Below are 70,687 nucleotides of genomic sequence, written 5' to 3'. Positions count from 1 at the left end.
CAGGGAAAATGGAAAAAGGATGTGCCCGGGGTCCCCTGGCCCTGGGTTGGGGCCTCACTGCAAAGAATCCTTATATCGAAGGATGGAGCCCACACCGAAGTAGTCCCCACCTCAAACTTGTGCTGCCCTGATAGACCCAAGGGAGCCCTACAAACTGACATCAGGAACCTGGACTGCTGAGTTTTCTTTCCCAGGGAAAATGGAAAAAGGATGTGCCCAGGGGCCTCTGGCCCTGACTGCAAAAAATCTTTATATCGAAGGATGGAGCGTTCACTGAAGTTGTCCGCACATCAAACTTCTGCTACCCTGATAGACCCAAGGGAGCCCTACAAACTGACATCAGGAACCTGGACTGCTGAGTTTTCTTTCCCAGGGAAAATGGCCAAAGGATGTGCCCAGGGGACCCTTGCCCTGACTGCAAAAAATCCTTATATCGAAGGATGGACCCCACACCGAAGTTGTCCCCACCTCAAACTTGCGCTGCCCTGATAGACCCAAGGGAGCCCTACAAACAGACATCAGGAACCTGGACTGCTGAGTTTTCTTTCCCAGGGGAAATGGAAAAAGGAGGTGCCCAGGGGCCCCTGGCCCTGACTGCAAAAAATCCTTATATCGAAGGATGGACCCCACACCGAAGTTGTCCCCACCTCAAACTTGTGCTGCCCTGATACACCCAAGGGAGCCCTACAAACTGACATCAGGAACCTGGACTGCTGAGTTTTCTTTCCCAGGGAAAATGGAAAAAGGTTGTGCCCGGGGAACCCTGGCCCTGACTGCAAAAACTCCTAATATCGAAGGATGGAGCCCACACCGAATTTGTCCCCACCTCAAACTTGTGCTGCCCTGATAGACCCAAGGGAGCCCTACAAACTGACATCAGGAACCTGGACTGCTGAGTTTTCTTTCCCAGGGAAAATGGAAAAAGGATGTGCCCTGGGGCCCCTGGCCCTGGACAGGGCCCTCACTGCAAAAAATCCTTATATCGAAGGATGGACCCCACACCGAACTTGTCCCCACCTCAAACTTGTGCTGCCCTGATAGACCCAAGGAAGCTCTACAAACTGACATCAGGAACCTGGACTGCTGAGTTTTCTTTCCCAGGGAAAATGGAAAAAGGATGTGCCCAGGGGCCCCTGGCCCTGACTGCAAAGAATCCATATATCGAAGGATGGACCCCACACCGAAGTTGTCCCCACCTCAAACTTGTGCTGCCCTGATACACCCAAGGGAGCCCTACAAACTGACATCAGGAACCTGGACTGCTGAGTTTTCTTTCCCAGGGAAAATGGAAAAAGGATGTGCCCAGGGGCCCCTGGCGCTGGACCGGGACCTCAGTACAAGAAATCCTTATATCGAAGGATGGAGCCCACACCGAAGTAGTCCCCACCTCAAACTTGTGCTGCCCTGATAGACCCAAGGGAGCCCTACAAACTGACATCAGGAACCTGGACTGCTGAGTTTTCTTTCCCAGGGAAAATGGAAAAAGGATGTGCCCAGGGGGCCCTGGCCCTGACTGCAAAGAATCCTTATATCGAAGGATGGACCCCACACCGAAGTTGTCCCCACCTCAAACTTGTGCTGCCCTGATACACCCAAGGGAGCCCTACAAACTGACATCAGGAACCTGGACTGCTGAGTTTTCTTTCCCAGGGAAAATGGAAAAAGGATGTGCCTGGGGGCCCCTGGCCCTGACTGCAAAAAATCCTTATATCGAAGGATGGACCCCACACCGAAGTTGTCCCCACCTCAAACTTGTGCTGCCCTGATAGACCCAAGGGAGCCCTACAAACTGACATCAGGAACCTGGACTGCTGAGTTTTCTTTCCCAGGGAAAATGGAAAAAGGAGGTGCCCAGGGGCCCCTGGCCCTGACTGCAAAAAATCCTTATATCGAAGGATGGACCCCACACCAAAGTTACCCCCACCTCAAACTTGTGCTGCCTTGATAGACCCAAGGGAGCCCTACAAATTGACATCAGGGACCTGGACTGCTGAGTTTTCTTTCCCAGGGAAAATGGAAAAAGGATGTGCACAGGGGCCCCTGGCCCTGGGTTGGGGCCTCACTGCAAAAAATCCTTATATTGAAGGATGGACCCCACACCGAAGTTGTCCCCACCTCAAACTTGTGCTGCCCTGATAGACCCAAGGGAGCCCTACAAACTGACATCAGGAACCTGGACTGCTGAGTTTTCTTTCCCAGGGAAAATGGAAAAAGGATGTGTCCAGGGGCCTCTGGCCCTGACTGCAAAACATCCTTATATCGAAGGATGGAGCGTACACTGAAGTTGTCCGCACATCAAACTTCTGCTACCCTGATAGACCCAAGGGAGCCCTACAAACTGACATCAGGAACCTGGACTGCTGAGTTTTCTTTCCCAGGGAAAATGGCCAAAGGATGTGCCCAGGGGCCCCTGGCCCTGACTGCAAAAAATCCTTATATCGAAGGATGGACCCCACACCGAAGTTGTCCCCACCTCAAACTTGTGCTGCCCTGATACACCCAAGGGAGCCCTACAAACTGACATCAGGAACTTGGACTGCTGAGTTTTCTTTCCCAGGGAAAATGGAAAAAGGATGTGCCCAGGGGCCCCTGGCCCTGGGCTGGGGCCTCACTGCAAAAAATCCTTATATCGAAGGGTGGACCCCACACCAAAGTTGTCCCCACCTCAAACTTGTGCTGCCCTGATACACCCAAGGGAGCCCTACAAACTGACATCAGGAACCTGGACTGCTGAGTTTTCTATCCCAGGGAAAATGGAAAAAGGATGTGCCCGGGGAACCCTGGCCCTGACTGCAAAAACTCCTAATATCGAAGGATGGAGCCCACACCGAATTTGTCCCCACCTCAAACTTGTGCTGCCCTGATAGACCCAAGGGAGCCCTACAAACTGACATCAGGAACCTGGACTGCTGAGTTTTCTTTCCCAGGGAAAATGGAAAAAGGATGTGCCCAGGGGCCCCTGGCCCTGACTGCAAAGAATCCTTATATCGAAGGATGGACCCCACACCGAAGTTGTCCCCACCTCAAACTTGTGCTGCCCTGATAGACCCAAGGGAGCCCTACAAACTGACATCAGGAACCTGGACTGCTGAGTTTTCTTTCCCAGGGAAAATGGATAAAGGATGTGCCCAGGGGCCCCTGGCGCTGGACCGGGACCTCAGTACAAGAAATCCTTATATCGAAGGATGGAGCCCACACCGAAGTAGTCCCCACCTCAAACTTGTGCTGCCCTGATAGACCCAAGGGAGCCCTACAAACTGACATCAGGAACCTGGACTGCTGAGTTTTCTTTCCCAGGGAAAATGGAAAAAGGATGTGCCCAGGGGCCTCTGGCCCTGACTGCAAAACATCCTTATATCGAAGGATGGAGCGTTCACTGAAGTTGTCCGCACATCAAACTTCTGCTACCCTGATAGACCCAAGGGAGCCCTACAAACTGACATCAGGAACCTGGACTGCTGAGTTTTCTTTCCCAGGGAAAATGGCCAAAGGATGTGCCCAGGGGACCCTTGCCCTGACTGCAAAAAATCCTTATATCGAAGGATGGAGCCCACACCGAAGTTGTCCCCACCTCAAACTTGTGCTGCCCTGATACACCCAAGGGAGCCCTACAAACTGACATCAGGAACCTGGACTGCTGAGTTTTCTTTCCCAGGGAAAATGGAAAAAGGATGTGCCCGGGGGCCCCTGGCCCTGACTGCAAAAAATCCTTATATCGAAGGATGGACCCCACACCGAAGTTGTCCCCACCTCAAACTTGTGCTGCCCTGATAGACCCAAGGGAGCCCTACAAACTGACATCAGGAACCTGGACTGCTGAGTTTTCTTTCCCAGGGAAAATGGAAAAAGGAGGTGCCCAGGGGCCCCTGGCCCTGACTGCAAAAAATCCTTATATCGAAGGATGGACCCCACACCAAAGTTACCCCCACCTCAAACTTGTGCTGCCTTGATAGACCCAAGGGAGCCCTACAAATTGACATCAGGGACCTGGACTGCTGAGTTTTCTTTCCCAGGGAAAATGGAAAAAGGATGTGCACAGGGGCCCCTGGCCCTGGGTTGGGGCCTCACTGCAAAAAATCCTTATATTGAAGGATGGACCCCACACCGAAGTTGTCCCCACCTCAAACTTGTGCTGCCCTGATAGACCCAAGGGAGCCCTACAAACTGACATCAGGAACCTGGACTGCTGAGTTTTCTTTCCCAGGGAAAATGGAAAAAGGATGTGTCCAGGGGCCTCTGGCCCTGACTGCAAAACATCCTTATATCGAAGGATGGAGCGTACACTGAAGTTGTCCGCACATCAAACTTCTGCTACCCTGATAGACCCAAGGGAGCCCTACAAACTGACATCAGGAACCTGGACTGCTGAGTTTTCTTTCCCAGGGAAAATGGCCAAAGGATGTGCCCAGGGGCCCCTGGCCCTGACTGCAAAAAATCCTTATATCGAAGGATGGACCCCACACCGAAGTTGTCCCCACCTCAAACTTGTGCTGCCCTGATACACCCAAGGGAGCCCTACAAACTGACATCAGGAACTTGGACTGCTGAGTTTTCTTTCCCAGGGAAAATGGAAAAAGGATGTGCCCAGGGGCCCCTGGCCCTGGGCTGGGGCCTCACTGCAAAAAATCCTTACATCGAAGGATGGACCCCACACCGAAGTTGTCCCCACCTCAAACTTGTGCTGCCCTGATACACCCAAGGGAGCCCTACAAACTGACATCAGGAACCTGGACTGCTGAGTTTTCTTTCCCAGGGAAAATGGAAAAAGGATGTGCCCGGGGAACCCTGGCCCTGACTGCAAAAACTCCTAATATCGAAGGATGGAGCCCACACCGAATTTGTCCCCACCTCAAACTTGTGCTGCCCTGATAGACCCAAGGGAGCCCTACAAACTGACATCAGGAACCTGGACTGCTGAGTTTTCTTTCCCAGGGAAAATGGAAAAAGGATGTGCCCAGGGGCCCCTGGCCCTGACTGCAAAGAATCCTTATATCGAAGGATGGACCCCACACCGAAGTTGTCCCCACCTCAAACTTGTGCTGCCCTGATAGACCCAAGGGAGCCCTACAAACTGACATCAGGAACCTGGACTGCTGAGTTTTCTTTCCCAGGGAAAATGGATAAAGGATGTGCCCAGGGGCCCCTGGCGCTGGACCGGGACCTCAGTACAAGAAATCCTTATATCGAAGGATGGAGCCCACACCGAAGTAGTCCCCACCTCAAACTTCTGCTGCCCTGATAGACCCAAGGGAGCCCTACAAACTGACATCAGGAACCTGGACTGCTGAGTTTTCTTTCCCAGGGAAAATGGAAAAAGGATGTGCCCAGGGGCCCCTGGCCCTGGGCTGGGGCCTCACTGCAAAGAATCCTTATATCGAAGGATGGACCTCACACCGAAGTTGTCCCAACCTCAAACTTGTGCTGCCCTGATAGACACAAGAGAGCTCTACAAACTGACATCAGGAACCTGGACTGCTGAGTTTTCTTTCCCAGGGAAAATGGAAAAAGGATGTGCCCGGGGTCCCCTGGCCCTGACTGCAAAAATTCCTTATATCGAAGGATGGACCCCACACCGAAGTTGTCCCCACATCAAACTTCTGCTACCCTGATAGACCCAAGGGAGCCCTAAGAAATGACATCAGGAACCTGGACTGCTGAGTTTTCTTTCCCAGGGAAAATGGCCAAAGGATGTGCCCGGGGACCCCTGGCCCTGACTGCAAAGAATCCTTATATCGAAGGATGGACCCCACACCGAAGTTGTCCCCACCTCAAACTTGTGCTGCCCTAATAGACCCAAGGGAGCCCTACAAACTGACATCAGGAACCTGGACTGCTGAGTTTTCTTTCCCAGGGAAAATGGAAAAAGGATGTGCCCAGGGGCCCCTGGCCCTGGGTTGGGGCCTCACTGCAAAAAATCCTTATATCGAAGGATGGACCCCACACCAAAGTTGTCCCCACCTCAAACTTGTGCTGCCCTGATAGACCCAAGGGAGCCCTACAAACTGACATCAGGAACCTGGACTGCTGAGTTTTCTTTCCCAGGGAAAATGGAAAAAGGATGTGCCCAGGGGACCCTTGCCCTGACTGCAAAAAATCCTTATATCGAAGGATGGACCCCACACCGAAGTTGTCCCCACCTCAAACTTGTGCTGCCCTGATACACCCAAGGGAGCCCTACAAACTGACATCAGGAACCTGGACTGCTGAGTTTTCTTTCCCAGGGAAAATGGCCAAAGGATGTGCCCAGGGGACCCTTGCCCTGACTGCAAAAAATCCTTATATCGAAGGATGGACCCCACACCGAAGTTGTCCCCACCTCAAACTTGTGCTGCCCTGATACACCCAAGGGAGCCCTACAAACTGACATCAGGAACCTGGACTGCTGAGTTTTCTTTCCCAGGGAAAATGGAAAAAGGATGTGCCCGGGGGCCCCTGGCCCTGACTGCAAAAAATCCTTATATCGAAGGATGGACCCCACACCGAAGTTGTCCCCACCTCAAACTTGTGCTGCCCTGATAGACCCAAGGGAGCCCTACAAACTGACATCAGGAACCTGGACTGCTGAGTTTTCTTTCCCAGGGGAAATGGAAAAAGGAGGTGCCCAGGGGCCCCTGGCCCTGACTGCAAAAAATCCTTATATCGAAGGATGGACCCCACACCAAAGTTACCCCCACCTCAAACTTGTGCTGCCTTGATAGACCCAAGGGAGCCCTACAAATTGACATCAGGGACCTGGACTGCTGAGTTTTCTTTCCCAGGGAAAATGGAAAAAGGATGTGCACAGGGGCCCCTGGCCCTGGGTTGGGGCCTCACTGCAAAAAATCCTTATATTGAAGGATGGACCCCACACCGAAGTTGTCCCCACCTCAAACTTGTGCTGCCCTGATAGACCCAAGGGAGCCCTACAAACTGACATCAGGAACCTGGACTGCTGAGTTTTCTTTCCCAGGGAAAATGGAAAAAGGATGTGTCCAGGGGCCTCTGGCCCTGACTGCAAAACATCCTTATATCGAAGGATGGAGCGTACACTGAAGTTGTCCGCACATCAAACTTCTGCTACCCTGATAGACCCAAGGGAGCCCTACAAACTGACATCAGGAACCTGGACTGCTGAGTTTTCTTTCCCAGGGAAAATGGCCAAAGGATGTGCCCAGGGGCCCCTGGCCCTGACTGCAAAAAATCCTTATATCGAAGGATGGACCCCACACCGAAGTTGTCCCCACCTCAAACTTGTGCTGCCCTGATACACCCAAGGGAGCCCTACAAACTGACATCAGGAACTTGGACTGCTGAGTTTTCTTTCCCAGGGAAAATGGAAAAAGGATGTGCCCAGGGGCCCCTGGCCCTGGGCTGGGACCTCACTGCAAAAAATCCTTACATCGAAGGATGGACCCCACACCGAAGTTGTCCCCACCTCAAACTTGTGCTGCCCTGATACACCCAAGGGAGCCCTACAAACTGACATCAGGAACCTGGACTGCTGAGTTTTCTTTCCCAGGGAAAATGGAAAAAGGATGTGCCCGGGGAACCCTGGCCCTGACTGCAAAAACTCCTAATATCGAAGGATGGAGCCCACACCGAATTTGTCCCCACCTCAAACTTGTGCTGCCCTGATAGACCCAAGGGAGCCCTACAAACTGACATCAGGAACCTGGACTGCTGAGTTTTCTTTCCCAGGGAAAATGGAAAAAGGATGTGCCCAGGGGCCCCTGGCCCTGACTGCAAAGAATCCTTATATCGAAGGATGGACCCCACACCGAAGTTGTCCCCACCTCAAACTTGTGCTGCCCTGATAGACCCAAGGGAGCCCTACAAACTGACATCAGGAACCTGGACTGCTGAGTTTTCTTTCCCAGGGAAAATGGATAAAGGATGTGCCCAGGGGCCCCTGGCGCTGGACCGGGACCTCAGTACAAGAAATCCTTATATCGAAGGATGGAGCCCACACCGAAGTAGTCCCCACCTCAAACTTCTGCTGCCCTGATAGACCCAAGGGAGCCCTACAAACTGACATCAGGAACCTGGACTGCTGAGTTTTCTTTCCCAGGGAAAATGGAAAAAGGATGTGCCCAGGGGCCCCTGGCCCTGGGCTGGGGCCTCACTGCAAAGAATCCTTATATCGAAGGATGGACCTCACACCGAAGTTGTCCCAACCTCAAACTTGTGCTGCCCTGATAGACACAAGAGAGCTCTACAAACTGACATCAGGAACCTGGACTGCTGAGTTTTCTTTCCCAGGGAAAATGGAAAAAGGATGTGCCCGGGGTCCCCTGGCCCTGACTGCAAAAATTCCTTATATCGAAGGATGGACCCCACACCGAAGTTGTCCCCACATCAAACTTCTGCTACCCTGATAGACCCAAGGGAGCCCTAAGAAATGACATCAGGAACCTGGACTGCTGAGTTTTCTTTCCCAGGGAAAATGGCCAAAGGATGTGCCCGGGGACCCCTGGCCCTGACTGCAAAGAATCCTTATATCGAAGGATGGACCCCACACCGAAGTTGTCCCCACCTCAAACTTGTGCTGCCCTAATAGACCCAAGGGAGCCCTACAAACTGACATCAGGAACCTGGACTGCTGAGTTTTCTTTCCCAGGGAAAATGGAAAAAGGATGTGCCCAGGGGCCCCTGGCCCTGGGTTGGGGCCTCACTGCAAAAAATCCTTATATCGAAGGATGGACCCCACACCGAAGTTGTCCCCACCTCAAACTTGTGCTGCCCTGATAGACCCAAGGGAGCCCTACAAACTGACATCAGGAACCTGGACTGCTGAGTTTTCTTTCCCAGGGAAAATGGAAAAAGGATGTGCCCAGGGGACCCTTGCCCTGACTGCAAAAAATCCTTATATCGAAGGATGGACCCCACACCGAAGTTGTCCCCACCTCAAACTTGTGCTGCCCTGATACACCCAAGGGAGCCCTACAAACTGACATCAGGAACCTGGACTGCTGAGTTTTCTTTCCCAGGGAAAATGGCCAAAGGATGTGCCCAGGGGACCCTTGCCCTGACTGCAAAAAATCCTTATATCGAAGGATGGACCCCACACCGAAGTTGTCCCCACCTCAAACTTGTGCTGCCCTGATACACCCAAGGGAGCCCTACAAACTGACATCAGGAACCTGGACTGCTGAGTTTTCTTTCCCAGGGAAAATGGAAAAAGGATGTGCCCGGGGAACCCTGGCCCTGACTGCAAAAACTCCTAATATCGAAGGATGGAGCCCACACCGAATTTGTCCCCACCTCAAACTTGTGCTGCCCTGATAGACCCAAGGGAGCCCTACAAACTGACATCAGGAACCTGGACTGCTGAGTTTTCTTTCCCAGGGAAAATGGAAAAAGGATGTGCCCTGGGGCCCCTGGCCCTGGACAGGGACCTCACTGCAAAAAATCCTTATATCGAAGGATGGACCCCACACCGAACTTGTCCCCACCTCAAACTTGTGCTGCCCTGATAGACCCAAGGAAGCTCTACAAACTGACATCAGGAACCTGGACTGCTGAGTTTTCTTTCCCAGGGAAAATGGAAAAAGGATGTGCCCAGGGGCCCCTGGCCCTGACTGCAAAGAATCCTTATATCGAAGGATGGACCCCACACCGAAGTTGTCCCCACCTCAAACTTGTGCTGCCCTGATACACCCAAGGGAGCCCTACAAACTGACATCAGGAACCTGGACTGCTGAGTTTTCTTTCCCAGGGAAAATGGAAAAAGGATGTGCCCAGGGGCCCCTGGCGCTGGACCGGGACCTCAGTACAAGAAATCCTTATATCGAAGGATGGAGCCCACACCGAAGTAGTCCCCACCTCAAACTTGTGCTGCCCTGATAGACCCAAGGGAGCCCTACAAACTGACATCAGGAACCTGGACTGCTGAGTTTTCTTTCCCAGGGAAAATGGAAAAAGGATGTGCCCAGGGGCCCCTGGCCCTGACTGCAAAGAATCCTTATATCGAAGGATGGACCCCACACCGAAGTTGTCCCCACCTCAAACTTGTGCTGCCCTGATACACCCAAGGGAGCCCTACAAACTGACATCAGGAACCTGGACTGCTGAGTTTTCTTTCCCAGGGAAAATGGAAAAAGGATGTGCCCGGGGGCCCCTGGCCCTGACTGCAAAAAATCCTTATATCGAAGGATGGACCCCACACCGAAGTTGTCCCCACCTCAAACTTGTGCTGCCCTGATAGACCCAAGGGAGCCCTACAAACTGACATCAGGAACCTGGACTGCTGAGTTTTCTTTCCCAGGGAAAATGGAAAAAGGAGGTGCCCAGGGGCCCCTGGCCCTGACTGCAAAAAATCCTTATATCGAAGGATGGACCCCACACCAAAGTTACCCCCACCTCAAACTTGTGCTGCCTTGATAGACCCAAGGGAGCCCTACAAATTGACATCAGGGACCTGGACTGCTGATTTTTCTTTCCCAGGGAAAATGGAAAAAGGATGTGCACAGGGGCCCCTGGCCCTGGGTTGGTGCCTCACTGCAAAAAATCCTTATATTGAAGGATGGACCCCACACCGAAGTTGTCCCCACCTCAAACTTGTGCTGCCCTGATAGACCCAAGGGAGCCCTACAAACTGACATCAGGAACCTGGACTGCTGAGTTTTCTTTCCCAGGGAAAATGGAAAAAGGATGTGTCCAGGGGCCTCTGGCCCTGACTGCAAAAAATCCTTATATCGAAGGATGGACCCCACACCGAAGTTGTCCCCACCTCAAACTTGTGCTGCCCTGATACACCCAAGGGAGCCCTACAAACTGACATCAGGAACTTGGACTGCTGAGTTTTCTTTCCCAGGGAAAATGGAAAAAGGATGTGCACAGGGGCCCCTGGCCCTGGGCTGGGGCCTCACTGCAAAAAATCCTTATATCGAAGGATGGACCCCACACCAAAGTTGTCCCCACCTCAAACTTGTGCTGCCCTGATACACCCAAGGGAGCCCTACAAACTGACATCAGGAACCTGGACTGCTGAGTTTTCTATCCCAGGGAAAATGGAAAAAGGATGTGCCCGGGGAACCCTGGCCCTGACTGCAAAAACTCCTAATATCGAAGGATGGAGCCCACACCGAATTTGTCCCCACCTCAAACTTGTGCTGCCCTGATAGACCCAAGGGAGCCCTACAAACTGACATCAGGAACCTGGACTGCTGAGTTTTCTTTCCCAGGGAAAATGGAAAAAGGATGTGCCCAGGGGCCCCTGGCCCTGACTGCAAAAAATCCTTATATCGAAGGATGGACCCCACACCGAAGTTGTCCCCACCTCAAACTTGTGCTGCCCTGATAGACCCAAGGGAGCCCTACAAACTGACATCAGGAACCTGGACTTCTGAGTTTTCTTTCCCAGGGAAAATGGATAAAGGATGTGCCCAGGGGCCCCTGGCGCTGGACCGGGACCTCAGTACAAGAAATCCTTATATCGAAGGATGGAGCCCACACCGAAGTAGTCCCCACCTCAAACTTGTGCTGCCCTGATAGACCCAAGGGAGCCCTACAAACTGACATCAGGAACCTGGACTGCTGAGTTTTCTTTCCCAGGGAAAATGGAAAAAGGATGTGCCCAGGGGCCTCTGGCCCTGACTGCAAAACATCCTTATATCGAAGGATGGAGCGTTCACTGAAGTTGTCCGCACATCAAACTTCTGCTACCCTGATAGACCCAAGGGAGCCCTACAAACTGACATCAGGAACCTGGACTGCTGAGTTTTCTTTCCCAGGGAAAATGGCCAAAGGATGTGCCCAGGGGACCCTTGCCCTGACTGCAAAAAATCCTTATATCGAAGGATGGACCCCACACCGAAGTTGTCCCCACCTCAAACTTGTGCTGCCCTGATACACCCAAGGGAGCCCTACAAACTGACATCAGGAACCTGGACTGCTGAGTTTTCTTTCCCAGGGAAAATGGAAAAAGGATGTGCCCGGGGGCCCCTGGCCCTGACTGCAAAAAATCCTTATATCGAAGGATGGACCCCACACCGAAGTTGTCCCCACCTCAAACTTGTGCTGCCCTGATAGACCCAAGGGAGCCCTACAAACTGACATCAGGAACCTGGACTGCTGAGTTTTCTTTCCCAGGGAAAATGGAAAAAGGAGGTGCCCAGGGGCCCCTGGCCCTGACTGCAAAAAATCCTTATATCGAAGGATGGACCCCACACCAAAGTTACCCCCACCTCAAACTTGTGCTGCCTTGATAGACCCAAGGGAGCCCTACAAATTGACATCAGGGACCTGGACTGCTGATTTTTCTTTCCCAGGGAAAATGGAAAAAGGATGTGCACAGGGGCCCCTGGCCCTGGGTTGGTGCCTCACTGCAAAAAATCCTTATATTGAAGGATGGACCCCACACCGAAGTTGTCCCCACCTCAAACTTGTGCTGCCCTGATAGACCCAAGGGAGCCCTACAAACTGACATCAGGAACCTGGACTGCTGAGTTTTCTTTCCCAGGGAAAATGGAAAAAGGGTGTGTCCAGGGGCCTCTGGCCCTGACTGCAAAACATCCTTATATCGAAGGATGGATCGTACACTGAAGTTGTCCGCACATCAAACTTCTGCTACCCTGATAGACCCAAGGGAGCCCTACAAACTGACATCAGGAACCTGGACTGCTGAGTTTTCTTTCCCAGGGAAAATGGCCAAAGGATGTGCCCAGGGGCCCCTGGCCCTGACTGCAAAAAATCCTTATATCGAAGGATGGACCCCACACCGAAGTTGTCCCCACCTCAAACTTGTGCTGCCCTGATACACCCAAGGGAGCCCTACAAACTGACATCAGGAACTTGGACTGCTGAGTTTTCTTTCCCAGGGAAAATGGAAAAAGGATGTGCCCAGGGGTCCCTGGCCCTGGGCTGGGGCCTCACTGCAAAAAATCCTTATATCGAAGGATGGACCCCACACCGAAGTTGTCCCCACCTCAAACTTGTGCTGCCCTGATACACCCAAGGGAGCCCTACAAACTGACATCAGGAACCTGGACTGCTGAGTTTTCTTTCCCAGGGAAAATGGAAAAAGGATGTGCCCGGGGAACCCTGGCCCTGACTGCAAAAACTCCTAATATCGAAGGATGGAGCCCACACCGAATTTGTCCCCACCTCAAACTTGTGCTGCCCTGATAGACCCAAGGGAGCCCTACAAACTGACATCAGGAACCTGGACTGCTGAGTTTTCTTTCCCAGGGAAAATGGAAAAAGGATGTGCCCAGGGGCCCCTGGCCCTGACTGCAAAGAATCCATATATCGAAGGATGGACCCCACACCGAAGTTGTCCCCACCTCAAACTTGTGCTGCCCTGATAGACCCAAGGGAGCCCTACAAACTGACATCAGGAACCTGGACTGCTGAGTTTTCTTTCCCAGGGAAAATGGATAAAGGATGTGCCCAGGGGCCCCTGGCGCTGGACCGGGACCTCAGTACAAGAAATCCTTATATCGAAGGATGGAGCCCACACCGAAGTAGTCCCCACCTCAAACTTGTGCTGCCCTGATAGACCCAAGGGAGCCCTACAAACTGACATCAGGAACCTGGACTGCTGAGTTTTCTTTCCCAGGGAAAATGGAAAAAGGATGTGCCCAGGGGCCCCTGGCCCTGGGCTGGGGCCTCACTGCAAAGAATCCTTATATCGAAGGATGGACCTCACACCGAAGTTGTCCCCACCTCAAACTTGTGCTGCCCTGATAGACACAAGAGAGCTCTACAAACTGACATCAGGAACCTGGACTGCTGAGTTTTCTTTCCCAGGGAAAATGGAAAAAGGATGTGCCCGGGGTCCCCTGGCCCTGACTGCAAAAATTCCTTATATCGAAGGATGGACCCCACACCGAAGTTGTCCCCACATCAAACTTCTGCTACCCTGATAGACCCAAGGGAGCCCTAAGAAATGACATCAGGAACCTGGACTGCTGAGTTTTCTTTCCCAGGGAAAATGGCCAAAGGATGTGCCCGGGGACCCCTGGCCCTGACTGCAAAGAATCCTTATATCGAAGGATGGACCCCACACCGAAGTTGTCCCCACCTCAAACTTGTGCTGCCCTAATAGACCCAAGGGAGCCCTACAAACTGACATCAGGAACCTGGACTGCTGAGTTTTCTTTCCCAGGGAAAATGGAAAAAGGATGTGCCCAGGGGCCCCTGGCCCTGGGTTGGGGCCTCACTGCAAAAAATCCTTATATCGAAGGATGGACCCCACACCGAAGTTGTCCCCACCTCAAACTTGTGCTGCCCTGATAGACCCAAGGGAGCCCTACAAACTGACATCAGGAACCTGGACTGCTGAGTTTTCTTTCCCAGGGAAAATGGAAAAAGGATGTGCCCAGGGGCCCCTGGCGCTGGACCGGGACATCAGTACAAGAAATCCTTATATCGAAGGATGGAGCCCACACCGAAGTTGTCCCCACCTCAAACTTGCGCTGCCCTGATACACCCAAGGGAGCCCTACAAACTGACATCAGGAACCTGGACTGCTGAGTTTTCTTTCCCAGGGAAAAAGGAAAAAGGATGTGCCCAGGGGCCCCTGGCCCTGACTGCAAAGAATCCTTATATCGAAGGATGGACCCCACACCGAAGTTGTCCCCACCTCAAACTTGCGCTGCCCTGATAGACCCAAGGGAGCCCTACAAACAGACATCAGGAACCTGGACTGCTGAGTTTTCTTTCCCAGGGAAAATGGAAAAAGGATGTGCCCAGGGGCCCCTGCTCCTGGGCAGGGGCCTCACTGCAAAAAATCCTTATATCGAAGGATGGACCCCACACCGAAGTAGTCCCCACCTCAAACTTGTGCTGCCCTGATAGACCCAAGGGAGCCCTACAAACTGACATCAGGAACCTGGACTGCTGAGTTTTCTTTCCCAGGGAAAAAGGAAAAAGGATGTGCCCAGGGGCCCCTGGCCCTGACTGCAAAAAATCCTTATATCGAAGGATGGACCCCACACCGAAGTTGTCCCCACCTCAAACTTGTGCTGCCCTGATAGACCCAAGGGAGCCCTACAAACAGACATCAGGAACCTGGACTGCTGAGTTTTCTTTCCCAGGGAAAATGGAAAAAGGATGTGCCCAGGGGCCCCTGGCCCTGACTGCAAAAAATCCTTATATCGAAGGATGGACCCCACACCGAAGTTGTCCCCACCTCAAACTTGTGCTGCCCTGATAGACCCAAGGGAGCCCTACAAACTGACATCAGGAACCTGGACTGCTGAGTTTTCTTTCCCAGTGAAAATGGAAAAAGGATGTGCCCAGGGGCCCCTGGCCCTGACTGCAAAGAATCCTTATATCGAAGGATGGAGCCCACACCGAAGTTGTCCCCACCTCAAAATTGTGCGGCCCTGATACACCCAAAGGAGCCCTACAAACTGACATCAGCAACCTGGACTGCGGAGTTTTCCTTCCCAGGGAAAATGGCCAAAGGATGTTCCTGGGGGCCCCTGGCCCTGAGTGCACAAAATCAATATATCGAATGATGGAGCCCACACCAAAGTTGTCCCCACCTCAAACTTGTGCTGCCCTGATAGACCCAAGGGAGCCTTACAAACTGACATCAGGAACCTGGACTGCTGAGTTTTCTTTCCCAGGGAAAATGGAAAAAGGATGTGCCCAGGGGACCCTGCTCCTGGGCAGGGGCCTCACTGCAAAAAATCCTTATATCGAAGGATGGACCCCACACCGAAGTTGTCCCCACCTCAAACTTGTGCTGCCCTGATAGACCCAAGGGAGCCCTACAAACTGACATCAGGAACCTGGACTGCTGAGTTTTCTTTCCCAGGGAAAATGGCCAAAGGATGTGCCCAGGGGCCCCTGGCCCTGACTGCAAAAAATCCTTATATCGAAGGATGGACCCCACACCGAAGTTGTCGCCACCTCAAACTTGTGCTGCCCTGATAGACCCAAGGGAGCCCTACAAACTGACATCAGGAACCTGGACTGCTGAGTTTTCTTTCCCAGGGAAAATGGAAAAAGGATGTGCCCAGGGGCCCCTGGCCCTGACTGCAAAAAATCCTTATAACGAAGGATGGACCCCACACCGAAGTTGTCCCCAACTCAAACTTGTGCTGCCCTGATAGACCCAAGGGAGCCCTACAAACTGACATCAGGAACCTGGACTGCTGAGTTTTCTTTCCCAGGGAAAATGGAAAAAGGATGTGCCCAGCGGCCACTGGCCGTGGGCCCCTGGCCCTGACTGCAAAAAATCCTTATATCGAAGGATGGACTCCACACCGAAGTTGTCCCCACCTCAAACTTGTGCTGCCCTGATAGACCCAAGAGAGCCCTACAAACTGACATCAGGAACCTGGACTGCTGAGTTTTCTTTCCCAGGGAAAATGGAAAAAGGATGTGCCCAGGGGCCCCTGGCCCTGGGTTGGGGCCTCACTACAAAAATCCTTACATTGAAGGATGGACCCCACACCGAAGATGTCCCCACCTCAAACTTGTGCTGCCCTGATAGACCCAAGGGAGCCCTACAAACTGACATCAGGAACCTGGACTGCTGAGTTTTCTTTCCCAGGGAAAATGGAAAAAGGATGTGCCCAGGGGCCCCTGGCCCTGACTGCAAAAAATCCTTATATCGAAGGATGGACCCCACACCGAATTTGTCCCGACCTCAACGCTGTGCTGCCCTGATACACCCAAGGGAGCCCTACAAACTGACATCAGGAACCTGGACTGCTGAGTTTTCTTTCCCAGGGAAAATGGAAAAAGGATGTGCCCAGGGGCCCCTGGTCCTGGGCAGGGGCCTCACTGCAAAAAATCCCTATATCGAAGGATGCAACCCACACCGAAGTTGTCCCCACCTCAAACTTGTGCTGCCCTGATAGACCCAAGGGAGCCCTACAAACTGACATCAGGAACCTGGACTGCTGAGTTTTCTTTCCCAGGGAAAATGGAAAATGGATGTGCCCAGGGGCCCCTGGCCCTGACTGCAAAAAATCCTTATATCGAAGGATGGACCCCACACCGAAGTTGTCCCCACCTCAAACTTGTGCGGCCCTGATAGACCCAAGGGAGCCCTACAAACTGACATCAGGAACCTGGACTGCTGAGTTTTCTTTCCCAGGGAAAATGGAAAAAGGATGTGCCCAGGGGCCGCTGGCCGTGACTGCAAAAAATCCTTATATCGAAGGATGGACCCCACACCGAAGTTGTCCCCACCTCAAACTTGTGCTGCCCTGATACACCCAAGGGAGCCCTACAAACTGACATCAGGAACCTGGACTGCTGAGTTTTCTTTCCCAGGGAAAATGGAAAAAGGATGTGCCCGGGGGCCCCTGGCCCTGACTGCAAAAAATCCTTATATCGAAGGATGGACCCCACACCGAAGTTGTCCCCACCTCAAACTTGTGCTGCCCTGATAGACCCAAGGGAGCCCTACAAACTGACATCAGGAACCTGGACTGCTGAGTTTTCTTTCCCCGGGAAAATGGAAAAAGGATGTGCCCAGGGGCCCCTGGCCCTGACTGCAAAAAATCCTTATATCGAAGGATGGACCCCACACCGAAGATGTCCCCACCTCAAACTTGTGCTGCCCTGATAGACCCAAGGGAGCCCTACAAACTGACATCAGGAACCTGGACTGCTGAGTTTTCTTTCCCAGGGAAAATGGAAAAAGGATGTGCCCAGGGGCCCCTGGCCCTGACTGCAAAAAATCCTTATATCGAAGGATGGAGCCCACACCGAAGTTGTCCCCACCTCAAAATTGTGCGGCCCTGATACACACAAAGGAGCCCTACAAACTGACATCAGCAACCTGGAATGCGAAGTTTTCTTTCCCAGGGAAAATGGCCAAAGGATGTTCCTGGGGGCCCCTGGCCCTGAGTGCACAAAATCAATATATCGAATGATGGAGCCCACACCAAAGTTGTCCCCACCTCAAACTTGTGCTGCCCTGATAGACCCAAGGGAGCCCTACAAACTGACATCAGGAACCTGGACTGCTGAGTTTTCTTTCCCAGGGAAAAAGGAAAAAGGATGTGCCCAGGGGCCCCTGGCCCTGACTGCAAAAAATCCTTATATCGAAGGATGGACCCCACACCGAAGTTGTCCCCACCTCAAACTTGCGCTGCCCTGATAGACCCAAGGGAGCCCTACAAACAGACATCAGGAACCTGGACTGCTGAGTTTTCTTTCCCAGGGAAAATGGAAAAAGGATGTGCCCAGGGGCCCCTGGCCCTGACTGCAAAAAATCCTTATATCGAAGGATGGACCCCACACCGAAGTTGTCCCCACCTCAAAGTTGTGCTGCCCTGATACACCCAAGGGAGCCCTACAAACTGACATCAGGAACCTGGACTGCTGAGTTTTCTTTCCCAGGGAAAATGGAAAAAGGATGTTCCCAGGGGCCCCTGGCCCTGACTGCAAAAAATCCTTATATCGAAGGATGGACCCCAGACCGAAGTTGTCCCCACCTCAAACTTGTGCTGCCCTGATAGACCCAAGGGAGCCCTACAAACTGACATCAGGAACCTGGACTGCTGAGTTTTCTTTCCCAGTGAAAATGGAAAAAGGATGTGCCCAGGGGCCCCTGGCCCTGACTGCAAAGTATCCTTATATCGAAGGATGGAGCCCACACCGAAGTTGTCCCCACCTCAAAATTGTGCGGCCCTGATACACCCAAAGGAGCCCTACAAACTGACATCAGCAACCTGGACTGCGGAGTTTTCTTTCCCAGGGAAAATGGCCAAAGGATGTTCCTGGGGGCCCCTGGCCCTGAGTGCACAAAATCAATATATCGAATGATGGAGCCCACACCAAAGTTGTCCCCACCTCAAACTTGTGCTGCCCTGATAGACCCAAGGGAGCCTTACAAACTGACATCAGGAACCTGGACTGCTGAGTTTTCTTTCCCAGGGAAAATGGAAAAAGGATGTGCCCAGGGGACCCTGCTCCTGGGCAGGGGCCTCACTGCAAAAAATCCTTATATCGAAGGATGGACCCCACACCGAAGTTGTCCCCACCTCAAACTTGTGCTGCCCTGATAGACCCAAGGGAGCCCTACAAACTGACATCAGGAACCTGGACTGATGAGTTTTCTTTCCCAGGGAAAATGGCCAAAGGATGTGCCCAGGGGCCCCTGGCCCTGACTGCAAAAAATCCTTATATCGAAGGATGGACCCCACACCGAAGTTGTCGCCACCTCAAACTTGTGCTGCCCTGATAGACCCAAGGGAGCCCTACAAACTGACATCAGGAACCTGGACTGCTGAGTTTTCTTTCCCAGGGAAAATGGAAAAAGGATGTGCCCAGGGGCCCCTAGCCCTGACTGCAAAGAATCCTTATAACGAAGGATGGACCCCACACCAAAGCTGTCCCCACCTCAAACTTGTGCTGCCCTGATAGACCCAAGGGAGCCCTACAAACTGACATCAGGAACCTGGACTGCTGAGTTTTCTTTCCCAGGGAAAATGGAAAAAGGATGTGCCCAGCGGCCACTGGCCGTGGGCCCCTGGCCCTGACTGCAAAAAATCCTTATATCGAAGGATGGACTCCACACCGAAGTTGTCCCCACCTCAAACTTGTGCTGCCCTGATAGATCCAAGAGAGCCCTACAAACTGACATCAGGAACCTGGACTGCTGAGTTTTCTTTCCCAGGGAAAATGGAAAAAGGATGTGCCCAGGGGCCCCTGGCCCTGGGTTGGGGCCTCACTACAAAAATCCTTACATTGAAGGATGGACCCCACACCGAAATTCTCCCTACGTCAAACTTGTGCTGCCCTGATAGACCCAAGGGAGCCCTACAAACTGACATCAGGAACCTGGACTGCTGAGTTTTCTTTCCCAGGGAAAATGGAAAAAGGATGTGCCCAGGGGCCCCTGGCCCTGACTGCAAAAAATCCTTATATCGAAGGATGGACCCCACACCGAATTTGTCCCGACCTCAAAGCTGTGCTGCCCTGATACACCCAAGGGAGCCCTACAAACTGACATCAGGAACCTGGACTGCTGAGTTTTCTTTCCCAGGGAAAATGGAAAAAGGATGTGCCCAGGGGCCCCTGGTCCTGGGCAGGGGCCTCACTGCAAAAAATCCCTATATCGAAGGATGGACCCCACACCGAAGTTGTCCCCACCTCAAACTTGTGCTGCCCTGATAGACCCAAGGGAGCCCTACAAACTGACATCAGGAACCTGGACTGCTGAGTTTTCTTTCCCAGGGAAAATGGAAAAAGGATGTGCCCAGGGGCCCCTGGCCCTGACTGCAAAAAATCCTTATATCGAAGGATGGACCCCACACCGAAGTTGTCCCCACCTCAAACTTGTGCTGCCCTGATAGACCCAAGGGAGCCCTACAAACTGACATCAGGAACCTGGACTGCTGAGTTTTCTTTCCCAGGGAAAATGGCCAAAGGATGTGCCCAGGGGCCGCTGGCCCTGACTGCAAAAAATCCTTATATCGAAGGATGGACCCCACACCGAAGTTGTCCCCACCTCAAACTTGTGCTGCCCTGATACACCCAAGGGAGCCCTACAAACTGACATCAGGAACCTGGACTGCTGAGTTTTCTTTCCCAGGGAAAATGGAAAAAGGATGTGCCCGGGGGCCCCTGGCCCTGACTGCAAAAAATCCTTATATCGAAGGATGGACCCCACACCGAAGTTGTCCCCACCTCAAACTTGTGCTGCCCTGATAGACCCAAGGGAGCCCTACAAACTGACATCAGGAACCTGGACTGCTGAGTTTTCTTTCCCCGGGAAAATGGAAAAAGGATGTGCCCAGGGGCCCCTGGCCCTGACTGCAAAAAATCCTTATATCGAAAGATGGACCCCACACCGAAGATGTCCCCACCTCAAACTTGTGCTGCCCTGATAGACCCAAGGGAGCCCTACAAACTGACATCAGGAACCTGGACTGCTGAGTTTTCTTTCCCAGGGAAAATGGAAAACGGATGTGCCCAGGGGCCCCTGGCCCTGACTGCAAAAAATCCTTATATCGAAGGATGGAGCCCACACCGAAGTTGTCCCCACCTCAAAATTGTGCGGCCCTGATACACACAAAGGAGCCCTACAAACTGACATCAGCAACCTGGAATGCGAAGTTTTCTTTCCCAGGGAAAATGGCCAAAGGATGTTCCTGGGGGCCCCTGGCCCTGAGTGCACAAAATCAATATATCGAATGATGGAGCCCACACCAAAGTTGTCCCCACCTCAAACTTGTGCTGCCCTGATAGACCCAAGGGAGCCCTACAAACTGACATCAGGAACCTGGACTGCTGAGTTTTCTTTCCCAGGGAAAATGGAAAAAGGATGTGCCCAGGGGCCCCTGCTCCTGGGCAAAGGCCTCACTGCAAAAAATCCTTATATCGAAGGATGGACCCCACACCGAAGTTGTCGCCACCTCAAACTTGTGCTGCCCTGATAGACCCAAGGGAGCCCTACAAACTGACATCAGGAACCTGGACTGCTGAGTTTTCTTTCCCAGGGAAAATGGCCAAAGGATGTGCCCAGGGGCCCCTTGCCCTGACTGCAAAAAATCCTTATATCGAAGGATGGACCCCACACCGAAGTTGTCCCCACCTCAAACTTGTACTGCCCTGATAGACCCAAGGGAGCCCTACAAACTGACATCAGGAACCTGGACTGCTGAGTTTTCTTTCCCAGGGAAAATGGAAAAAGGTTGTGCCCAGGGGCCCCTGGCCCTGACTGCAAAAAATCCTTATATCGAAGGATGGACCCCACACCGAAGTTGTAGCCACCTCAAACTTGTGCTGCCCTGATAGACCCAAGGGAGCCCTACAAACTGACATCAGGAACCTGGACTGCTGAGTTTTCTTTCCCAGGGAAAATGGAAAAAGGATGTGCCCAGGAGCCCCTGGCCCTGGGCCCCTGGCCCTGACTGCAAAAAATCCTTATATTGAAGGATGGACCCCACACCGAAGTTGTCCCCACCTCAAACTTGTGCTGCCCTGATAGACCCAAGGGAGCCCTACAAACTGACATCAGGAACCTGGACTGCTGAGTTTTCTTTCCCAGGGAAAATGGAAAAAGGATGTGCCCAGGGGCCCCTGGCCCTGACTGCAAAAAATCCTTATATCGAAGGATGGACCCCACACCGAAGTTGTCCCCACCTCAAACTTGTGCTTCCCTGATAGACCCAAGGGAGCCCTACAAACTGACATCAGGAACCTGGACTGCTGAGTTTTCTTTCCCCGGGAAAATGGAAAAAGGATGTGCCCAGGGGTCCCTGCCCTGACTGCAAAGAATCCTTATATCGAAGAATGGACCCCACACCGAAGTTGTCCCCTCCTCAAACTTGTGCTGCCCTGATAGACCCAAGGGAGCCCTACAAACTGACATCAGGAACCTGGACTGCTGAGTTTTCTTTCCCAGGGAAAATGGAAAAAGGATGTGCCCAGGGGCCCCTGGCCCTGACTGCAAAAAATCCTTATATCGAAGGATGGACCCCACATCGAAGTAGTCCCAACCTCAAACTTGTGCTGCCCTGATAGACCCAAGGGAGCCCTACAAACTGACATCAGGAACCTGGACTGCTGAGTCTTCTTTCCCAGGGAAAATGGAAAAAGGATGTGCCCAGGGGCCCCTGGCCCTGGGCAGGGGCCTCACTGCAAAAAATCCTTATATCGAAGGATGGAGCCCACACCGAAGTTGTCCCCACCTCAAACTTGTGCTGCCCTGATAGACCCAAGGGAGCCCTGCAAACTGACATCAGGAACCTGGACTGCTGAGTTTTCTTTCCCAGGGAAAATGGAAAAAGGATGTGCCCAGGGGCCCCTGGCCCTTACTGCAAAAAATCCTTATTTCGAAGGATGGACCCCACACCGAAGTTGTCCCCACCTCAAACTTGTGCGGCCCTGATAGACCCAAGGGAGCCCTACAAACTGACATCAGGAACCTGGACTGCTGAGTTTTCTTTCCCAGGGAAAATGGAAAAAGGGTGTGCCCAGGGGCCCCGGGCCCTGACTGCAAAAAATCCTTATATCGAAGGATGGACCCCACATCGAAGTTGTCCCAACCTCAAACTTGTGCTGCCCTGATAGACCCAAGGGAGCCCTACAAACTGACATCAGGAACCTGGACTGCTGAGTTTTCTTTCCCAGGGAAAATGGAAAAAGGATGTGCCCAGGGGCCCCTGGCCCAGGGCTGAGCCATCACTACAAAAAAAACTTATATCAAACGATGACCCCACACCGAAGTTGTCCCCACCTCAAACTTGTGCTGCCCTGATAGACCCAAGGGAGCCCTACAAACTGACATCAGGAACCTGGACTGCTGAGTTTTCTTTCCCAGGGAAAATGGCCAAAGGATGTGCCCAGGGGCCCCTAGCCCTGACTGCAAAAAATCCTTATATCGAAGGATGGAGCCCACACCGAATTTGTCCCCACCTCAAACTTGTGCTGCCCTGATAGACCCAAGGGAGCCCTACAAACTGACATCAGGAACCTGGACTGCTGAGTTTTCTTTCCCAGGGAAAATGGAAAATGGATGTGCCCAGGGGCCCCTGGCCCTGACTGCAAAGAATCCTTATAACGAAGGATGGACCCCACACCGAAGTTGTCCCCAACTCAAACTTGTGCTGCCCTGATAGACCCAAGGGAGCCCTACAAACTGACATCAGGAACCTGGACTGCTGAGTTTTCTTTCCCAGGGAAAATGGCCAAAGGATGTGCCCAGGGGCCCCTGGCCCAGGGCTGGGCCCTGACCCCAAAGAATCTTTATATCGAAGGATGGAGCCCAGACCAAAGTTGTCCCCACCAAAAATTGTGCTGCCCTGATAGACCCAAGGGAGCCCTACAAACTGACATCAGGAACCTGGACTGCTGAGTTTTCTTTCCCAGGGAAAATGGAAAAAGGATGTGCCCAGGGGTCCCTGGCCCTGACTGCAAAGAATCCTTATATCGAAGGATGGACCCCACACCGAAGTTGTCCCCTCCTCAAACTTGTGCTGCCCTGATAGACCCAAGGGAGCCCTACAAACTGACATCAGGAACCTGGACTGCGGAGTTTTCTTTCCCAGGGAAAATGGAAAAAGGATGTGCCCAGCGGCCCCTGGCCCTGGGGTGGGGCCTCACTACAAAAAATCCTTATATCGAAGGATGGAGCCCACACCGAAATTGTCCCCACCTCAAACTTGTGCTGCCCTGATAGACCCAAGGGAGCCCTACAAACTGACATCAGGAACCTGGACTGCTGAGTTTTCTTTCCCAGGGAAAATGGCCAAAGGATGTGCCCTGGGGCCCCTGGCCCTGACTGCAAAGAATCCTTATAACGAAGGATGGACCCCACACCGAAGTTGTCCCCACCTCAAACTTGTGCTGCCCTGATAGACCCAAGGGAGCCCTACAAACTGACATCAGGAACCTGGACTGCTGAGTTTTCTTTCCCAGGGAAAATGGAAAAAGGACGTGCCCAGGGGCCCCTGGCCCAGGGCTGGGCCCTGACCCCAAAGAATCTTTATATCGAAGGATGGAGCCCAGACCAAAGTTGTTCCCACCAAAAATTGTGCTGCCCTGATAGACCCAAGGGAGCCCTACAAACTGACATCAGGAACCTGGACTGCTGAGTTTTCTTTCCCAGGGAAAATGGAAAAAGGATTTGCCCAGGGGCCCCTGGCCCTGGGCCCCTGGCCCTGACTGCAAAGAATCCTTATATCGAAGGATGGAGCCCACACTGAAGTTGTCCCCACCTCAAACTTGTGCTGCCCTGATAGACCCAAGGGAGCCCTACAAACTGACATCAGGAACCTGGACTGCTGAGTTTTCTTTCCCAGGGAAAATGGAAAAAGGATGTGCCCAGCGGCCCCTGGCCCTGGGCTGGGGCCTCACTACAAAAAATCCTTATATCGAAGGATGGACCCCACACCGAAATTGTCCCCACCTCAAACTTGTGCTGCCCTGATAGACCCAAGGGAGCCCTACAAACTGACATCAGGAACCTGGACTGCTGAGTTTTCTTTCCCAGGGAAAATGGAAATAGGATGTGCCCAGGGGCCCCTGGCCCTGACTGCAAAAAATCCTTATATCGAAGGATGGAACCCACACCGAAGTTGTCCCCACCGCAAATTTGTGCCGCCCTGATAGACCCAAGGGAGCCCTACAAACTGACATCAGGAACCTGGACTGCTGAGTTTTCTTTCCCAGGGAAAATGGAAAAAGGATGTGCCCAGGGGCCCCTGGTCCTGGGCTGGGCCCTGACTGCAAAGAATCCTTATATCGAAGGATGGACCCCACACCGAAGTTGTCCCCACCTCAAACTTGTGCTGCCCTGATAGATCCAAGGGAGCCCTACAAACTGACATCAGGAACCTGGACTGCTGAGTTTTCTTTCCCAGGGAAAATGGAAAAAGGATGTGCCCAGGGGCCCCTGGCCCTGACTGCAAAAAATCCTTATATCGAAGGATGGAGCCCACATCGAAGTTGTCCCAACCTCAAACTTGTGCTGCCCTGATAGACCCAAGGGAGCCCTACAAACTGACATCAGGAACCTGGACTGCTGAGTTTTCTTTCCCAGGGAAAATGGAAAAAGGATGTGCCCTGGGGCCCCTGGCCCTGACTGCAAAAAATCCTTATATCGAAGGATGGCGCCCACACCGAATTTGTCCCCACCTCAAACTTGTGCTGCCCTGATAGACCCAAGGGAGCCCTACAAACTGACATCAGGAACCTGGACTGCTGAGTTTTCTTTCCCAGGGAAAATGGAAAAAGGATGTGCCCAGGGGCCCCTGGCCCTGGGCAGGGGCCTCACTGCAAAAAATCCTTATATCGAAGGATGGACCCCACACCGAAGTTGTCCCCACCTCAAACTTGTGCGGCCCTGATAGACCCAAGGGAGCCCTACAAACTGACATCAGGAACCTGGACTGCTGAGTTTTCTTTCCCAGGGAAAATGGAAAAAGGATGTGCCCAGGGGCCCCTGGCCCTGACTGCAAAAAATCCATATATCGAAGGATGGACCCCACACCGAATTTGTCCCCACCTCAAACTTGTGCTGCCCTGATAGACCCAAGGGAGCCCTACAAACTGACATCAGGAACCTGGACTGCTGAGTTTTCTTTCCCAGGGAAAATGGAAAAAGGATGTGCCCAGGGGCCTCTGGCCCTGGGCAGGGGCCTCACTGCAAAAAATCCTTATATCGAAGGATGGACCCCACACCGAAGTTGTCGCCACCTCAAACTTGTGCGGCCCTGATAGACCCAAGGGAGCCCTACAAACTGACATCAGGAACCTGGACTGCTGAGTTTTCTTTCCCAGGGAAAATGGCCAAAGGAGGTGCCCAGGTGATCCCCTAAACCATGTTCAAAGTACTCACCGTCCTTTCATGAGACAGCCCTGGGAGGCCCCTATAAACTCCTCTTCTCCAGCAGCTCCATGCAAAAGCAGGATGAGGCAAAGCCTCGCCCTTAAATAACCTCCCCCCAGAGGGATCCGCCCCTCTTCCTCATCATCTTAACAGCTCACACCTGTGTCTGCTCTGAGCCCTCATCAAGTTAGCAGCTCACACCTGCCGCTGTTGCCACTCTCCAACAGCATCTCTTGGTCTCTCCCTCTCCAGCACACAGCCCACTTCTCACAGACACAGATCCAACAAAACTCTGCTACAGGTGTCGGCTTTTCTTAATCCACCTGGTTACAAGATTAAAACACATACATGCATTGATGGTCGTTGAGAGAAAGCTTTTTCCTGGAGAAAACAATCCTTTTGCCGGCACACTTTGATACACCTTCGGAAAAAGCGGAATCTGCACCAACTCCTAAGACCCCTGCCGAGGAACCCAGCCCTGCCTGGGAAACCCAAAGCAGCAGACATTGAAAAAGGGGGGAAAAGTGAAGCTTGGAGTGGAAAAAGAGGATAGAACTACAGCAGGCTTTAAAAATGCCTGCACAGAGCAATAGTGGGAACCAGACACATTTATTCTTTCCTTGCTTTCTGCGATTACATAAATAGGAAGAAAGAACACGTTAAAAAAAAGGCAGAGCTAGAATTTTACAAGATTTTATTTTGGCAGGCTGCATGACAAACACCTCTTCCGGGACTGCGATGCCTTTTGGGGAATGTTAGAGAACAGAGGCAAAGGCCGGGAGCCCTTTTTGTTCCCTTCAGGACCTGCAGCCATTTTCCCTGGGAAAGAAAACTCAGCAGTCCAGGTTCCTGATGTCAGTTTGTAGGGCTCCCTTGGGTCTATCAGGGCAGCACAAGTTTGAGGTGGGGACAACTTCGGTGTGGGGTCCATCCTTCGATATAAGGATTTTTTGCAGTGAGGCCCCAGCCCAGGGCCAGGGGCTCCTGGGCACATCCTTTTTCCATTTTCCCTGGGAAAGAAAACTCAGCAGTCAAGGTTCCTGATGTCAGTTTGTAGGGCTCCCTTGCGTGTATCAGGGCAGCACAAGTTGGAGGTGGGAACAATTTTGGTCTGGGCTCCATCCTTCGATATAAGGATTTTTTGCAGTCAGGGCCCAGCCCAGGTCCAGGGGCCCCTGGGCACATCCTTTGGCCATTTTGCCTGGGAAAGAAAACTCAGCAGTCCAGGTTCCTGATGTCAGTTTGTAGGGCTCCCTTGGGTCTATCAGGGCAGCACAATTTTGAGGTGGGGACATCTTCGGTCTGGGCTCCATCCTTTGATATAAGGATTTTTTGCAGTGAGGTCCAAGCCCAGGGCTAGGGGCCCCTGGGCACATCCTTTGGCCATTTTCCTTGGGAAAGAAAACTCAGCAGTCCAGGTTCCTGATGTCAGTTTGTAGGGCTCCCTTGGGTCTATCAGGGCAGCACAAGTTTGAGGTGGGGACAACTTCGGTGTGGGCTCCATCCTTCGATATAAGGATTTTTTGCTGTCAGGGCAAGGGGCCCCTGGGCACATCCTTTTTCCATTTTCCCTGGGAAAGAAAACTCAGCAGTCCAGGTTCCTGATGTCAGTCTGTAGGGCTCCCTTGGGTCTATCAGGGCAGCACAAGTTTGAGGTGGGGACACTTCGGTGTGGGGTCCATCCTTCGATATAAGGATTCTTTGCAGTGAGGTCCCTGCCCAGGGCCAGGGGCTCCTGGGCACATCCTTTTTCCATTTTCCCTGGGAAAGAAAACTCAGCAGTCCAGGTTCCTGCTGTCAGTTTGTAGGGCTCCCTTGGGTCTATCAGGGCAGCACAAGTTTGAGGTGGGGACAACTTCGGTCAGGGCTCCATCCTTCGATTTAAGGATTCTTTGCAGTCAGGGCCCAGCCCAGGGCCACAAGCCCCTGGGCACTTCCTTTTTCCATTTTCCCTGGGAAAGAAAACTCAGCAGTCCAGGTTCCTGATGTCAGTTTTTAGGGCTCCCTTGGGTCTATCAGGGCAGCACAAGTTTGAGGTGGGGACAACTTCGGTGTGGGCTCCATCCTTCGATATAAGGATTTTTTGCAGTGAGGTCCCAGCCCAGGGCCAGGGTCCCCCGGGCACATCCTTTGGCCATTTTGCCTGGGAAAGAAAACTCAGCAGTCCAGGTTCCTGATGTCAGTTTGTAGGGCTCCCTTGGGTCTATCAGGGCAGCACAATTTTGAGGTGGGGACATCTTCGGTCTGGGCTCCATCCTTTGATATAAGGATTTTTTGCAGTGAGGTCCAAGCCCAGGGCTAGGGGCCCCTGGGCACATCCTTTGGCCATTTTCCTTGGGAAAGAAAACTCAGCAGTCCAGGTTCCTGATGTCAGTTTGTAGGGCTCCCTTGGGTCTATCAGGGCAGCACAAGTTTGAGGTGGGGACAACTTCGGTCTGGGCTCCATCCTTCGATATAAGGATTTTTTGCAGTGCTGGCCCGGCCCAGGGCCAGGGGCCCCTGGGCAGAAGCTTTGTCCCTTTTCCCCGTAAAAAGAAAACTCAGCAATACAGGTTCCTGATGTCAGTTTGTAGGGCTCCCTTGGGTCTATCAGGGCAGCACAAGTTTGAGGTGGGGACAACTTCGGTCTGGGGTCCATCTTTCGATATAAGGACTTTTTGCAGTGCTGGCCCAGCTCATGGCCAGGGGCCCCTGGGCACACCATCTGGCCATTTTCCCTGGGAAAGAAAACTCAGCAGTCCAGGTTGCTGATGTCAGTTTGTAGGGCTCCCTTGGGTCTATCAGGGAAGCACAAGTTTGAGGTGGGGACAACTTCGGTGTGGGCTCCATCCTTCGATATAAGGATTTTTTGCAGTGAGGTCCCAGCCCCGGGCCATGGGCCCCCGGGCACATCCTTTGGCCATTTTGCCTGGGAAAGAAAACTCAGCAGTCCAGGTTCCTGATGTCAGTTTGTAGGGCTCCCTTGGGTCTATCAGGGCAGCACAAGATTGAGGTGGGAACAACTTCGGTCTGGGCTCCATCCTTTGATATAAGGATTCTTTGCAGTCAGGGCCCAGCCCATGGCCAGGGGCTCCTGGGCACATCCTTTTTCCATTTTCCCTGGGAAAGAAAACTCAGCAGTCCAGGTTCCTGATGTCAGTTTGTAGGGCTCCCTTGGGTCTATCAGGGCAGCACAAGTTTGAGGTGGGGACAACTTCGGTGTGGGCTCCATCCTTCGATATAAGGATTTTTTGCTGTCAGGGCAAGGGGCCCCTGGGCACATCCTTTTTCCATTTTCCCTGGGAAAGAAAACTCAGCAGTCCAGGTTCCTGATGTCAGTCTGTAGGGCTCCCTTGGGTCTATCAGGGCAGCACAAGTTTGAGGTGGGGACACTTCGGTGTGGGGTCCATCCTTCGATATAAGGATTCTTTGCAGTGAGGTCCCTGCCCAGGGCCAGGGGCTCCTGGGCACATCCTTTTTCCATTTTCCCTGGGAAAGAAAACTCAGCAGTCCAGGTTCCTGCTGTCAGTTTGTAGGGCTCCCTTGGGTCTATCAGGGCAGCACAAGTTTGAGGTGGGGACAACTTCGGTCAGGGCTCCATCCTTCGATTTAAGGATTCTTTGCAGTCAGGGCCCAGCCCAGGGCCACAAGCCCCTGGGCACTTCCTTTTTCCATTTTCCCTGGGAAAGAAAACTCAGCAGTCCAGGTTCCTGATGTCAGTTTTTAGGGCTCCCTTGGGTCTATCAGGGCAGCACAAGTTTGAGGTGGGGACAACTTCGGTGTGGGCTCCATCCTTCGATATAAGGATTTTTTGCAGTGAGGTCCCAGCCCAGGGCCAGGGTCCCCCGGGCACATCCTTTGGCCATTTTGCCTGGGAAAGAAAACTCAGCAGTCCAGGTTCCTGATGTCAGTTTGTAGGGCTCCCTTGGGTCTATCAGGGCAGCACAATTTTGAGGTGGGGACATCTTCGGTCTGGGCTCCATCCTTTGATATAAGGATTTTTTGCAGTGAGGTCCAAGCCCAGGGCTAGGGGCCCCTGGGCACATCCTTTGGCCATTTTCCTTGGGAAAGAAAACTCAGCAGTCCAGGTTCCTGATGTCAGTTTGTAGGGCTCCCTTGGGTCTATCAGGGCAGCACAAGTTTGAGGTGGGGACAACTTCGGTCTGGGCTCCATCCTTCGATATAAGGATTTTTTGCAGTGCTGGCCCGGCCCAGGGCCAGGGGCCCCTGGGCAGAAGCTTTGTCCCTTTTCCCCGTAAAAAGAAAACTCAGCAATACAGGTTCCTGATGTCAGTTTGTAGGGCTCCCTTGGGTCTATCAGGGCAGCACAAGTTTGAGGTGGGGACAACTTCGGTCTGGGGTCCATCTTTCGATATAAGGACTTTTTGCAGTGCTGGCCCAGCTCATGGCCAGGGGCCCCTGGGCACACCATCTGGCCATTTTCCCTGGGAAAGAAAACTCAGCAGTCCAGGTTGCTGATGTCAGTTTGTAGGGCTCCCTTGGGTCTATCAGGGAAGCACAAGTTTGAGGTGGGGACAACTTCGGTGTGGGCTCCATCCTTCGATATAAGGATTTTTTGCAGTGAGGTCCCAGCCCCGGGCCATGGGCCCCCGGGCACATCCTTTGGCCATTTTGCCTGGGAAAGAAAACTCAGCAGTCCAGGTTCCTGATGTCAGTTTGTAGGGCTCCCTTGGGTCTATCAGGGCAGCACAAGATTGAGGTGGGAACAACTTCGGTCTGGGCTCCATCCTTTGATATAAGGATTCTTTGCAGTCAGGGCCCAGCCCATGGCCAGGGGCTCCTGGGCACATCCTTTTTCCATTTTCCCTGGGAAAGAAAACTCAGCAGTCCAGGTTCCTGATGTCAGTTTGTAGGGCTCCCTTGGGTCTATCAGGGCAGCACAAGTTTGAGGTGGGGACAACTTCGGTGTGGGTTGCATCCTTCAATATAAGGATTTTTGGCAGTGAGGTGCCAGCCCAGGTCCAGGGGCCCCCGGGCACATCCTTTGGCCATTTTCCCTGGGAAAGAAAACTCAGCAATCCAGGTTCCTGATGTCAGTTTGTAGGGTTCTCTTGGGTGTATCAGGGCAGCACAAGTTTGAGGTGGGGACAACTTCGGTGTGGGGTCCATCCTTCGATATAAGGATTCTTTGCAGTCAGGGCCCAGCCCAGGGCCACGGGCCCCTGGGCACATCCTTTTTCCATTTTCCCTGGGAAAGAAAACTCAGCAGTCCAGGTTCCTGATGTCAGTTTGTAGGTCTCCCTTGGGTGTATCAGGGCAGCAGAAGTTTGAGGTGGGTGCGGTTTGGGCCTGGATTGTATTTTTCTATGTTCATATTTCCTGCACTCAGCTGCCCACCCAGGACCGCATGGTGGTCTGCGTGAATTCAAGCTATTTTCTCTAGGAATGCATGCTCGCCAGTCCCGGTTCCTGACGTCAGTTTTCGATTTTTGCTTGGGATCATCAAGGCAACCCCTCATCGACATGAAAGCAGCTTGGGTCCACAACACATCCTTCTCCATTCAGATTTCCAAGGGGCAACCCTTTTTTCATGGCTTCTGGCTCTTGGACTCTGTCCCTGGCCCTATTCTGTGTGAAACATGGCTCTCCCTCTTCACTTCCTGATGTCAATTTTGAGGAGGTCCTTGTCTCTTCCAGGACAGGCAGAATTCTTGCTGTCAGCAGTTTTGCTGCTGGGGAAATCCTGTGCCATTCAGAACAAAAAGATGTATCAAGTCACCTGGGGCCACAGGCCTTGTGACCCGACCTCTGCCCTTTTTCCGTGTAAAACCTACCTCACCCTCCCTGTGTGTTGATGTGTGTTCACTGGAGGCGTGCTGCTCTCCAAAGGCAGTGAGAGTTCCTGGTGTTGGCAGCTGGTGTCTGCAAGAAATCATTCACTGTTTGCAATTTTGGAAGCACAATTCCTGTTTGGCCAGGGGAAAGACTGTTAATTATCTTGGCAATGAAAATCTGGCACCGCATTGTTGAAGGGTCTGGCAAAGGCCTGCGTAGGGAAGGGAACACCCCACAGGACCTTTCTTCACCTCATCCCCCACTCCTAGGTGTAGCAGCTCCCCGTGTGAGCAGCTGCTTTCAGTGCAGCTACCTGGGCACACCTGCACAGGGAGCTGCTAATCCCGAGGGGCTAACAGGGGTATCCCAAGTGTCCCTCCAGGAGCTATGGCTGGAACATCCAGCAGGGATCGGGGAGCAGCCGGACCCACCCGGGCACGAGCATCCCTTTGAGAAAATGCCGAGGGAAGAGCCCTCTTGCCAAGGGGCAGCACCTGAGCAGGCCGGGCAGCATGTGGGGTTCCACGGGAGAGCTTTCAACTTTCCCCTTTTATTGTGTCAATCCCTCCTTAGAACCCCCAGACCTTCCACAGCGCTCCCAGAAAAATGAGGGGTTATGGAGAGAAAAGGGGTTTAAATTGTGGGAAAAAGCTTCCTTTTCCATTATTTCTTGTGTTCAAATCATGAGGGAATCCATTTCCCCTGCAATTTGTAATGCAGGGTGTATTCAATATATATTCAAGTATTGTTTATAGAAAGATTTTTTTGTTTTTGTTTTTGTTTTTATTTGGTTAGAGGCAGGGCATTAATGGAAAAAATATGAATATACATTTTATTTTGATATTGTTCTAAATATGGAAATATATATTCAATGTATACAGATATATATAAAAATATAAAATAGAAATAAAAATAGTATTAGGAAGAGATAGACTATAAATAGCACCATACATCAATCTACATTTAAAATGTAAATTTGACTATAAATGCGAAAAATAGAAATAAATTTAAATGGAGTTTAAATAAAGGGTTTTTTAAAAAGATTTTTACTTGGATAGAGTCAGGTTTTTATTTTAATCAATATAAACCTTTTAGAACTCTAAATCTAACTATAGAAATATGTAAGCAATCTATTAAGATATGTATAAAATCTAAAATATAATAAAATATAATAAATGGAATAAATGTAAGGAATTATGAAAATACAATTATATATCAATATACATTATAAATCCGAATGTGAATATAAATGTGAAAAATGTAAAAATAAACTCTGTTGAAATGCAGTTTAAGAGGAAAGGTTTTTTCTTTCGGTTCCTATCGGGTCCGAGGCAGGGTTTTTGTTCCGTTCTTTCCCGCGCGGATCTTTGGGGCATTCGCTGCTGACGGCACAGTGCTGCCGCCGTGTGGGCAGAGAGCGGCACTGCAGCCCGCCGCCCGCGGCCGCCATCTTGGGAGGGGCTTGGCGCGGACTCGCTTGACCTTCTCGAGAGGGCGCGAAAACGAGGACGTTGAAATTCGAGGACCTGTGTCTGTTTTTTACACTGCCTGAATTGCCCGCACCGCCGGCGCCCCGCGACGGGATTTTCCGCGGCGGTTACGATGCCGTGCACACGGGCTGTGGGGTCAGGAGCGCTGCGAGCGTGCGGGTTTTTGGCGGGAGCCGACAGGCATCGGCAAAAAACGCCTGTCACCATCAAGGTCCCCACGGACCGCCATCTTGTCGCGGACTCACTTGACAAATGCTGCCGCCTTGTGGACACAGGGCGGTACTGCAGCCCCGCAACCAGCGCGACCCCAAAACCATCGGGACGGCCCTGGAACGCCCAAAATTCCCTTAGGGACCCCAAAAACCCCCCTGGGACCCACAAAATTCCATTCGGAACCCAGAACACCCCCCTGGGACCCACAAAATTCCCTTCAGAACCCAGATAACCCCCCTGGGACCACCAAAATTCCCTTCAGGACCCCGAAAACCCCCCTGGGACACCCAAAATTCCCATCAGGGTCCCCAAAATTCCTCCTGGGAAGCCCCCAAAACTCTTTGAGACCCCAAAATTCCCTTCAAGACGCCAAAATTCCTCGTGGGACCCCCCAAAACCCCCTGAGACCCCCCAAATTCCTATCAGGGTCACCAAAATTATTTCTGGGACCCCCAAAAACTTCGTGAGACCCCCAAAATTCTTTTCAGGACCCCAAAACCTCCCCCAGGACCCAAAAAATTCTACTCGGGACCTCCAAAATTCCCCCCAAAAACCCCCGGAGACCCTCAAAATTCTCCCCAGGACTCCAAACCTCTCCCTGGAATGCCTAAAATTCCATTTGGGACCCCAAAACCCCCCTGGGAGCCCCAGAATTCCCTTCAGGACCCGGAAATTCTTCCTGGGACCCCCAAAAACCCCCTGGGACGCCCAAAATTCCTTTTGGGACCCCAAAACCCCCCCTAGGACCCCCAAAATTCCCTTCAGGACCCCAAAATTCCTCCTGGGACCCCCCAAATACTTCCATAGACCCCCAAAATTCCCTTCAGAACCCCAAACCCTCCCCAGGACCCACAAAATTCTACTCGGGACCCCCAAAATTCCTCCCAAAAAAACCCTGAGACCCCTAAAATTCTCCCCAGGACTCCAAAACCCCCCCTGGGACCCCTCAAAATTCCCATCAGACTCCCCGAAATTCCTCCTGGGACCCCCCAAAACTCCTTGACACCCCAAAATTCCCTTCAGGACCCCGAAAGTCCTCATGGGACCCCCCAATACCCCCTGAGACCCCCAAAATTCCCATCAGGGTCCCCGAAATTCCTCCTGGGACCCCCCAAAAACTTAGTGAGACCCCAAAATTCCCTTCAGAACCCCAAACATACCCCCAGGACCCTCAAAATTCCACCCAGGACTCCAAAACCCCCCCTGGAACGCACAAAATTCCCTTCGGGACTCCAAAACCCCCCCTGGGACCCCTAAAAATTCCCATCAGAGTCCCCGAAATTCCTCCTGGGACCCCCCAAAACTCCTTGAGACCCCCAAAGTTTCCTTCAGGACCCCAAACCCACCTCCAGAACCCCCAAAATTCTACTCAGGACCCCCGAAATTCCTCCCAAAAAAACCCTGAGACCATCAAAATTCTCCCCAGGACTCCAACCCCCCCCCGGGACTCCCAAAATTCCCTTCGGGACCCCAAAACACCCCTGGGATCCCCAAAATTCCCATCGGGGTCCCCAAAATTCCTCTTGGGACCCCCCAAAAACTCCCAGAGACCCCAAAATTCACTTCAGGACCATAAAACCTCCCCAGGACCCCCAAAATTCTACCCGGGACCCCCAAAATTCCTCCCAAAAAAGCCCTTAGACCCCCAAAATTCTCCTCAGGACTCCAAAACGCCCCCTGTGACTCCCAAAATTCCCTTCAGGACCCCGAAGTTTTTCCTGGGACCCCAAAAACTCCAGAGACCAAAAAATTCCCTTTGGGACCCTCAAAACCCCGTCTGGGACCCCCAAAATTCCCTTCGGGACTCCAAAAACCCCCCTGGGACCCCCAAAATTCCCATCACGGTCCCCAAAATTCCTCCTGGGACCCCCCCAAAAACTCCCTGAGACCCAAAAATTCCCTTCAGGACCCCAAACCCTCCCCAGGACCCACAAAATTCTACTCGGGACCCCCAAAATTCCTCCCGAAAACCCCCTGAGACCCCCAAAATTCTCCCCAGGACTCCAAAACTCCCCCTGGGACGCCCAAAATTCCCTTCAGGACCCCAAAACCCCCCCTGGGACTCCCAAATTTCCCATCAGGGTCCCCGAAATTCCTCCAGGTACCCCCAAAAACCCCCTGAGACCCCTAAAATTCCCTTCCGGACCCCAACCCACCCCCTTGGAACTCCCAAAATTCCCATTGGGACCCCAAAACCCCCCCTGGTCCCCCAAAATTCCCTTCCGGACTCCAAAAACCCTCCCGGGAGCCCCAAATTCCCATCGGGGTCCCCAAAATTCTTTCTGGGACCCCCCAAAAACTTCCTGAGACCCCAAAATTCACTTCAGGACCCCAAACCTCCCCCCCAGGATCCCCAAAATTCTACTCGGGACCCTCAAAATTCCTCCCAAAAACCCCCTAAGACCCTCAAAATTTTCCCCAGGACTTCAAAACTCCCCCTATGACTCCCAAAATTCCCTTCGGGACCTCAAAACTTCCCCCAGGACCCACAAAATTCTACTCGGGACCCCAAAATTCCTCCCAAAACTCCCCTGAGACCCTCAAAATTCTCCCCAGGACTCCAAAAACCCCCTGGGACACGCAAAATTCCCTTCAGGACCCCAAACCCCCCCCTGGGACCCCCAGATTTCTTTTCAGGACCCCTGTGGGAACTCATAATGTCTCTCAGACATTTTTAGTGGTTCCAGGCCTTGGTCAGAAGCATTTGGGACCCTGGCAGGCAGCTGGAAACAGCTGTGATTGTGAGTTTGAGCCATGGAATGAGTTACCAATTTTGGAGGTGGAACAAGCAGTCACAAAAGGTTAGATAGTATAGTAAAAGTAATTACAAAGTAGAGGGGAAATTTTTTTAGTATTGTACAAGGGGGTTTTAGCACATGTCCAGGGGGGTTTTCACTTTGTACATGGGGGTCAGGAGTTCTAAGATGGAGGAAAGTGGGCTGATCCTGTTCTTCCTCCTTCTTTTTCCTTACCTCCATGTTCTTGGTGATGTTGGCACTCACAGATTGGTTTAGAGTAGAAAAACACTTGGCAACGTAGGTAGTAGGTACTGGGGAATAATTGTAAACATGTTATACGTAATATATCTTATAAAAGATAGCAGCAGCCCTGGGCGGGGGGAGAGACGAAGAAGACAGCAGATAGAGAGGATGTCAGGGGGTGTGTGTGCCTCTACCCAGGCCGCTGATCAAACAGCCGCAGTCCAAGAACATAATCTGTTAGATAACTAGTGATAAACTGCCTTGAGACTGAACAGCTAAAGCCTGCGGAGTTTTTCTTTGGAAGCACGGGTTGGAGGAGGAATTTCACCACATGAGACCCCAGAGAAAGGCTGGGGTTCTCACAAACCCCAAATTCCTCCTGGGACCCCCCACAAACTCCCAGAAGTCCCCAAAATTCCCGTCAGAACCCCAAACCCTCCCCAGGACACACAAAATTCCACTCGGGACCCCCAAAATTCCTCCCAAAAAACCCCCAAGACCCCTAAAATTCTCCCCAGGACACCACAAGCCCCCCTGGGACACCCCAAATTCCCATCAGGGTCCCTGAAATTCCTCCTGGGAGACCCAAAACCCCACTGAGACCCCCAAAATTCTCTTCGGGACCCCAAACCCCCCCCCGGGAGCCCCAAAATTCCCATCAGGGTCCCCGAAATTCTTTCTGGGACCCCCCAAAAACTTCGTGAGACCTCAAAATTCCCTTCAGGACCCCAAACCCACCCCCAGGACCCTCAAAATTCTGGTCGGGACCCACAAAATTCCTCCCAAAACCCCCCTGAGACCATCAAAATTCCCTTTGGGACCCCAAAACCCCTCCCGGAACGCCCAAACTTCCATTTGGGACCCCAAAAACCCCCCTGGGACCTCCAAAATTCCCATCAGGGTCCTCGAAATTCCTCCTGAAACCCCCCAAAACTCCTTGAGACCCCAAAATTCCCTTCAGGACCCCTAAATTCCTCCTGGGACCCCCCAAAACCCCCTGAGACCCCCAAAATCCACTTGAGGACCCCAAACCCCCCCCAGGACCCACAAAATTCTACTTGGGACCCCCAAAATTCCTCCCCAAGACCCCCTGAGACCCCCAAAATTCTCTCCAGGACATCACAAGGCCCCCTGGGACACCCAAAAACCTCTCCAGGACCCCAAAATCCCCCCTGGGACTTCCAAAATTCCCTTTGGGACCCCAAAACCCCCCCTGGGACCCCCAAATTTCCCTTCAGGACCTCAAAATTCCTACTGGAACCCCCAAAAAACTCCCAGAAACCCCCAAAATTCCCTTCAGAACCCCAAACCCTCCCCAGGACCCACAAAATTCCACTCGGGACCCCCAAAATTCCACCCAAAAACCCCCTGAGACCCTCAAAATTCTCCCCAGGACTCCAAAACTCCCCCTGGGTTGGCCAAAATTCCCTTTGGGACTCCAAAACCCCCGCTGGGACCCCCAAAATTCCTATCAGGGTCCCTGAAATTCCTCCTGGGACCCCCCAAAACCCCCTGGGACCCCCAAAATTCTACTTCAGGACCCAAACCCTCCCCAGGACCCACAAAATTCTCTTTGGGACCCCAAAATTCCTCCCAAAAACCTCTTGAGATACCCAAAATTCTCCCCAGGACTCCAAAACCCCCCCTGGGACGCCCAAAATTCCCTTCAGGACCCCCAAAACCCCACTGGGACCCCCAAAATTCCCTTCGGGACCCCAAAACACCCCTTGAACCCCCAAAATTCTATTTGTCACCCCAAAACACCTTCTGGGACCTCCAAATTTCTCTTTAGGACCCCTGAAATTCCTCCTGGGACCCCAAAAACTCCCTGAGACCCCCCCAAAAAGCTCTCCAGGACCTCAAAACACCCCCTGGGATCCCCAAAATTCCCATCAGGGTCCCCAAAATTCCTCCTGGGACCCCCCAAAAACTCTCTGAGACCCCCTAAATTCCCTTCATGACTCCCCAAACCCCCCCTTGGGACTCCCAAAATTCTTCCTGGGATGCTGCAAAGACCTTCCAGAGCCCCCCAGGACCCCCCCAATTTTGGGTCCCCCCCCAATTCGGGGTTCCCCCCGATTTTTGGGTCCCCAGGCTGGTGGCTCATGAAGACGACCCCGACTCGGACCCCGAACGCCCCCTGGATTCAGCCCTCCATGTGTCCTTGGTATCAGAGGCTGGAATTGCAGAGTTGCCACTTTACCCCCAGACGTAATTTTTGATGTGGTTGTGCCACTTGAACAGTATTTGAAATCTGTTTGTGCTCTTGCAGCAGCATTTCCGAACCACAATGGAAATTTAGCCCATCTGCCTGGGGCTGCTCACAGAATCGTGGAATCCCAGAAGGGTTTGGATGGGAAGGCACCTTTATTTAAAGCTCGTCCCGTTCCACCCCTGCCATGGGCAGGGACACCTTCCACCATGCCAGGGTGCTCCAAGCCCTGTCCAGCCTGGCCTTGGACACTTCCAGGGATCCGGGGGCAGCCACAGCTTCTGTGGGCAACCTGTGCTGGACAGCAGCTTTGAAAGGCAGAGTGAAGTACAGCTGTGATTTTTGTGCTGCCCCTAACATTGTATTGCCTGGCAAATGTGCCTTTGGGGTTTTTTGGGGTTTTTTGTTTTTTGGTGGGTTTTTTTTTTTTTAGTTTTTTTTGGGTGTTTTTTTTTTTCTTTCTTTTTTTTTGTGACTAAAAAGCTACCTTGTGTTCCTGGAATGTTGCATTCTACCTCTGTTGTTTTCCCAGTAAGTCTGGATCCTCTGCTTACATTTTTTCCTTCGCTTATTAGATGTCGTGGATGTGCTGGCTGTTCTGATGGAGGGCAGTGATGGCTTAGATGAAGGAATTGGGTTCTCTTTAAATGAAGACATGATTATCCAAACATTTCCCTTCAGTGCTGTTGTCCCTGCTGCATGAGCAGCCAGGAATATGCTGTTGTTTCAGTCTGAAAATGGAACAGGTACAGGGTTTTTTTTTATGTTTTATGTGTCATTTCTAGCAGTGGAGTGAAAGCAGCATCACTTCTACCCTCTTGTAATAATTTTTTACCATTTATCATTTTTTACCTTGAGGCATTTTATTATCTTCCCTGCAAGCAGCAGGAGGTGCAGATTCACGGTGCTTTGTGCTCAGGAGGGGCATTGAAGCTCTGTAGGTGCTTCTGCCCTTTTTCCCTGACCCTGAAGAGAAGGGACACTGTCCCTGCATGGACAGTCTTGGTGTGGAAGTAGCTGGCCTCAGTAACAGCGTTTTAAGGGCAGAGCGTGGCGATCAGGAGAGGAAGGTGGTTCCCGTGCCTGTGGGCAGCTCTTCCTGAGAGCAGGGAGAGGGGACTGCCTTGTTAAGTAGGAAGTGGGTGCGTTTCCCAAGGAAAACTTCAGAAATTAAGCTCCAGGGGCAAACACTGTGAGGTTCTACCACCTCCTTGAGGACATCCTTAAAACCACCGGGGCATCAGCAGGGCTTGGAGCAGGACTGGCCAACCCCAGAGCACCTCACGAAGCCCTCTGTGTGTATGTGGCAGTCGAGTAGCACCTGGGGGGTGCTGAAAGTCCCAGTTCTGAGAGAAAATTCTGTTTAACTCGTACACGTTGGCTGGGTGTGTCCCCCCAGTACAGCTCGGTTCTTCTCTGAGGCGGTGCCTGGCAGGGTCTCTCCCTGTTAAGGGCCGGGCGTGTTTTTGGCACAACACGGTGAAGGTGGATTATTTGCTTAAGCAAGAGCTGATGATGTCTGGAGGGTTTTTCAGGTACCTCAGCGGCCAGGAGCACCTGTCTAGGTCACTAGGAACACTTTTTGATCTCGATCAGTTCTTTTCTGCGTGAGGCTCTGTGGGCTGCTGGCAAGGCCCAAAGTAAGGAAGGTTGCCCCAGTGTCCGTGCTCATGTCAATAGTTTAATTTATTTGGCTTTTCTAGGAGCAGACGTCGTGGAGGACCTTGGTGCTGTTTTCACTGGCCTCCTGCACTCTCCGAGAGAACCCCTTGCTCCCTGCGTGACGTTCCAGCTCTGTGACAAAGCTGATAAGTATCCTCAGCTCTACCAGTTTAACCAATACTATAGGCTCTGGATGCCCAAGCAGTCCCAGGAACCTGTGGTATGGAATCCCTGAAGTCACTGAATTCTTGAGCCAGTATTCCTATAAAATCCTCACAGTTGACAGAGGTAACATTTCCATCAGAAACAGTGTTTTTATTGAGGAGGTAATTCTGCATCTCTTGTTGATCGTGCTGGGGACACACGTTTGCTCCAGGGCTTTTCTCTGATGGCACAAGAGGTCTCTGTGGTGTTTGGGAGGCGATGCCAGGGCTCAGGGCTCATACAGAGACTCCTCACCGGGCACAGCAGAGCCTGGTGTGCGCTGTGGCCTCTGTTTACAGCGACCGGAGTTCCCCCGGGTGGGTGGAGGATCACAGGCCCCTGGGCTGGGTTTGGTGAGTTTTTCTCAGCTCAGCAGTGTGAACACTCCAGATGCCCCTGGGGACACTGCTGGACAGCATCCATCCACTCCCTCCATCCACTCATTTGTACCCAGGAATGTAGGAAACTCTGACTGGGGACGGGCAGTAGTTTTGAAAATCATGCCCTAGCCTTTTTCTCTAGGAACGAACCAAGAGAGTGCCCTGAAAGCACCGGAGGGGCTGCAGGGGCTGAAGGGAACAGAAAGGGCTCCCGGCACCTTTTGCCTCCGTTCTCTGCCATTCCCCAAAAGGCATCGCAGTCCTGGAAGAGGTGTTTGTCATGCAGCCTGCCAAAATGAAGACCTGTAAAATCCTAGCTCTGCCTTTTGTTTAACGTGTTCTTACTTCCTATTTATGTCATCACAGAAAGCAAGGAAAGAATAAATGTGTCTGGTTCCCACTATTGCTCTGTGCAGGCATTTTTAAAGGCTGCTGTAGTTCTATCCTCTTTTTCCACTCCAAGCTTGACTTTTCCCCTCCTTTTTCAAGGTCTGCTGCTTTGGGTGTCCCAGGCAGGGCTGGGTTCCTCAGCAGGGGTCTTAGGAGTTGGTGCAATTTCTGCTTTTTCCGAAGGTGTATCAAAGTGTGCCGGCAAAAGGTCTGTTTTCTCCAGGGGAAAGCTTTCTCTCAATGACCATCAATGCATGTATGTGTTTTAATCATGTAACCAGGTGGATTAAGAAAAGCCAACACCTGTAGCAGATTTCTGTTGGATCTGTGTCTGTGAGAAGTGGGCTGTGTGCTGGAGAGGGAGAGACCAAGAGACGCTGTTGGAGAGTGGCAACAGCAGCAGGTGCGAGCTGTTAAGTTGATGAGGAGGAGGGGCGTGTCCTGCCGGGGGGAGGTTATTTAAGGGTGAGGCTTTGCCTCAGCCGGGTTTTGCACAGAGCTGCTGGAGAAGAGGAGTTTGTGGGGGGCTCGCGGGGCTGTCTCCTGGAAGGACGGTGGGCGCTTTGGACAGGGTCCGGGGGATCACCTGGATACACACTTGGATACGTGGAGCATTGCTCAAAGGAGGAGCCCAGGGACAAACCTTTGTGCCGAGAAGCAGCAGCCAAGCAGGTGAGCCGGTGCTGTGCCTTTATAGCGGGGACTTTTCTCCTTTCCCTTTGAAATTTCGTCATCCTGGGGTTGAATTGGAGGGGGCAGTCCTGTGGTCCCACCTTTTAAGGGGTTTGGATTGAGGTAAAATTCTCCCTTTTGCCATCATTTGAGGAAAGCTGCTTCTTTTCTTCTCTTCTAGGGGACACGATTGAAGGGAAGCCTACATTTCTTTTCCCTTGTTAGGGTGAGGTGAGCGCCGGAGCGTGGCATCAGTGTCGGGGCTTCAGAGGAAGGGAGCTGCAGCCGTGGCAGCGCTGGCAGGGCGGGGATCGGGCTGTGCCGCTGCATTCGGGGCGCTTCTTCTGCCCCCGGCCCGGCAGCAAAGGGTCCGGCGCGGAGCCCTGCCGGAAGTGCCGGGGCTGGCCGGGGCGGAAGGGGAGCTGGGCGCGGCTGGGCTGCCGCGGGCCCGCCGGAGCCGCGCCAGTGCGAGCCGTGCGGAGCCGAGCGGAGCTTTGGCCGGGCCGGCGGGCGGGGGAGGCGGCGCGGGCGCCGCGCCGGTGCCGCCGCTCCGTCCGCTCCGGGCGCGGGGCTCGGGCGCCGCCGGGGCCCCCCGGGCCCGGTGCCGGCCCCGCCGGGCCGGGGGCAGCGGGCGGGGGTCTCCTGGCCTGGCGCCGCCTCTTCCTGCCGGAGGAGCCGCTTTCCTGCCAGAGCCGCGCTGCGCCCGGGGCCGGGAGCGCGGCTTCGCATCTTCCAGCCTCCCTCGCTGCGGTGTTTCTTTAGGGTCTCATCAATGTGTTTTAAGGATTTTGGGGCTATTTTTAGAGCTCTTCTAGGAATATTTAGAGATATTTTTTAAACGTTCTTTGGGGGTTTTTAGGGGTGTTTTAGGGGCTTTTTAAAGTAGAGTATTTTTATTGTATTTTAAGGGCATTCTGAGGCTATTTTCATGTTTTTGTCGGGGTTTTAAGACATTTTGAAGATGAGGGTTTTTTTAGGGCATTTTTGTGGGTTTTTTAGGGTCTTTTCATGGCATAGAGGCTGAGGGACAGCTTGAGGGTGACAGAGGCTGGGAGCTGAGGGAGGAACAGGGGAGGGGACAGTGGGTGACACAGAGAGATGCTGAGGGGGGCAGGGGCAGCTGGAGGGTGACACAGAGAAGCTGGGGGCTGAGGAGCAGAGGAGAGGGGGCTTGAGGGGCAAAGGGGGGTTCGAGGGTGACAGCCAGAGCCTGAGGGCTGGGGGGCTGAGGGAGGGGTCAGGGGTGAAGGGAGAGGGTCTGAGGGCTGGACAGTCCAGTGGGGATCAGGGCTACAGCGTACAGCTTAGGAGGCAAGTTAGGGTACAGGTGCAGCACCCCTCACCCAGCCCTAACCTCACCCTAAGCAGCCTTTTCCCTTTTCACCCCTAACAACAGCAGCACAGCACAGCAAGCCTGACAGCGAGACCACACCGGAAGCCTCCCAGTGGGACAGGGCAGCGACCCTCGCACCAGGACAACGCCAGAACCCTCAGAGGACAACAGGACCCGCTGCGAAAAGGTAGGGATGACATCTGTGGGCTAGAGGGCAACAGGAAGGGGTTTGGAGGCAGAGCAGGCTTCCTTGAGTGTTTTTTTTTGCAGGGCTATTAGGGGATTTTTGAAGGCTTTCTCTGGCATCTTTTAGAGAATTGTTATACCTTCCTAATGGCTATTTTAGAATTCCTTGGTGTATTTTTAGGGTCAGGATGAGGGCGAGACAGGATGCCCACTGAAAATGTGGAGCATTACTGGAATGCTTTGGGAAGGTGCCAGTGGAGGGCCAGTGGGTAAGGTGCCATGATGCTGGTCTGAAGGTTGTGAATTCTGAGCAAAGCAAAGTGGTTGTGGTTAGGGTTATATGGTGGCAGATTTCCCAAGGAGAAATCCAGCACAGAAAAAATCAAGCCAAAGCTTTGTACTGTCAGATTAAAACAGGTATTCGGCATGAAAAAAAATCCCTGAGTACTTGGGGGTGGGAGATGCAAGATGAGGGAAATCCAGTGAGGATTTGACATTGAGGAAGCAAAAGGAAACGTGGGACCTGAAAACCAAGGGGATCGCAGGGCCCTGCCAATGAATGAGGGATATCTACATAGTGAAAGCAAATTCAGAAGCCCAGATTCCTGATGTCAGTTTGTAGGGCTCCCTTGGGTGTATCAGGGCAGCACAAGTTTGAGTTGGGGACAACTTCGGTCTGGGCTCCCTCCTTCGATATAAGGATTTTTTGCAGTCAGGACCAGGGGCCACTGGGCACATCCTTTGGCCATTTTCCCTGGAAAAGAAAACTCAGCAGTCCAGGTTCCTGATGTCAGTTTGTAGGGCTCCCTTGGGTCTATCAGGGCAGCACAAGTTTAAGATGGGGAGAATTTCGGTCTGGGCTCCATGCTTCGATATAAGGATTTTTTGCACTCAGGGCCCAGCCCAAGGCCAGGGGCCCCTGGGCACACCCTTTGGCCATTTTCCCTGGGAAAGAAAACTCAGCAGTCCAGGTTCCTGATGTCAGTTTGTAGGGCTCCCTTGGGTCTATCAGGGCAGCACAAGTTTGAGGTGGGGACACCTTCGGTCTGCGCTCCGTCCTTCGATATAAGGATTTTTTGCAGTCAGGGCCAGGGGCCCCTGGGCACATCCTTTGGCCATTTTCCATGGGAAAGAAAACTCAGCAGTCCAGGTTCCTGATGTCAGTTTGTAGGGCTCCCTTGGGTCTATCAGGGCAGCACAAGTTTGAGGTGGGGACACCTTCGGTCTGCGCTCCGTCCTTCGATATAAGGATTTTTTGCAGTCAGGGCCAGGGGCCCCTGGGCACATCCTTTTCCATTTTCCCTGGGAAAGAAAACTCAGCAGTCCAGGTTCCTGATGTCAGTTTGTAGGGCTCCCTTGGGTCTATCAGGGCAGCACAAGTTTGAGGTGGGGACAACTTCGGTGTGGGGTCCATCCTTCGATATAAGGATTCTTTGCAGTGAGGCCCCAGCCCAGCGCCAGGGGCCCCTGGGCACATCCTTTTTCCATTTTCCCTGGGAAAGAAAACTCAGCAGTCCAGGTTCCTGATGTCAGTTTGTAGGGCTCCCTTGGGTCTATCAGGGCAGCACAAGTTTGAGGTGGGGACAACTTCGGTGTGGGGTCCATCCTTCGATATAAGGATTTTTTGCAGTCAGGGCCAGGGGCCCCTGGGCACATCCTTTTTCCATTTTCCCTGGGAAAGAAAACTCAGCAGTCCAGGTTCCTGATGTCAGTTTGTAGGGCTCCCTTGGGTCTATCAGGGCAGCACAAGTTTGAGGTGGGGACATCTTCGGTGTGGGGTCCATCCTTCGATATAAGGATTTTTTGCAGTCAGGGGCCCCTGGGCACATCATTTTTCCATTTTCCCTGGGAAAGAAAACTCAGCAGTCCATGTTCCTGATGTCAGTTTGTAGGGCTCCCTTGGGTCTATCAGGGCAGCACAAGTTTGAGGTGGGGACAACTTCGGTCTGGGGTCCATCCTTCGATATAAGGATTCTTTGCAGTGAGGCCCCTGGGCACATCCTTTTTCCATTTTCCCTGGGAAAGAAAACTCAGCAGTCCAGGTTCCTGATGTCAGTTTGTAGGGCTCCCTTGGGTCTATCAGGGCAGCTCAAGTTTGAGGTGGGGACAACTTCGGTGTGGGGTCCATCCTTCGATATAAGGATTCTTTGCAGTGAGGCCCCAGCCCAGGGCCAGGGGCCCCTGGGCACATCCTTTTTTCATTTTCCCTGGGAAAGAAAACTCAGCAGTCCAGGTTGCTGATGTCAGTTTGTAGGGCTCCCTTGGGTCTTTCAGGGTAGCACAAGTTTGAGGTGGGGACGACTTCGGTGTGGGGTCCATCCTTCGATATAAGGATTTTTTGCAGTCAGGGCCAGGGGCCCCTGGGCACATCCCTTTTCCATTTTCCCTGGGAAAGAAAACTCAGCAGTCCAGGTTGCTGATGTCAGTTTGTAGGGCTCCCTTGGGTCTATCAGGGCAGCACAAGTTTGACGTGGGGACAACTTCGGTGTGGGCTCCATCCTTCGATATAAGGATTTTTTGCAGTCAGGGCCAGGGGCCCCTGGGCACATCCTTTTTCCATTTTCCCTGGGAAAGAAAACTCAGCAGTCCAGGTTCCTGATGTCAGTTTGTAGGGCTCCCTTGGGTCTATCAGGGCAGCACAAGTTTGAGGTGGGGACATCTTCGGTGTGGGGTCCATCCTTCGATATAAGGATTTTTTGCAGTCAGGGGCCCCTGGGCACATCCTTTTTCCATTTTCCCTGGGAAAGAAAACTCAGCAGTCCAGGTTCCTGATGTCAGTTTGTAGGGCTGCCTTGGGTCTACAAGGGCAGCACAAGTTTGTGGTGGGGACAACTTTGGTCTGGGGTCCATGCTTCGATATAAGGATTTCTTGTTGTGAGGTCCCTGCCAAGGGCCAGGGGCCGCTGGGCACATCCTTTTTCCATTTTCCCTGGGAAAGAAACTCAGCAGTCCAGGTTCCTGATGTCAGTTTGTAGGGCTCCCTTGGGTGTATCAGGGCAGCACAAGTTTGAGGTGGGGACAACTTCGGTGTGGGTTCCATCCTTCGATATAAGGATTTTTTGCAGTCAGGGCCAGAGACCCAGGGCCACGGGCCCCTGGGCACATCCTTTTTCCATTTTCCCTGGGAAAGAAAACTCAGCAGTCCAGGTTCTTGATGTCAGTTTGTAGAGCTCCCTTGGGTCTATCAGGGCAGCACAAGTTTGAGGTGGGGACAACTTTGGTGTGGGGTCCATCCTTCGATATAAGGATTCTTTGCAGTCAGGGCCAGGGGCCCCCTGGCACACCTTTTGCCATTTTCCCTGGGAAAGAAAACTCAGCAGTCCCGGTTCCTGATGTCAGTTTGTAGGGCTCCCTTGGGTCTATCAGGGCAGCACAAGTTTGAGGTGGGGACAGCTTCGCTGTGGGGTCCATCCTTCGATATAAGGATTTTTTGCAGTGAGGCCCAGCCCAGGGCCAGGAGCCCCTGGGCACATCCTTTTTCATTTTCCCTAGGAAAGAATACTCAGCAGTCCAGGTTCCTGATGTCAGTTTGTAGGGCTCCCTTGGGTCTATCAGGGCAGCACAAGTTTGAGGTGGGGACAACTTCGGTGTGGGGTCCATCCTTCGATATAAGGATTTTTTGCAGTCAGGGCCAGGGGCCCCTGGGCACATCCTTTTTCCATTTTCCCTGGGAAAGAAAACTCAGCAGTCCAGGTTCCTGATGTCAGTTTGTAGGGCTCCCTTGGGTCTATCAGGGCAGCACAAGTTTGAGGTGGGGACATCTTCGGTGTGGGGTCCATCCTTCGATATAAGGATTTTTTGCAGTCAGGGGCCCCTGGGCACATCATTTTTCCATTTTCCCTGGGAAAGAAAACTCAGCAGTCCCGGTTCCTGATGTCAGTTTGTAGGGCTCCCTTGGGTCTATCAGGGCAGCACAAGTTTGAGATGGGGACAATTTCGGTGTGGGGTCCATCCTTCGATATAAGGATTCTTTGCAGTGAGGCCCCTGGGCACATCCTTTTTCCATTTTCCCTGGGAAAGAAAACTCAGCAGTCCAGGTTCCTGATGTCAGTTTGTAGGGCTCCCTTGGGTCTATCAGGGCAGCTCAAGTTTGAGGTGGGGACAACTTCGGTGTGGGGTCCATCCTTCGATATAAGGATTCTTTGCAGTGAGGCCCCAGCCCAGGGCCAGGGGCCCCTGGGCACATCCTTTTTTCATTTTCCCTGGGAAAGAAAACTCAGCAGTCCAGGTTGCTGATGTCAGTTTGTAGGGCTCCCTTGGGTCTTTCAGGGTAGCACAAGTTTGAGGTGGGGACGACTTCGGTGTGGGGTCCATCCTTCGATATAAGGATTTTTTGCAGTCAGGGCCAGGGGCCCCTGGGCACATCCCTTTTCCATTTTCCCTGGGAAAGAAAACTCAGCAGTCCAGGTTCCTGATGTCAGTTTGTAGGGCTCCCTTGGGTCTATCAGGGCAGCACAAGTTTGACGTGGGGACAAATTCGGTGTGGGCTCCATCCTTCGATATAAGGATTTTTTGCAGTCAGGGCCAGGGGCCCCTGGGCACATCCTTTTTCCATTTTCCCTGGGAAAGAAAACTCAGCAGTCCAGGTTCCTGATGTCAGTTTGTAGGGCTCCCTTGGGTCTATCAGGGCAGCACAAGTTTGAGGTGGGGACATCTTCGGTGTGGGGTCCATCCTTCGATATAAGGATTTTTTGCAGTCAGGGGCCCCTGGGCACATCCTTTTTCCATTTTCCCTGGGAAAGAAAACTCAGCAGTCCAGGTTCCTGATGTCAGTTTGTAGGGCTCCCTTGGGTCTATCAGGGCAGCACAAGTTTGACGTGGGGACAACTTTGGTGTGGGGTCCATGCTTCGATATAAGGATTTCTTGTTGTGAGGTCCCTGCCAAGGGCCAGGGGCCGCTGGGCACATCCTTTTTCCATTTTCCCTGGGAAAGAAACTCAGCAGTCCAGGTTCCTGATGTCAGTTTGTAGGGCTCCCTTGGGTGTATCAGGGCAGCACAAGTTTGAGGTGGGGACAACTTCGGTGTGGGTTCCATCCTTCGATATAAGGATTTTTTGCAGTCAGGGCCAGAGACCCAGGGCCACGGGCCCCTGGGCACATCCTTTTTCCATTTTCCCTGGGAAAGAAAACTCAGCAGTCCAGGTTCTTGATGTCAGTTTGTAGGGCTCCCTTGGGTCTATCAGGGCAGCACAAGTTTGAGGTGGGGACAATTTCGGTGTGGGGTCCATCCTTCGATATAAGGATTCTTTGCAGTCAGGGCCAGGGGCCCCCTGGCACACCCTTTTGCCATTTTCCCTGGGAAAGAAAACTCAGCAGTCCCGGTTCCTGATGTCAGTTTGTAGGGCTCCCTTGGGTCTATCAGGGCAGCACAAGTTTGAGGTGGGGACAGCTTCGCTGTGGGGTCCATCCTTCGATATAAGGATTTTTTGCAGTGAGGCCCAGCCCAGGGCCAGGAGCCCCTGGGCACATCCTTCTTCATTTTCCCTAGGAAAGAAAACTCAGCAGTCCAGGTTCCTGATGTCAGTTTGTAGGGCTCCCTTGGGTGTATCAGGGCAGCACAAGTTTGAGGTGGGGACATCTTCGGTGTGGGGTCCATCCTTCGATATAAGGATTCTTTGCAGTCAGGGCCAGGGGTCCCTGGGCACATCCTTTTTCCATTTTCCCTGGGAAAGAAAACTCAGCAGTCCAGGTTCCTGATGTCAGTTTGTAGGGCTCCCTTGGGTCTATCAGGGCAGCACAAGTTTGAGGTGGGGACAACTTCGGTGTGGGGTGCATCCTTCGATATAAGGATTTTTTGCAGTCAGGGCCAGGGGCCCCTGGGCACATCCTTTTTCCATTTTCCCTGGGAAAAAAAACTCAGCAGTCCAGGTTCCTGATGTCAGTTTGTAGGGCTCCCTTGGGTCTATCAGAGCTGCACATGTTTGAGGTGGGGACAACTTCGGTGTGGGCTCCATCCTTCGATATAAGGATATTTTGCAGTGAGGTCCCTGTCCAGGGCCACGGGCCCCTGGGCACATCCTTTTTCCATTTTCCCTGGGAAAGAAAACTCAGCACACCAGGTTCCTGATGTCAGTTTGTTGGGCTCCCTTGGGTGTATCAGGGCAGCACAAGTTTGAGGTGGGGACAACTTCGGTGTGGGCTCCATCCTTTGATATAAGGATTTTTTGCAGTCAGGGCCAGGGGCCCCTGGGCACATCCTTTTTCCATTTTCCCTGGGAAAGAAAACTCAGCGGTCCAGGTTCCTGATGTCAGTTTGTAGAGCTCCCTTGGGTCTATCAGGGCAGCACAAGTTTGAGGTGGGGACAACTTCGGTGTGGGCTCCATCCTTCGATATAAGGATTTTTTGCAGTCAGGGCCAGGGGCCCAGGGCCAGGGGCCCCCGGGCACATCCTTTTTCCATTTTCCCTGGGAAAGAAAACTCAGCAGTCCAGGTTCCTGATGTCAGTTTGTAGGGCTCCCTTGGGTCTATCAGGGTAGCACAAGTTTGAGGTTTCAACAACTTTGGTGTGGTGTGCATCCTTCGATATAAGGGTTTTTTGTAGTGAGGTCCCTGTTCAGGGCCAGGGGCCCCTGGGCACATCCTTTTTCCATTTTCCCTGGGAAAGAAAACTCAGCAGTCCAGGTTCCCGATGTCAGTTTGTAGGGCTCCCTTGGGTCTATCAGGGCAGCACAAGTTTGAGGTGGGGACAACTTCGGTGTGGGGTCCATCCTTCGATATAAGGATTTCTTGTTGTGAGGTCCCTGCCAAGGGCCAGGGGCCGCTGGGCACATCCTTTTTCCATTTTCCCTGGGAAAAAAAACTCAGCACACCAGGTTCCTGATGACAGTTTGTAGGGCTCCCTTGGGTGTATCAGGGCAGCACAAGTTTGAGGTGGGGACAACTTCGGTGTGGGGTCCATCCTTCGATATAAGGATTTTTTGCAGTCAGGGCCAGGGGCCCCTGGGCACATCCTTTTTCCATTTTCCCTGGGAAAGAAAACTCAGCAGTCCAGGTTCCTGATGTCAGTTTGTAGAGCTCCCTTGGGTCTATCAGGGCAGCACAAGTTTGAGGTGGGGACAACTTCGGTGTGGGCTCCATCCTTCGATATAAGGATTTTTTGCAGTCAGGGCCAGGGGCCCAGGGCCAGGGGCCCCCGGGCACATCCTTTTTCCATTTTCCCTGGGAAAGAAAACTCAGCAGTCCAGGTTCCTGATGTCAGTTTGTAGGGCTCCCTTGGGTCTATCAGGGCAGCACAAGTTTGAGGTGGGGACAACTTCGGTCTGGGCTCCATCCTTCGATATAAGGATTCTTTGCAGTCAGTGCCAGGGGTCCCCGGGCACATCCTTTTGCCATTTTCCCTGGGAAAGAAAACTCAGCAGTCCAGGTTCCTGATGTCAGTTTGTAGGGCTCCCTTGGGTCTATCAGGGCAGCACGAGTTTGAGGTGGGGACAACTTTGGTGTGGGGTCCATCCTTCGATATAAGGATTTTTTGCAGTCAGGGCCAGGGGCCCCTGGGCACATCCTTTTTCCATTTTCCCTGGGAAAGAAAACTCAGCAGTCCAGGTTCCTGATGTCAGTTTGTAGGGCTCCCTTGGGTGTATCAGGGCAGCACAAGTTTGAGGTGGGGACAACTTCGGTCTGGGGTCCATCCTTCGATATAAGGATTTTTTGCTGTCAGGGCCAGGGGCCCAGGGCCAGGAGCCCCTGGGCACATCCTTTTTCCATTTTCCCTGGGAAAGAAAACTCAGCAGTCCAAGTTCCTGATGTCAGTTTGTAGGGCTCCCTTGGGTCTATCAGGGCAGCACAAGTGTGAGGTGGGGACAACTTCGGTGTGGGGTCCATCCTTCGATATAAGGATTTTTTGTAGTGAGGTCCCAGCCCAGGGCCAGAGGCCCCTGGGCACATCCTTTTTCCATTTTCCCTGGGAAAGAAAACTCAGCAGTCCAGGTTCCTGATGTCAGTTTGTAGGGCTCCCTTGGGTCTATCAGGGCAGCACAAGTTTGAGGTGGGGACAACTTCGGTGTGGGGTCCATCCTTCGATATAAGGATTTTTTGCAGTCAGGGCCAGGGGCCCCTGGGCACATCCTTTTTCCATTTTCCCTGGGAAAGAAAACTCAGCAGTCCAGGTTCCTGATGTCAGTTTGTAGGGCTCCCTTGGGTCTATCAGGGCAGCACAAGTGTGAGGTGGGGACAACTTCGGTGTGGGGTCCATCCTTCGATATAAAGATTTTTTGCAGTCAGGGCCAGGGGCCCCTGGGCACATCCTTTTTCCATTTTCCCTGGGAAAGAAAACTCAGCAGTCCATGTTCCTGATGTCAGTTTGTAGGGCTCCCTTGGGTGTATCAGAGCTGCACATGTTTGAGGTGGGGACAACTTCGGTGTGGGCTCCATCCTTCGATATAAGGATATTTTGCAGTGAGGCCCCTGTCCAGGGCCACGGGCCCCTGGGCACATCCTTTTTCCATTTTCCCTGGGAAAGAAAACTCAGCACACCAGGTTCCTGATGTCAGTTTGTAGGGCTCCCTTGGGTGTATCAGGGCAGCACAAGTTTGAGGTGGGGACAACTTCGGTGTGGGGTCCATCCTTCGATATAAGGATTTTTTGCAGTCAGGGCCAGGGGCCCCTGGGCACATCCTTTTTCCATTTACCCTGGGAAAGAAAACTCAGCAGTCCCGGTTCCTGATGTCAGTTTGTAGGGCTCCCTTGGGTCTATCAGGGCAGCACAAGTTTGAGATGGGGACAACTTTGGTGTGGGGTCCATCCTTCGATATAAGGATTTTTTGCAGTGAGGCCCAGCCCAGGGCTAGGGGCCACTGGGCACATCCTTTTTCATTTTCCCTGGGAAAGAAAACTCAGCAGTCCAGGTTCCTGATGTCAGTTTGTAGGGCTCCCTTGGGTGTATCAGGGCAGCACAAGTTTGAGGTGGGGACAACTTCCGTGTGGGGTCCATCCTTCGATATAAGGATTCTTTGCAGTCAGGGCCAGGGGCCCCTGTGCACATCCTTTTTCCATTTTCCCTGGGAAAGAAAACTCAGCAGTCCAGGTTCCTGATGTCAGTTTGTAGAGCTCCCTTGGGTCTATCAGGGCAGCACAAGTTTGAGGTGGGGACAAGTTCCGTGTGGGGTCCATCCTTCGATATAAGGATTCTTTGCAGTCAGGCCCCAGCCCAGGGCCAGGGGCCCCAGGGCACATCCTTTTTCCATTTTCCCTGGGAAAGAAAACTCAGCAGTCCAGGTTCCTGATGTCAGTTTGTAGGGCTCCCTTGGGTCTATCAGGGCAGCGCAAGTTTGAGGTGGGGACAACTTCGGTGTGGGGTCCATCCTTCGATATAAGGATTTTTTGCAGTCAGGGCCAGGGGCCCCTGGGCACATCCTTTTTCCATTTTCCCTGGGAAAGAAAACTCAGCAGTCCAGGTTCCTGATGTCAGTTTGTAGGGCTCCCTTGGGTGTATCAGGGCAGCACAAGTTTGAGGTGGGGACAACTTCGGTGTGGGGACCATCCTTTGATATAAGGATTTCTTGTACTGAGTTCCCGGTCCAGCGCCAGGGGCCCCAGGGCACATCCTTTATCCATTTTCCCTGGGAAAGAAAACTCAGCAGTCCAGGTTCCTGATGTCAGTTTGTAGGGCTCCCTTGGGTCTATCAGGGCAGCACAAGTTTGAGGTGGGGACAACTTCGGTGTGGGGTGCATCCTTCGATATAAAGATTTTTTGCAGTCAGGACCAGGGGCCCCTGGGCACAATCTTTTTCCATTTTCCGTGGGAAAGAAAACTCAGCAGTCCAGGTTCCTGATGTCAGCTTGTAGGGCTCCCTTGGGTCTATCAGGGCAGCACAAGTTTGAGGTGGGGACAACTTCAGTGTGGGGTCCATCCTTCGTTATAAGGATTTTTTGCAGTGAGGCCCCTACCCAAGCCCTGGGGCCCCTGGGCACATCCTTTGGCCATTTTCCCTGGGAAAGAAAACTCAGCAGTCCAGGTTCCTGATGTCAGTTTGTAGGGCTCCCTTGGGTGTATCAGGGCAGCACAAGTTTGAGGTGGGGACAACTTCGGTGTGGGGTCCATCCTTCGATATAAGGATTCTTTGCAGTCAGGGCCAGGGGCCCCTGGGCACATCCTTTATCCATTTTCCCTGGGAAAGAAAACTCAGCAGTCCAGGTTCCTGATGTCAGTTTGTAGGGCTCCCTTGGGTCTATCAGGGCAGCACAAGTTTGAGGTGGGGACAACTTCGGTGTGGGGTCCATCCTTCGATATAAAGATTTTTTGCAGTCAGTGCCAGGGGCCCCTGGGCACATCCTTTTTCCATTTTCCCTGGGAAAGAAAACTCAGCAGTCCAGGTTCCTGATGTCAGTTTGTAGGGCTCCCTTGGGTCTATCAGGGCAGCACAAGTTTGAGGTGGGGACAACTTCGGTGTGGGGTCCATCCTTCGTTATAAGGATTTTTTGCAGTGAGGCCCCTACCCAGGCCCTGGGGCCCCTGGGCACATCCTTTGGCCATTTTCCCTGGGAAAGAAAACTCAGCAGTCCAGGTTCCTGATGTCAGTTTGTAGAGCTCCCTTGGGTCTATCAGGGCAGCACAAGTTTGAGGTGGGGACAAGTTCCGTGTGGGGTCCATCCTTCGATATAAGGATTCTTTGCAGTCAGGCCCCAGCCCAGGGCCAGGGGCCCCAGGGCACATCCTTTTTCCATTTTCCCTGGGAAAGAAAACTCAGCAGTCCAGGTTCCTGATGTCAGTTTGTAGGGCTCCCTTGGGTCTATCAGGGCAGCGCAAGTTTGAGGTGGGGACAACTTCGGTGTGGGGTCCATCCTTCGATATAAGGATTTTTTGCAGTCAGGGCCAGGGGCCCCTGGGCACATCCTTTTTCCATTTTCCCTGGGAAAGAAAACTCAGCAGTCCAGGTTCCTGATGTCAGTTTGTAGGGCTCCCTTGGGTCTATCAGGGCAGCACAAGTTTGAGGTGGGGACAACTTCGGTGTGGGGTCCATCCTTCGATATAAAGATTTTTTGCAGTCAGGACCAGGGGCCCCTGGGCACAATCTTTTTCCATTTTCCGTGGGAAAGAAAACTCAGCAGTCCAGGTTCCTGATGTCAGCTTGTAGGGCTCCCTTGGGTGTATCAGGGCAGCACAAGTTTGAGGTGGGGACAACTTCAGTGTGGGGTCCATCCTTCGTTATAAGGATTTTTTGCAGTGAGGCCCCTACCCAGGCCCTGGGGCCCCTGGGCACATCCTTTTTCCATTTTCCCTGGGAAAGAAAACTCAGCAGTCCAGGTTCCTGATGTCAGTTTGTAGGGCTCCCTTGGGTGTATCAGGGCAGCACAAGTTTGAGGTGGGGACAACTTCGGTGTGGGGTGCATCCTTCGATATAAAGATTTTTTGCAGTCAGTGCCAGGGGCCCCTGGGCACATCCTTTTTCCATTTTCCCTGGGAAAGAAAACTCAGCAGTCCAGGTTCCTGATGTCAGTTTGTAGGGCTCCCTTGGGTCTATCAGGGCAGCACAAGTTTGAGGTGGGGACAACTTTGGTGTGGGGTCCATCCTTCGATATAATGATTTTTTGCAGTCAGGGCCAGGGGCCCCTGGGCACATATTTTATCATTTTCCCTGGGAAAGAAAACTCAGCAGTCCAGGTTCCTGATGTCAGTTCGTAGGGCTCCCTTGGGTCTATCAGGGCAGCACAAGTTTGAGGTGGGGACAACTTCGGTGTGGGGTCCATCCTTTGTTATAAGGATTTTTTGCAGTAAGGCCCCTACCCAGGCCCTGGGGCCCCTGGGCACATCCTTTGGCCATTTTCCCTGGGAAAGAAAACTCAGCAGTCCAGGTTCCTGATGTCAGTTTGTAGGGCTCCCTTGGGTGTATCAGGGCAGCACAAGTTTGAGGTGGGGACAACTTCGGTGTGGGGTCCATCCTTCGATATAAGGATTTCTTGTTGTGAGGTCCCTGCCAAGGGCCAGGGGCCGCTGGGCACATCCTTTTTCCATTTTCCCTGGGAAAGAAAACTCAGCAGTCCAGGTTCCTGATGTCAGTTTGTAGGGCTCCCTTGGGTGTATCAGGGCAGCACAAGTTTGAGGTGGGGACAACTTCGGTGTGGGGTCCATTCTTCGATAAAAGGATTTTTTGCAGTCAGGGCCAGGGGCCCCTGGGCACATCCTTTGGCCATTTTCCCTGGGAAAGAAAACTCAGCAGTCCCGGTTCCTGATGTCAGTTTGTAGGGCTCCCTTGGGTCTATCAGGGCAGCACAAGTTTGCGATGGGGACAACTTCGGTGTGGGGTCCATCCTTCGATATAAGGATTTTTTGCAGTGAGGCCCAGCCCAGGGCCAGGGGCCCCTGGGCACATCCTTTTTCATTTTCCCTGGGAAAGAAAACTCAGCAGTCCAGGTTCCTGATGTCAGTTTGTAGGGCTCCCTTGGGTCTATCAGGGCAGCACAAGTTTGAGGTGGGGACAACTTCGGTGTGGGGTGCATCCTTCGATATAAGGATTTTTTGCAGTCAGGGCCAGGGGCCCCTGGGCACATCCTTTTTCCATTTTCCCTGGGAAAAAAAACTCAGCAGTCCAGGTTCCTGATGTCAGTTTGTAGGGCTCCCTTGGGTCTATCAGGGCAGCACAAGTTTGAGGTGGGGACAACTTTGGTGTGGGGTCCATCCTTCGATATAAGGATTCTTTGCAGTCAGGCCCCAGCCCAGGGCCAGGGGCCCCTGGGCACATCCTTTTTCCATTTTCCCTGGGAAAGAAAACTCAGCAGTCCAGGTTCCTGATGTCAGTTTGTAGGGCTCCCTTGGGTCTATCAGAGCTGCACATGTTTGAGGTGGGGACAACTTCGGTGTGGGCTCCATCCTTCGATATAAGGATATTTTGCAGTGAGGTCCCTGTCCAGGGCCACGGGCCCCTGGGCACATCCTTTTTCCATTTTCCCTGGGAAAGAAAACTCAGCACACCAGGTTCCTGATGTCAGTTTGTTGGGCTCCCTTGGGTGTATCAGGGCAGCACAAGTTTGAGGTGGGGACAACTTCGGTGTGGGCTCCATCCTTCGATATAAGGATTTTTTGCAGTCAGGGCCAGGGGCCCCTGGGCACATCCTTTTTCCATTTTCCCTGGGAAAGAAAACTCAGCGGTCCAGGTTCCTGATGTCAGTTTGTAGAGCTCCCTTGGGTCTATCAGGGCAGCACAAGTTTGAGGTGGGGACAACTTCGGTGTGGGCTCCATCCTTCGATATAAGGATTTTTTGCAGTCAGGGCCAGGGGCCCCTGGGCACATCCTTTTTCCATTTTCCCTGGGAAAGAAAACTCAGCGGTCCAGGTTCCTGATGTCAGTTTGTAGAGCTCCCTTGGGTCTATCAGGGCAGCACAAGTTTGAGGTGGGGACAACTTCGGTGTGGGCTCCATCCTTCGATATAAGGATTTTTTGCAGTCAGGGCCAGGGGCCCAGGGCCAGGGGCCCCCGGGCACATCCTTTTTCCATTTTCCCTGGGAAAGAAAACTCAGCAGTCCAGGTTCCTGATGTCAGTTTGTAGGGCTCCCTTGGGTCTATCAGGGTAGCACAAGTTTGAGGTTTCAACAACTTTGGTGTGGTGTGCATCCTTCGATATAAGGGTTTTTTGTAGTGAGGTCCCTGTTCAGGGCCAGGGGCCCCTGGGCACATCCTTTTTCCATTTTCCCTGGGAAAGAAAACTCAGCAGTCCAGGTTCCCGATGTCAGTTTGTAGGGCTCCCTTGGGTCTATCAGGGCAGCACAAGTTTGAGGTGGGGACAACTTCGGTGTGGGGTCCATCCTTCGATATAAGGATTTCTTGTTGTGAGGTCCCTGCCAAGGGCCAGGGGCCGCTGGGCACATCCTTTTTCCATTTTCCCTGGGAAAAAAAACTCAGCACACCAGGTTCCTGATGTCAGTTTGTAGGGCTCCCTTGGGTGTATCAGGGCAGCACAAGTTTGAGGTGGGGACAACTTCGGTGTGGGGTCCATCCTTCGATATAAGGATTTTTTGCAGTCAGGGCCAGGGGCCCCTGGGCACATCCTTTTTCCATTTTCCCTGGGAAAGAAAACTCAGCAGTCCAGGTTCCTGATGTCAGTTTGTAGAGCTCCCTTGGGTCTATCAGGGCAGCACAAGTTTGAGGTGGGGACAACTTCGGTGTGGGCTCCATCCTTCGATATAAGGATTTTTTGCAGTCAGGGCCAGGGGCCCAGGGCCAGGGGCCCCCGGGCACATCCTTTTTCCATTTTCCCTGGGAAAGAAAACTCAGCAGTCCAGGTTCCTGATGTCAGTTTGTAGGGCTCCCTTGGGTCTATCAGGGCAGCACAAGTTTGAGGTGGGGACAACTTCGGTCTGGGCTCCATCCTTCGATATAAGGATTCTTTGCAGTCAGTGCCAGGGGTCCCCGGGCACATCCTTTTGCCATTTTCCCTGGGAAAGAAAACTCAGCAGTCCAGGTTCCTGATGTCAGTTTGTAGGGCTCCCTTGGGTCTATCAGGGCAGCACGAGTTTGAGGTGGGGACAACTTTGGTGTGGGGTCCATCCTTCGATATAAGGATTTTTTGCAGTCAGGGCCAGGGGCCCCTGGGCACATCCTTTTTCCATTTTCCCTGGGAAAGAAAACTCAGCAGTCCAGGTTCCTGATGTCAGTTTGTAGGGCTCCCTTGGGTGTATCAGGGCAGCACAAGTTTGAGGTGGGGACAACTTCGGTGTGGGGTCCATCCTTCGATATAAGGATTTTTTGCTGTCAGGGCCAGGGGCCCAGGGCCAGGAGCCCCTGGGCACATCCTTTTTCCATTTTCCCTGGGAAAGAAAACTCAGCAGTCCAAGTTCCTGATGTCAGTTTGTAGGGCTCCCTTGGGTCTATCAGGGCAGCACAAGTGTGAGGTGGGGACAACTTCGGTGTGGGGTCCATCCTTCGATATAAGGATTTTTTGTAGTGAGGTCCCAGCCCAGGGCCAGAGGCCCCTGGGCACATCCTTTTTCCATTTTCCCTGGGAAAGAAAACTCAGCAGTCCAGGTTCCTGATGTCAGTTTGTAGGGCTCCCTTGGGTCTATCAGGGCAGCACAAGTTTGAGGTGGGGACAACTTTGGTGTGGGGTCCATCCTTCGATATAAGGATTTTTTGCAGTCAGGGCCAGGGGCCCCTGGGCACATCCTTTTTCCATTTTCCCTGGTAAAGAAAACTCAGCAGTCCAGGTTCCTGATGTCAGTTTGTAGGGCTCCCTTGGGTCTATCAGGGCAGCACAAGTGTGAGGTGGGGACAACTTCGGTGTGGGGTCCATCCTTCGATATAAAGATTTTTTGCAGTCAGGGCCAGGGGACCCTGGGCACATCCTTTTTCCATTTTCCCTGGGAAAGAAAACTCAGCAGTCCAGGTTCCTGATGTCAGTTTGTAGGGCTCCCTTGGGTGTATCAGAGCTGCACATGTTTGAGGTGGGGACAACTTCGGTGTGGGCTCCATCCTTCGATATAAGGATATTTTGCAGTGAGGCCCCTGTCCAGGGCCACGGGCCCCTGGGCACATCCTTTTTCCATTTTCCCTGGGAAAGAAAACTCAGCAGTCCAGGTTCCTGATGTCAGTTTGTAGGGCTCCCTTGGGTGTATCAGGGCAGCACAAGTTTGAGGTGGGGACAACTTCGGTGTGGGGTCCATCCTTCGATATAAGGATTTTTTGCAGTCAGGGCCAGGGGCCCCTGGGCACATCCTTTTTCCATTTTCCCTGGGAAAGAAAACTCAGCAGTCCAGGTTCCTGATGTCAGTTTGTAGAGCTCCCTTGGGTCTATCAGGGCAGCACAAGTTTGAGGTGGGGACAACTTTGGTGTGGGCTCCATCCTTCGATATAAGGATTTTTTGCAGTCAGGGCCAGGGGCCCAGGGCCAGGGGCCCCCGGGCACATCCTTTTTCCATTTTCCCTGGGAAAGAAAACTCAGCAGTCCAGGTTCCCGATGTCAGTTTGTAGGGCTCCCTTGGGTCTATCAGGGCAGCACAAGTTTGAGGTGGGGACAACTTCGGTGTGGGGTCCATCCTTCGATATAAGGATTCTTTGCAGTGAGGCCCCAGCCCAGGGCCAGGGGCCCCTGGGCACATCCTTTTTCCATTTTCCCTGGGAAAGAAAACTCAGCAGTCCAGGTTCCTGATGTCAGTCTGTAGGGCTCCCTTGGGTCTATCAGGGCAGCACAAGTTTGAGATGGGGACAACTTTGGTGTGGGGTCCATCCTTCGATATAAGGATTTTTTGCAGTGAGGCCCAGCCCAGGGCTAGGGGCCACTGGGCACATCCTTTTTCATTTTCCCTGGGAAAGAAAACTCAGCAGTCCAGGTTCCTGATGTCAGTTTGTAGGGCTCCCTTGGGTGTATCAGGGCAGCACAAGTTTGAGGTGGGGACAACTTCCGTGTGGGGTCCATCCTTCGATATAAGGATTCTTTGCAGTCAGGGCCAGGGGCCCCTGTGCACATCCTTTTTCCATTTTCCCTGGGAAAGAAAACTCAGCAGTCCAGGTTCCTGATGTCAGTTTGTAGAGCTCCCTTGGGTCTATCAGGGCAGCACAAGTTTGAGGTGGGGACAAGTTCCGTGTGGGGTCCATCCTTCGATATAAGGATTCTTTGCAGTCAGGCCCCAGCCCAGGGCCAGGGGCCCCAGGGCACATCCTTTTTCCATTTTCCCTGGGAAAGAAAACTCAGCAGTCCAGGTTCCTGATGTCAGTTTGTAGGGCTCCCTTGGGTCTATCAGGGCAGCGCAAGTTTGAGGTGGGGACAACTTCGGTGTGGGGTCCATCCTTCGATATAAGGATTTTTTGCAGTCAGGGCCAGGGGCCCCTGGGCACATCCTTTTTCCATTTTCCCTGGGAAAGAAAACTCAGCAGTCCAGGTTCCTGATGTCAGTTTGTAGGGCTCCCTTGGGTCTATCAGGGCAGCACAAGTTTGAGGTGGGGACAACTTCGGTGTGGGGACCATCCTTTGATATAAGGATTTCTTGTACTGAGTTCCCGGTCCAGCGCCAGGGGCCCCAGGGCACATCCTTTATCCATTTTCCCTGGGAAAGAAAACTCAGCAGTCCAGGTTCCTGATGTCAGTTTGTAGGGCTCCCTTGGGTCTATCAGGGCAGCACAAGTTTGAGGTGGGGACAACTTCGGTGTGGGGTGCATCCTTCGATATAAAGATTTTTTGCAGTCAGGACCAGGGGCCCCTGGGCACAATCTTTGTCCATTTTCCGTGGGAAAGAAAACTCAGCAGTCCAGGTTCCTGATGTCAGCTTGTAGGGCTCCCTTGGGTCTATCAGGGCAGCACAAGTTTGAGGTGGGGACAACTTCAGTGTGGGGTCCATCCTTCGTTATAAGGATTTTTTGCAGTGAGGCCCCTACCCAGGCCCTGGGGCCCCTGGGCACATCCTTTGGCCATTTTCCCAGGGAAAGAAAACTCAGCAGTCCAGGTTCCTGATGTCAGTTTGTAGGGCTCCCTTGGGTGTATCAGGGCAGCACAAGTTTGAGGTGGGGACAACTTCGGTGTGGGGTCCATCCTTCGATATAAGGATTCTTTGCAGTCAGGGCCAGGGGCCCCTGGGCACAACCTTTATCCATTTTCCCTGGGAAAGAAAACTCAGCAGTCCAGGTTCCTGATATCAGTTTGTAGGGCTCCCTTGGGTCTATCAGGGCAGCACAAGTTTGAGGTGGGGACAACTTCGGTGTGGGGTCCATCCTTCGATATAAAGATTTTTTGCAGTCAGTGCCAGGGGCCCCTGGGCACATCCTTTTTCCATTTTCCCTGGGAAAGAAAACTCAGCAGTCCAGGTTCCTGATGTCAGTTTGTAGGGCTCCCTTGGGTCTATCAGGGCAGCACAAGTTTGAGGTGGGGACAACTTCGGTGTGGGGTCCATCCTTCGTTATAAGGATTTTTTGCAGTGAGGCCCCTACCCAGGCCCTGGGGCCCCTGGGCACATCCTTTGGCCATTTTCCCTGGGAAAGAAAACTCAGCAGTCCAGGTTCCTGATGTCAGTTTGTAGAGCTCCCTTGGGTCTATCAGGGCAGCACAAGTTTGAGGTGGGGACAAGTTCCGTGTGGGGTCCATCCTTAGATATAAGGATTCTTTGCAGTCAGGCCCCAGCCCAGGGCCAGGGGCCCCAGGGCACATCCTTTTTCCATTTTCCCTGGGAAAGAAAACTCAGCAGTCCAGGTTCCTGATGTCAGTTTGTAGGGCTCCCTTGGGTCTATCAGGGCAGCGCAAGTTTGAGGTGGGGACAACTTCGGTGTGGGGTCCATCCTTCGATATAAGGATTTTTTGCAGTCAGGGCCAGGGGCCCCTGGGCACATCCTTTTTCCATTTTCCCTGGGAAAGAAAACTCAGCAGTCCAGGTTCCTGATGTCAGTTTGTAGGGCTCCCTTGGGTGTATCAGGGCAGCACAAGTTTGAGGTGGGGACAACTTCCGTGTGGGGTCCATCCTTCGATATAAGGATTCTTTGCAGTCAGGGCCAGGGGCCCCTGTGCACATCCTTTTTCCATTTTCCCTGGGAAAGAAAACTCAGCAGTCCAGGTTCCTGATGTCAGTTTGTAGAGCTCCCTTGGGTCTATCAGGGCAGCACAAGTTTGAGGTGGGGACAAGTTCCGTGTGGGGTCCATCCTTCGATATAAGGATTCTTTGCAGTCAGGCCCCAGCCCAGGGCCAGGGGCCCCAGGGCACATCCTTTTTCCATTTTCCCTGGGAAAGAAAACTCAGCAGTCCAGGTTCCTGATGTCAGTTTGTAGGGCTCCCTTGGGTCTATCAGGGCAGCGCAAGTTTGAGGTGGGGACAACTTCGGTGTGGGGTCCATCCTTCGATATAAGGATTTTTTGCAGTCAGGGCCAGGGGCCCCTGGGCACATCCTTTTTCCATTTTCCCTGGGAAAGAAAACTCAGCAGTCCAGGTTCCTGATGTCAGTTTGTAGGGCTCCCTTGGGTGTATCAGGGCAGCACAAGTTTGAGGTGGGGACAACTTCGGTGTGGGGACCATCCTTTGATATAAGGATTTCTTGTACTGAGTTCCCGGTCCAGCGCCAGGGGCCCCAGGGCACATCCTTTATCCATTTTCCCTGGGAAAGAAAACTCAGCAGTCCAGGTTCCTGATGTCAGTTTGTAGGGCTCCCTTGGGTCTATCAGGGCAGCACAAGTTTGAGGTGGGGACAACTTCGGTGTGGGGTGCATCCTTCGATATAAAGATTTTTTGCAGTCAGGACCAGGGGCCCCTGGGCACAATCTTTGTCCATTTTCCGTGGGAAAGAAAACTCAGCAGTCCAGGTTCCTGATGTCAGCTTGTAGGGCTCCCTTGGGTCTATCAGGGCAGCACAAGTTTGAGGTGGGGACAACTTCAGTGTGGGGTCCATCCTTCGTTATAAGGATTTTTTGCAGTGAGGCCCCTACCCAGGCCCTGGGGCCCCTGGGCACATCCTTTGGCCATTTTCCCTGGGAAAGAAAACTCAGCAGTCCAGGTTCCTGATGTCAGTTTGTAGGGCTCCCTTGGGTGTATCAGGGCAGCACAAGTTTGAGGTGGGGACAACTTCGGTGTGGGGTCCATCCTTCGATATAAGGATTCTTTGCAGTCAGGGCCAGGGGCCCCTGGGCACAACTTTTATCCATTTTCCCTGGGAAAGAAAACTCAGCAGTCCAGGTTCCTGATATCAGTTTGTAGGGCTCCCTTGGGTCTATCAGGGCAGCACAAGTTTGAGGTGGGGACAACTTCGGTGTGGGGTCCATCCTTCGATATAAAGATTTTTTGCAGTCAGTGCCAGGGGCCCCTGGGCACATCCTTTTTCCATTTTCCCTGGGAAAGAAAACTCAGCAGTCCAGGTTCCTGATGTCAGTTTGTAGGGCTCCCTTGGGTCTATCAGGGCAGCACAAGTTTGAGGTGGGGACAACTTCGGTGTGGGGTCCATCCTTCGTTATAAGGATTTTTTGCAGTGAGGCCCCTACCCAGGCCCTGGGGCCCCTGGGCACATCCTTTGGCCATTTTCCCTGGGAAAGAAAACTCAGCAGTCCAGGTTCCTGATGTCAGTTTGTAGAGCTCCCTTGGGTCTATCAGGGCAGCACAAGTTTGAGGTGGGGACAAGTTCCGTGTGGGGTCCATCCTTAGATATAAGGATTCTTTGCAGTCAGGCCCCAGCCCAGGGCCAGGGGCCCCAGGGCACATCCTTTTTCCATTTTCCCTGGGAAAGAAAACTCAGCAGTCCAGGTTCCTGATGTCAGTTTGTAGGGCTCCCTTGGGTCTATCAGGGCAGCGCAAGTTTGAGGTGGGGACAACTTCGGTGTGGGGTCCATCCTTCGATATAAGGATTTTTTGCAGTCAGGGCCAGGGGCCCCTGGGCACATCCTTTTTCCATTTTCCCTGGGAAAGAAAACTCAGCAGTCCAGGTTCCTGATGTCAGTTTGTAGGGCTCCCTTGGGTCTATCAGGGCAGCACAAGTTTGAGGTGGGGACAACTTCGGTGTGGGGTCCATCCTTCGATATAAAGATTTTTTGCAGTCAGGACCAGGGGCCCCTGGGCACAATCTTTTTCCATTTTCCGTGGGAAAGAAAACTCAGCAGTCCAGGTTCCTGATGTCAGCTTGTAGGGCTCCCTTGGGTGTATCAGGGCAGCACAAGTTTGAGGTGGGGACAACTTCAGTGTGGGGTCCATCCTTCGTTATAAGGATTTTTTGCAGTGAGGCCCCTACCCAGGCCCTGGGGCCCCTGGGCACATCCTTTGGCCATTTTCCCTGGGAAAGAAAACTCAGCAGTCCAGGTTCCTGATGTCAGTTTGTAGGGCTCCCTTGGGTGTATCAGGGCAGCACAAGTTTGAGGTGGGGACAACTTCGGTGTGGGGTGCATCCTTCGATATAAAGATTTTTTGCAGTCAGTGCCAGGGGCCCCTGGGCACATCCTTTTTCCATTTTCCCTGGGAAAGAAAACTCAGCAGTCCAGGTTCCTGATGTCAGTTTGTAGGGCTCCCTTGGGTCTATCAGGGCAGCACAAGTTTGAGGTGGGGACAACTTCGGTGTGGGGTCCATCCTTTGTTATAAGGATTTTTTGCAGTAAGGCCCCTACCCAGGCCCTGGGGCCCCTGGGCACATCCTTTGGCCATTTTCCCTGGGAAAGAAAACTCAGCAGTCCAGGTTCCTGATGTCAGTTTGTAGGGCTCCCTTGGGTGTATCAGGGCAGCACAAGTTTGAGGTGGGGACAACTTCGGTGTGGGGTCCATCCTTCGATATAAGGATTTCTTGTTGTGAGGTCCCTGCCAAGGGCCAGGGGCCGCTGGGCACATCCTTTTTCCATTTTCCCTGGTAAAGAAAACTCAGCAGTCCAGGTTCCTGATGTCAGTTTGTAGGGCTCCCTTGGGTCTATCAGGGCAGCACAAGTTTGAGGTGGGGACAACTTCGGTGTGGGGTCCATTCTTCGATAAAAGGATTTTTTGCAGTCAGGGCCAGGGGCCCCTGGGCACATCCTTTTTCCATTTTCCCAGGGAAAGAAAACTCAGCAGTCCCGGTTCCTGATGTCAGTTTGTAGGGCTCCCTTGGGTCTATCAGGGCAGCATAAGTTTGCGATGGGGACAACTTCGGTGTGGGGTCCATCCTTCGATATAAGGATTTTTTGCAGTGAGGCCCAGTCCAGGGCCAGGGGCCCCTGGGCACATCCTTTTTCATTTTCCCTGGGAAAGAAAACTCAGCAGTCCAGGTTCCTGATGTCAGTTTGTAGGGCTCCCTTGGGTGTATCAGGGCAGCACAAGTTTGAGGTGGGGACAACTTCGGTGTGGGGTCCATCCTTCGATATAAGGATTCTTTGCAGTCAGGGCCAGGGGCCCCTGGGCACATCCTTTTTCCATTTTCCCTGGGAAAGAAAACTCAGCAGTCCAGGTTCCTGATGTCAGTTTGTAGAGCTCCCTTGGGTCTATCAGGGCAGCACAAGTTTGAGGTGGGGACAACTTTGGTGTGGGGTCCATCCTTCGATATAAGGATTTTTTGCAGTGAGGCCCAGCCCAGGGCCAGGGGCCCCAGGGCACATCCTTTTTCCATTTTCCCTGGGAAAGAAAACTCAGCAGTCCAGGTTCCTGATGTCAGTTTGTAGGGCTCCCTTGGGTCTATCAGGGCAGCACAAGTTTGAGGTGGGGACAACTTCGGTGTGGGGTGCATCCTTCGATATAAGGATTTTTTGCAGTGAGGTCCCTGTCCAGGGCCAGGGGCCCCAGGGCACATCCTTTTTCCATTTTCCCTGGGAAAGAAAACTCAGCAGTCCAGGTTCCTGATGTCAGTTTGTAGGGCTCCCTTGGGTGTATCAGGGCAGCACAAGTTTGAGGTGGGGACAATTTCGGTGTGGGGTCAATCCTTCGATATAAGGATTTCTTGTTGTGAGGTCCCTGCCAAAGGCCAGGGGCCCCTGGGCACATCCTTTTTCCATTTTCCCTGGGAAAGAAAACTCAGCAGTCCAGGTTCCTGATGTCAGTTTGTAGGGCTCCCTTGGGTCTATCAGGGCAGCACAAGTTTGAGGTGGGGACAACTTCCGTGTGGGGTCCATCCTTCGATATAAGGATTCTTTGCAGTCAGGGCCAGGGGCCCCTGTGCACATCCTTTTTCCATTTTCCCAGGGAAAGAAAACTCAGCAGTCCAGGTTCCTGATGTCAGTTTGTAGAGCTCCCTTGGGTCTATCAGGGCAGCACAAGTTTGAGGTGGGGACAACTTCCGTGTGGGGTCCATCCTTCGATATAAGGATTTTTTGCAGTGAGGCCCCTACCCAGGCCCTGGGGCCCCTGGGCATAACCTTTTTCCATTTTCCCTGGGAAAGAAAACTCAGCAGTCCAGGTTCCCGATGTCAGTTTGTAGGGCTCCCTTGGGTGTATCAGGGCAGCACAAGTTTGAGGTGGGGACAACTTTGGTGTGGGGTCCATCCTTCGATATAAGGATTTCTTGTTGTGAGGTCCCTGCCAAAGGCCAGGGGCCCCTGGGCACATCCTTTTTCCATTTTCCCTGGGAAAGAAAACTCAGCAGTCCAGGTTCCTGATGTCAGTTTGTAGGGCTCCCTTGGGTCTATCAGGGCAGCACAAGTTTGAGGTGGGGACAACTTCGGTGTGGGGTCCATCCTTTGATATAAGGATTCTTTGCAGTCAGGGCCAGGGGCCCCTGTGCACATCCTTTTTCCATTTTCCCTGGGAAAGAAAACTCAGCAGTCCAGGTTCCTGATGTCAGTTTGTAGAGCTCCCTTGGGTCTATCAGGGCAGCACAAGTTTGAGGTGGGGACAACTTCGGTGTGGGGTCCATCCTTCGATATAAGGATTTTTTGCAGTGAGGCCCAGCCCAGGGCCAGGGGCCCCAGGGCACATCCTTTTTCCATTTTCCCTGGGAAAGAAAACTCAGCAGTCCAGGTTCCTGATGTCAGTTTGTAGGGCTCCCTTGGGTCTATCAGGGCAGCACAAGTTTGAGGTGGGGACAACTTCGGTGTGGGGTGCATCCTTCGATATAAGGATTTTTTGCAGTGAGGTCCCTGTCCAGGGCCAGGGGCCCCTGGGCACATCCTTTTTCCATTTTCCCTTGGAAAGAAAACTCAGCAGTCCAGGTTCCTGATGTCAGTTTGTAGGGCTCCCTTGGGTGTATCAGGGCAGCACAAGTTTGAGGTGGGGACAACTTCGGTGTGGGGTGCATCCTTCGATATAAGGATTCTTTGCAGTCAGGGCCAGGGGCCCCCTGGCACACCCTTTGGCCATTTTCCCTGGGAAAGAAAACTCAGCAGTCCCGGTTCCTGATGTCAGTTTGTAGGGCTCCCTTGGGTCTATCAGGGCAGCACAAGTTTGAGGTGGGGACAACTTCGGTGTGGGGTCCATCCTTCGTTATAAGGATTTTTTGCAGTGAGGCCCCTCCCCAGGCCCTGGGGCCCCTGGGCACAACCTTTTTCCATTTTCCCTGGGAAAGAAAACTCAGCAGTCCAGGTTCCCGATGTCAGTTTGTAGGGCTCCCTTGGGTGTATCAGGGCAGCACAAGTTTGAGGTGGGGACAATTTCGGTGTGGGGTCCATCCTTCGATATAAGGATTTCTTGTTGTGAGGTCCCTGCCAAAGGCCAGGGGCCCCTGGGCACATCCTTTTTCCATTTTCCCTGGGAAAGAAAACTCAGCAGTCCAGGTTCCTGATGTCAGTTTGTAGGGCTCCCTTGGGTCTATCAGGGCAGCACAAGTTTGAGGTGGGGACAACTTCCGTGTGGGGTCCATCCTTCGATATAAGGATTCTTTGCAGTCAGGGCCAGGGGCCCCTGTGCACATCCTTTTTCCATTTTCCCTGGGAAAGAAAACTCAGCAGTCCAGGTTCCTGATGTCAGTTTGTAGAGCTCCCTTGGGTCTATCAGGGCAGCACAAGTTTGAGGTGGGGACAACTTCCGTGTGGGGTCCATCCTTCGATATAAGGATTTTTTGCAGTGAGGCCCAGCCCAGGGCCAGGGGCCCCAGGGCACATCCTTTTTCCATTTTCCCTGGGAAAGAAAACTCAGCAGTCCAGGTTCCTGATGTCAGTTTGTAGGGCTCCCTTGGGTCTATCAGGGCAGCACAAGTTTGAGGTGGGGACAACTTCGGTGTGGGGTGCATCCTTCGATATAAGGATTTTTTGCAGTGAGGTCCCTGTCCAGGGCCAGGGGCCCCTGGGCACATCCTTTTTCCATTTTCCCTTGGAAAGAAAACTCAGCAGTCCAGGTTCCTGATGTCAGTTTGTAGGGCTCCCTTGGGTGTATCAGGGCAGCACAAGTTTGAGGTGGGGACAACTTAGGTGTGGGGTCCATCCTTCGATATAAGGATTCTTTGCAGTCAGGGCCAGGGGCCCCCTGGCACACCCTTTGGCCATTTTCCCTGGGAAAGAAAACTCAGCAGTCCCGGTTCCTGATGTCAGTTTGTAGGGCTCCCTTGGGTGTATCAGGGCAGCACAAGTTTCAGGTGGGGACAACTTCGGTGTGGGGTCCATCCTTCGTTATAAGGATTTTTTGCAGTGAGGCCCCTACCCAGGCCCTGGGGCCCCTGGGCACAACCTTTTTCCATTTTCCCTGGGAAAGAAAACTCAGCAGTCCAGGTTCCCGATGTCAGTGTGTAGGGCTCCCTTGGGTGTATCAGGGCAGCACAAGTTTGAGGTGGGGACAACTTCGGTGTGGGGTCCATCCTTCGATATAAGGATTTCTTGTTGTGAGGTCCCTGCCAAAGGCCAGGGGCCCCTGGGCACATCCTTTTTCCATTTTCCCTGGGAAAGAAAACTCAGCAGTCCAGGTTCCTGATGTCAGTTTGTAGGGCTCCCTTGGGTCTATCAGGGCAGCACAAGTTTGAGGTGGGGACAACTTCCGTGTGGGGTCCATCCTTCGATATAAGGATTCTTTGCAGTCAGGGCCAGGGGCCCCTGGGCACATCCTTTTTCCATTTTCCCTGGGAAAGAAAACTCAGCAGTCCAGGTTCCTGATGTCAGTTTGTAGAGCTCCCTTGGGTCTATCAGGGCAGCACAAGTTTGAGGTGGGGACAACTTCCGTGTGGGGTCCATCCTTCGATATAAGGATTTTTTGCAGTGAGGCCCAGCCCAGGGCCAGGGGCCCCAGGGCACATCCTTTTTCCATTTTCCCTGGGAAAGAAAACTCAGCAGTCCAGGTTCCTGATGTCAGTTTGTAGGGCTCCCTTGGGTCTATCAGGGCAGCACAAGTTTGAGGTGGGGACAACTTAGGTGTGGGGTCCATCCTTCGATATAAGGATTCTTTGCAGTCAGGGCCAGGGGCCCCCTGGCACACCCTTTGGCCATTTTCCCTGGGAAAGAAAACTCAGCAGTCCCGGTTCCTGATGTCAGTTTGTAGGGCTCCCTTGGGTGTATCAGGGCAGCACAAGTTTGAGGTGGGGACAACTTCGGTGTGGGGTCCATCCTTAGTTATAAGGATTTTTTGCAGTGAGGCCCCTACCCAGGCCCTGGGGCCCCTGGGCACAACCTTTTTCCATTTTCCCTGGGAAAGAAAACTCAGCAGTCCAGGTTCCTGATGTCAGTTTGTAGGGCTCCCTTGGGTGTATCAGGGCAGCACAAGTTTGAGGTGGGGACAACTTTGGTGTGGGGTCCATCCTTCGATATAAGGATTTTTTGCAGTCAGGGCCAGGGGCCCCTGGGCACATCCTTTTTCCATTTTCCCTGGGAAAGAAAACTCAGCAGTCCAGGTTCCTGATGTCAGTTTGTAGGGCTCCCTTGGGTGTATCAGGGCAGCACAAGTTTGAGGTGGGGACAACTTCAGTGTGGGGTCCATCCTTCGATATAAGGATTCTTTGCAGTCAGGCCCCAGCCCAGGGCCAGGGGCCCCTGTGCACATACTTTTTCCATTTTCCCTGGGAAAGAAAACTCAGCAGTCCAGGTTCCTGATGTCAGTTTGTAGGGCTCCCTTGGGTCTATCAGGGCAGCACAAGTTTGAGGTGGGGACAACTTCGGTGTGGGGTCCATCCTTCGATATAAGGATTTTTTGCAGTGAGGCCCAGCCCAGGGCCAGGGGCCCCTGGGCACATCCTTTTTCCATTTTCCCTGGGAAAGAAAACTCAGCAGTCCAGGTTCCTGATGTCAGTTTGTAGAGCTCCCTTGGGTCTATCAGGGCAGCACAAGTTTGAGGTGGGGACAACTTCGGTGTGGGGTCCATCCTTCGATATAAGGATTTTTTGCAGTGAGGCCCAGCCCAGGGCCAGGGGCCCCTGGGCACATCCTTTTTCCATTTTCCCTGGGAAAGAAAACTCAGCAGTCCAGGTTCCTGATGTCAGTTTGTAGGGCTCCCTTGGGTCTATCAGGGCAGCACAAGTTTGAGGTGGGGACAACTTCGGTGTGGGGTGCATCCTTCGATATAAGGATTTTTTGCAGTGAGGTCCCTGTCCAGGGCCAGGGGCCCCAGGGCACATCCTTTTTCCATTTTCCCTGGGAAAGAAAACTCAGCAGTCCAGGTTCCTGATGTCAGTTTGTAGGGCTCCCTTGGGTGTATCAGGGCAGCACAAGTTTGAGGTGGGGACAATTTCGGTGTGGGGTCAATCCTTCGATATAAGGATTTCTTGTTGT

The 70,687-nt window shown here is 52.8% G+C and overlaps 1 long non-coding RNA gene across 1 annotated transcript; it reads left to right on the top strand.

Moving 5' to 3' along the window:
• Positions 1–41,943: 41,943 nt before the first annotated feature.
• LOC144248419 (uncharacterized) lies at positions 41,944–44,598 on the top strand. Its single transcript, XR_013341729.2, has 3 exons — positions 41,944–42,206; positions 42,388–42,437; positions 43,603–44,598. It is a non-coding gene; the product is annotated as an uncharacterized LOC144248419 (long non-coding RNA).
• Positions 44,599–70,687: the final 26,089 nt, after the last annotated feature.

This window comes from Lonchura striata, chromosome 34, assembly GCF_050655825.1.
Source record: "Lonchura striata isolate lonStrDom1 chromosome 34, ASM5065582v1, whole genome shotgun sequence".
Taxonomy (NCBI): Eukaryota; Metazoa; Chordata; class Aves; order Passeriformes; family Estrildidae; genus Lonchura; species Lonchura striata.
This window is presented reverse-complemented; position numbering and strand designations above follow the sequence as displayed.